The sequence below is a fragment of the Gymnodraco acuticeps genome, unplaced genomic scaffold (assembly GCF_902827175.1).
Source record: "Gymnodraco acuticeps unplaced genomic scaffold, fGymAcu1.1, whole genome shotgun sequence".
Taxonomy (NCBI): domain Eukaryota; kingdom Metazoa; phylum Chordata; class Actinopteri; order Perciformes; family Bathydraconidae; genus Gymnodraco; species Gymnodraco acuticeps.
In genome coordinates this window covers 1,804,791-1,876,879 of record NW_022991091.1, presented here as the reverse complement: position 1 = coordinate 1,876,879, position 72,089 = coordinate 1,804,791, and the positions used below count along the sequence as shown (strand labels likewise).

General features: G+C 41.2%; 2 protein-coding genes and 6 non-coding genes across 14 annotated transcripts; 1 reads left to right on the top strand and 7 right to left on the bottom strand.

Moving 5' to 3' along the window:
- Positions 1-3,117: 3,117 nt before the first annotated feature.
- Positions 3,118-3,189, bottom strand: trnaa-cgc. Its single transcript has one exon. It is a non-coding gene; the product is annotated as a tRNA-Ala (tRNA).
- Positions 3,190-5,051: 1,862 nt separating this feature from the next.
- On the bottom strand, positions 5,052-9,576 carry LOC117560088 (frizzled-7-like). The gene has a single exon (XM_034236854.1). The coding sequence runs from the start codon at positions 9,066-9,068 to the stop codon at positions 7,368-7,370; it is 1,701 nt and encodes a 566-aa protein (XP_034092745.1). The 5' UTR covers positions 9,069-9,576; the 3' UTR covers positions 5,052-7,367.
- A 19,366-nt stretch (positions 9,577-28,942) lies between these two features.
- Positions 28,943-51,949, top strand: LOC117560105 (alsin-like). 7 transcript variants are annotated; one of them, XM_034236875.1, is made up of 41 exons: positions 28,943-29,147; positions 29,701-29,814; positions 30,252-30,412; positions 31,096-31,320; positions 31,464-31,654; positions 31,794-31,826; positions 31,925-32,119; positions 32,256-32,380; positions 32,504-32,682; positions 32,933-33,020; positions 33,354-33,529; positions 35,473-35,641; positions 36,361-36,457; positions 36,739-36,816; positions 37,362-37,589; positions 38,181-38,352; positions 38,631-38,826; positions 39,373-39,438; positions 39,736-39,892; positions 40,369-40,500; positions 40,755-40,883; positions 41,584-41,607; positions 42,493-42,563; positions 42,857-42,923; positions 43,394-43,572; positions 43,937-44,002; positions 44,293-44,391; positions 44,559-44,723; positions 44,986-45,097; positions 45,455-45,532; positions 45,794-45,930; positions 46,509-46,664; positions 46,773-46,887; positions 47,444-47,601; positions 48,327-48,425; positions 48,581-48,760; positions 48,879-48,924; positions 49,075-49,136; positions 49,596-49,745; positions 49,983-50,079; positions 50,637-51,949. In XM_034236875.1, exons 2-41 carry the CDS (start codon positions 29,795-29,797, stop codon positions 50,673-50,675), a joined length of 4,917 nt encoding a protein of 1,638 aa, XP_034092766.1. In that variant the 5' UTR covers positions 28,943-29,147; positions 29,701-29,794; the 3' UTR covers positions 50,676-51,949. The 7 variants fall into 7 exon arrangements, with proteins under 7 accessions (XP_034092766.1, XP_034092764.1, XP_034092762.1 ...); XM_034236873.1 differs by having other exon boundaries at positions 32,211-32,380; XM_034236871.1 differs by having other exon boundaries at positions 32,211-32,380; positions 32,474-32,682.
- Positions 51,950-53,902: 1,953 nt separating this feature from the next.
- On the bottom strand, positions 53,903-53,973 carry trnaa-ugc. Its single transcript has one exon. It is a non-coding gene; the product is annotated as a tRNA-Ala (tRNA).
- A 5,967-nt stretch (positions 53,974-59,940) lies between these two features.
- On the bottom strand, positions 59,941-60,012 carry trnaa-cgc. Its single transcript has one exon. It is a non-coding gene; the product is annotated as a tRNA-Ala (tRNA).
- Positions 60,013-60,207: 195 nt separating this feature from the next.
- trnaa-agc lies at positions 60,208-60,279 on the bottom strand. Its single transcript has one exon. It is a non-coding gene; the product is annotated as a tRNA-Ala (tRNA).
- Positions 60,280-60,451: 172 nt separating this feature from the next.
- On the bottom strand, positions 60,452-60,523 carry trnaa-cgc. The gene has a single exon. It is a non-coding gene; the product is annotated as a tRNA-Ala (tRNA).
- Positions 60,524-61,391: 868 nt separating this feature from the next.
- On the bottom strand, positions 61,392-61,463 carry trnaa-ugc. Its single transcript has one exon. It is a non-coding gene; the product is annotated as a tRNA-Ala (tRNA).
- Between the last annotated feature and the right edge of the window lie 10,626 nt (positions 61,464-72,089).

Here is a 72,089-nt window from a genome sequence, read left to right as displayed (position 1 = left end):
AAGTGGAGTCGAAAGAGATGAGTTTTCAGTTTGCGCCGGAAGATGTGCAAGCTATCTGCCGTCCTGATGTCAATGGGGAGCTCATTCCACCATCCTGGAGCCAGGACAGCAAACCCACGTGTTTTCGCCGATGGGAACTTGGGTCCCCCTCGCAGCGAGGGTGCAGCGAGTCGTTTGGCTGATGCAGAGCGTAGTGCACGCGCTGGGGTGTACGGTTTAACCATGTCCTGGATGTACGAAGGGCCAGATCCATTCGCAGCATGGTAAGCAAGTACCAGTGTCTTGAAGAGGATTCTAGCAGTTACCGGAAGCCAGTGAAGGGAGCGGAGGAGCGGAGTGGTGTGGGAAAATTTAGGAAGGTTGAAGACCTGACGAGCCGCTGCATTCTGGATGAGCTGCAGAGGTCGGATGGCACATGCAGGTAGACCAGCCAGGAGGGAGTTGCAGTAGTCTAGGCGTGAGATGACGAGAGCCTGGACCAGAACCTGAGTCGCTTTCTGTGTCAGCTGGGGACGTATCTTCCTGATGTTGTAAAGCGTGTATCTGCAGCAACGGGTTGTAGCAGCGATGTTTGCAGTGAAGGACAGGTTGTTATCTAGGGTCACACCCAGATTCCTTGCAGTCTGAGTCGGGGAAACAACTGAGGTGCCGATGTTGATTGTTAGGTCAAGAGTGGGACAATCTTTTCCCGGAAGGAAGAGCAGCTCAGTCTTGTCAAGGTTGAGCTTGAGGTGATGAGCAGACATCCACTGAGAGATGTCAGCTAGACAAGCAGAGATGCGTGCGACGACCTGGGTCTCTGAGCGGGGAAAGGACAGAATTAATTGGGTGTCGTCAGCGTAGCAGTGGTAAGAAAAACCATGCGGGCTAATGACTGATCCGAGCGAGTTTGTGTACAGGGAGAAGAGTAGGGGACCAAGAACAGAGCCCTGAGGGACCCCTGTAGTTAATTGACAAGGGTCGGACTCAGACCCTCTCCAAGTCACCCTGTAGGTACGGTCTTTCAGATATGAGGTGAGGAGGGAAAGTGCAGAGCCTGAAACTCCAAGTTTTTGGAGAGTGCGAAGGAGGATCTGATGATTCACCGTGTCAAATGCAGCAGACAGGTCCAACAGGATGATGACAGAGGAGAGGGATGCAGTTTTGGAAGTGTGCAGTTCCTCCGTGACAGCAATGAGAGCAGTTTCTGTGGAGTGACCTGCCTTGAAACCAGACTGGTGCGGATCCAGAAGGTTGTTCTCATGGAGATAACAGGAGAGTTGTTTAAAGACAGCGCGTTCAAGTGATTTAGACAGGAACGGGAGGAGAGAGACAGGCCTGTAGTTTATAACATCAGACGGGTTGAGAGTAGGTTTCTTTAGGAGAGGGGTTTACTCTTGCCTCCTTGAGACTGTTTGGAAAGTGACCAGAAGTTAGAGAAGTGTTGATGAAATGGGTGAGAAACGGTAGAATATCAGGAGCGATAGTCTGAAGGAGGTTTGAAGGGATAGGGTCCAGAGGACAGGTGGTAGGGCGGGCAGAGGTAATGAGGGTAAGAACCTCACTTGGAGAGAGAGGGGAAAAGGAGGTTAGTGTGTTGGTGGAAGGAGGGTCTGGTGACCCAGCGGTGAGTAAAGGTGAGTCAGAAAAAGAAGAGCGAATATCATCAACCTTTTTTTCAAAGTGGGTAACAAAGTCGCTTGACAGAAGTGAGGAGGGGGGAGGGGCTTTTGGAGGGTCCAAGAGGGTGGAGAAGATGGAAAATAGTTTTTTAGGATTGGAATAGGAAGATTGGATCTTATCTTGAAAGAAAGTGCTTTTTGCCTGAGAGATCGAAGCAGAGAAAGAGGAGAGGAGAGCCTGATAGGTTAGGAGGTCGTCACGGTGTTTGGATTTCCACCGTTTCCGCTCTGCTGCCCTAAGGACGGTTCTATTAGCACGCAGTGCATCATTTAGCCAGGGAGCAGGAGGGGACTGACGAGGCTGCCGAGATGTGAGAGGACAGAGAGAGTCCAGAGTGGATGAGAGAGTAGAGAGGAGAGTTTCTGCAGCAGAGTTTGGAGGCAGGAGTTGGAACGAGTCAGAGGAAGGGAGGGCTGAGAGCACCGATGAGGCAAAGGTAGAGGGGGAGAGGGAGCGAAGGTTACGGCGGACAAGTGCAGGATGAGAAGAGATTAGTTTGTTATGTTTGGAAAGGGGTAGAGAGAATGAAATGAAGAAGTGATCGGATGTGTGGAGCGGGTTTAGAGAGAGGTTAGAAGTAGCGCAGTTCCTTGAGAATATGAGATCAAGGACATTGCCAGCTTTATGAGTCGATGGGGACGGAGACAGTGAGAAAGCAAAGGCGGTTAACAGAGATGTTAGTTCGTTTATCTTCCCTGTCTGGAGGTTGAAGTCTCCGAGAAGTACAGCGGGAGGGCCAGTTTCAGGGATGTGTGAGAGTAGATTATCTAATTCCTCCAAGAAGTCCCCCAAGGCGCCTGGTGGACGGTAGAGAACAACAATGGTTAACTGTATAGGATGGGTTACTGTGACGGCATGGAATTCAAAGGTGGAAGGAGTGAAGTTAGGTAGCTTGAAGAGGGAAAAGCTCCATTTGGGAGAGAGCAGGAGACCAGTGCCACCTCCTCTGCCAGTTGGTCTGGGTGTATGGGAGAAGGAATATGCAGTGGAGAGAGCTGCTGGGGTGGATGTGTTGGATGGAGTAATCCAGGTCTCAGTGAGAGCAAGGAAATCCAGAGACTGCAGGGAGGCGTAGCCAGAGATAAAGTCAGCCTTAGGAACAGCTGACTGGCAATTCCACAGGCCACCAGAAACTAGATGTTGGATCTCAGTGGAGCATGTGGAATAGACGAGAGCAGGCCGGTTATATCGATTACGAGATACACGGGGCCAGTGATAATTGCGAGAAGACACATGAACAGGAATGGAGAAAATACACATGATTATAGCATGAGGGGCTAAACAACCAAATAAAATAAAACACCAGCGATACTTAGCTCAATCAAAGTAGGATTTGCCTCCTCTTTGCCTCCCTCGTGACTCCCACAGGACTCTAATGTCTTTGCCAGTCTCAGTCAAATGAGCAGAATCCGTAAATGTCCAATGATTTACTATCAAATAAATATTAATTTATGTTGGAGATTCTGGGGATTGAACTCAGGACCTCGTACATGCGAAGCACACGCTCTACCACTGAGCTACATCCCCCTTCCTTATCATTGTTTTCTAGTGATATATTTTCCATTGCACACATGCATATAACCACTCCACAGAGTATGTATATTGCAATGCTTTGACACTTCTAATGCCCCTACAAAAATGCTTACGACCACAGACCTGTCAAATTCATATTTTTTAATTGTATTTCATTATCACTCTCCATCAGCTGTCTCCAGAGCCCAGCTCATTTTCTACATTTCTACCTAAGTAAATTGAAGCTCAGTGCAGTACTCAATTACATCACCATGTGGTGCTGTAGCATTGTGTTTGTAGAAACCTGGATCATTCACATCTGAAAGCAATGAATGTTAATTCATGTAAAAATCACAGGATCTATAGAGACTATGGCAATGCAAATGTTTGTATTGTGTATGTTTTGCTTTAATAACGTGCTGTTCACTCATTAAATCCTTTACGTCTCATCAACATTATGACATATGAAAAAACTCCATCAAGAAATAACCATTGATGTGCTTTATTTGTCAGTCTGGGGAGGATGCTGCAGTATCACAAAATTACACACTATGATCAAAGATTTAACAAGGGATTTAAAATAAAAATGTATTGCAGAATAAAAGTAGAAAACAACTCCTATTTTGCTGCTGACTAATTGATTTGTTTATTTGTTTATAACCTGTTGGTTGTGGGGTTAGAATGTGACACAGTGATCACATATGAAATGAATTAACTTTGAATGATTCCTTAATCTGCTGTGGCTGAGGTGGGTGAGCAGTCGTCCAACAAGTTGAAGGCCAGTGGGTTGGTATGTCTTGAACATAATTTCAACAGTTGAACCTCTTTACATCCTGTTGATGATGTCAGTTCTTGATAAACAATCAAGGAAACATGCAGTGCAGTTAGCCAACACAGTGAGCAGCCTTGAGTCTAATTCTGTAGACATTCTTCAGTTTTATTGGAGTTGCTGGGGATTGGACCTTAAACATGCGATGCACACACTCTACCACTGAGCTACATCCCCATACCTTACGAACAATGTATAGCCATATGTTTTACATCATACACCTCAGTAGCCTATGTCTATTGCAATGCTTTGTCACATATAATGCCCCTGCAAAAAGCCTAAGACCACAGACCTGTCAAATTAATATGTACTCTTTTAAATTGTATTTCATTATCACTCTTCATCAGCTATCTCAAGAGCCCAGCTCATTCTCAAAATGTCTACCAAAGTAAATTGAGGCTCAGTGCAGTACTCAATTACATCACCAGGCTGTGCTGTTGCATTTTGAATATACAAGAATTGACCATTCATATTTGATATGTGATCTGCGGAGCATGAGCAATGAATGTTATTCAATTAGTCACTTCATTTATAATGAATTTGTGATTAGATAAATGATTTGACACTGCTGGGGTACATGCTAACGGTTAACATTTAGATGGATAGGAACATTTCCCTTTTTCATGTTAAAGCAACAGCCCTCAATCTTTCCGTGGCAAATAAAGATCCTTCTGAAAAAGAGCAGGCAATGTTAAGCATAACAATATTATCAATAACATTTAGGATTGTAGAACTTGCCTTGTTCACTTAATGGCAGGATCACAATGTTGCCTGTGTGTCATTGCTAATGAATATAAAGTCATGTGTCCTGCCTATGAATGAAGTATTGTCACTGGCCTGCCACAAAGTTAAGGTGGTAGGTGAAAGTAAAAACGATAGAACTTGGTCTGGATCATTTATTATTTAACAATAAATATCATGCATAAATTGACAAAACAATCTGAAGTCAAGGTCTACATACTCTGAGCTTTTTCCAAGGTCAATAATTTACAATGAAGCCCCACATGCACAACGGTTCACCTCAGAACACAAACCACAGGGATCGATGAATTACAAACTGTATCGATTTTATTCAAACTGTACACGTACAACAGGCTTATCTCATTAAAAAAAGTAAAAAAAGACAAAAATGAGTATCCCGATAAATACAATATGCGTTTACAAAACAGAGACTGTGTTTACTTGGAAGGTTGCATATGATCCATTAAAAAACCCACACACACACACTCATATTCCTTCTGAAAACTTAGTACATGACATACACTGCGTTGACAGATTGCACTGTCTGAAGGCAACTACAGATTATTTCTGCCTTGTTATGTTCAAGCACAGACAAGATAATAACTTGTGTAATGTTGTGACCTGTTTACAACAAAATAATACATACTAATATTTGAGCCATGGTTTGAGGTATGTAGTACATTCACATACAGTTGAATATGAATGTTTGTATTTAGTGTATGTTATAGTATGTGTTGATTCAGCATACAGCTTTAGGGATCAAAAATAACTAGAATGCCAGGTATACACTTTCAGCGGTTTCTAGGTTGACCCTCATTGCTGCATGGTGTTGCCATTCCACATTTACATGTGAAGAATGTAAAGAAGCTCTGCTGTATGACAGGAAACAAGCCTTCTAACAAACATGCTGCATTGCAGCTAACTCAGTCCGACATGACTTTCTGCTCAGGTTTTCCCACAAAATCTCATGCTGAGTTTATGATTATATCAAAGAAATTAAAAGTGGATTGCTTCAGAAAATAAAGAATTGTGAAGACATTTCTTTTTAGGCTGTTATTTTTGTGAAAGGGGCATTTAGTATAAGACTATTATCATAAACAGGTCACTAGGCAATGTTGGTGTCCAATGTTATTGTAATAAATTGCTGTATTGTCCCCAGATAAAACGCTCCACCTTAGCTGAAAACTACGCAATATATCCTCGCTTCTCTTTCTCTAAATAACACATATTCCCACAAGATAATGGCCTTTGACCTCCTTCCTGGTGTTTATGTCCATGATTTAGAACATCCACAAATATTTCAAATGCAGTTCTCGCTGTGTTTTGATGCCTTAACACTATAATAATTATTTATTAAAAAACTAAAAACGTTTCAGTTTGCTTGTGAAAACAAGACTTCAAGTGAAATTATAAGAGATTACTAGGTAGAATACTGGCGTGAGTGTGTACAGTCATCTTTATCCAGGATAAAATAACATCATAAATCCTGAGCAACCATTTCCACTTGGATTAAATCTGGATCCTTGAAATGGTGCTTTGGATGTCTTAAAAGCTTAAAAAGGTCTTTTAGATGGGGGGGATCCAACAGTTGAGAGACCACACACAGAGAGAAACAATGAGCTGTTGTGTTTCTTCATTGCAGAGTGGAGGCTGGTGTGTGTGTGTGTGTGTGTGTGTGTGTGTGTGTGTGTGTGTGTGTGTGTGTGTGTGTGTGTGTGTGTGTGTGTGTGTGGTGGTCTAACGGTTTGATTCAGGTCATCCTGTGTTGAATCAATCATTTAAAAAACTTTTAACCTTAAGGATAGCTGTGCAAACCAATACATAACTTCATCCACCGTCGGAGTGAACATTCAATATAGTAGCAAATACTCAACAGTATGGAAACATTTTAAAAATATCGACAAATGAAATAAAAGTCTTTGATTTCTGGGCAGCCACATAATGGCGTGGTGGAGTCACAAGTTGATGGACATATTCTCATATTTTAACAGGCTAGATTGTACTCTGCAATATCCAACACAAGTATCAAAGCGTTTCAGTCTTTAGCTAAAAGCAGAGTAATTTAAAACGTAGATGTATAATTAATCCAGGCATACCTAATCAATGAATTCACAGTCAGAGGGCGTGGTTGCTGTAGGGATCAAACCTTTGACCTTTCCACTGCAGCACGGACAGGAGGCCATACTGTTCGAGCCATCAGTCTTTGCTGTTATGGTGTTTTCCACTGAGAGACTTTCACCATGGCAGACAGGACATACATTCAAATTGTAATATTAAGGATATAATCAATAATATGTATGGAGTTTCATATGAAAAGTAACCTCATCAGTCTGGCATTACAGTCCCAGGACCAGTATGGCCATTCACACCAGTTCATAATCCAGAGATACTGTGGGCTGTCAGGTAATGAGAAAAAAAAGAAAAGAAAAAAGTTCATCCAACTTCTATCGAATATAGATTAAAGTTTGATGGTGTGTCCAAAAGCCTGAACTGCTGTCACAACCCGAAAACACATTTTTAAAATAGTCCAAAAAAAGTATTAAAAATGAAAGCTATTTGACCTCATTTACATGGTTGTTATTTCCAAAACCCCGGGGCTTTGTGCCTTCTCTTACTCGTAACTTCACACCGTTGTCTCGCCATGGTTACCGTTGCTAAGGCGCTTGTAGAACCTCCTCCATGATTGGAGCGTCTTCCCAGACCAGACCCAGAAACCCGAAGTGATCCCGACTATCATGGTCATCAGGTACTTGATCATGAACACGGTGAAATCTGGGGTCATGGGGGCGAAGTTGTGAACCGGGCACTGCACGGCGAACCGCTTACAGGTCTGCATGTGCCAGGTCCGCTGCCAGTGCTCCCTGAAGGCCTGCTCGTAGAAGTAACAGGCGATCACTATGGTGGCCGGTACTGTGTAGAGCACGCTGAACACACCGATACGAACCATCAGCTTCTCCAGCTTCTCCGTCTTGGTGCCGTCGTGCTTCATGATGGTGCGGATCCGAAAGAGGGACACGAAGCCGGCCAGGAGGAAGGACGTGCCGATGAAAAGGTAGACAAACAGCGGGGCCAGGACGAAGCCGCGGAGGGCGTCCACGTTGAAGATCCCGACGAAACACACCCCTGTCAGAACGTCGCCATCCACCTGGCCCATGGCGAGGATGGTGATGGTTTTAATGGCAGGGACAGCCCAGGCAGCCAGGTGGAAATATTGCGAGTTGGCTTCAATTGCCTCATGGCCCCATTTCATCCCGGCAGAGAGGAACCAAGTCAGGGACAAAATCACCCACCAGATGGAGCTGGCCATACCAAAAAAGTACAAGACCATGAAGAGGATGGTGCAGCCCTCCTTTTTGGTCCCCTGAGCCACTGTCCTGTAGCCGTCATCCTTGAATTTATCCACACAAACAACTTTATCCTCCAGGAAGAATCCAGCAGCGTAGGCTACCGCCACCATGAAATAACAGCCAGATAAGAAGATGATGGGCCTCTCCGGGTATCTGAACCGCCTCATGTCCACTAAATATGTGAGCACAGTGAATAAGGTGCTCACACAGCACAGGATAGACCAGATTCCCACCCACAGCCGGCCGAACTTCACTTCATCCTCACGGAAATACATGATGCCGGTCGGTTTAGTGGGCTCACACGGCGCCCCGCAGTCGTTGACCCCCATAAATTTGTAGCCCAAGTAGGTTGGCACCTCCAGCTGCAGAGGGCAGGAGAACTGGTACGGGTTGTGCTGGGGCGGTCGTAAATTGGGGCGCCCCATGTTGGGGGGAAGGGTCGCCAGATCGCGGTCAAAGGGGGGAGACGAGGCCGGGCTGCTGGGCTCGGATGTGTTCTGGCCCACGCAGATCTCACCGGCTCCGTGGACCGGGAAAGCCTCGCAGCGGAGCCGCTCCGGCCACTGGAAACCGAATTTATTCATGAGGGCTTCACATCCCTGCCGCGCACGCTCACACAGGGACCGACACGGGGGGATGGCCTGCTCCAGCACCGTGCAGACTGGTGCATACATGGAGCAGAGGAAGAACTTCAGGTCTGCGGAACACTGGACCTTCACCAGGGGGTAGAACTGGTGCACTTCTAGGCCGGCGTCCTCCTGGTTCGTGTGGCCCAGCAGGTTCGGCATGATGGTCTGGTTGTAGGCGATGTCGGTACAAAGCGGGATGGAGATGGGCTGGCAGAACCCGTGTTCTGGGATAGATATCCCGCTCTCACTGTTGTAATGTTGGGCAGAAGTGGATGTGAAGCACAGCCCGCAAAGCAGCCACATGATCCGCAGCAACACGGAGCCAGTGGTGGACCTGGCCGCCGCCATAGTTGAGGAGGAGGGGGGAGGGAAGGAAGGAAAAAACTTTGATCCAAGTAGGGCGACTTGAAAACGTTTGAAAAGCGTGGAAAAACTACATAAATTGTCACAGCACTTATCTTTTAGTCCGAGTACTTCGAGTTGAAATGTCCGTAATCGTCTTTTCCTTGTGATTTATGAAGATTAATCCAAGTGAAACGTTCGTCGTGTCATGACTTCTTGATGGTCTTTGTAAGTGACTCCAAGCAGCCCACTCTCACTCCCGTCCCGGGGAAAATAACACTTAAAGTCCCATTTTCTTGAAGTAATGCAACCCCAAGTTATTCCAGTAAGTCTACACAAAAGCGTCGCTAGTCTACCGCAAAACAATACACGGATAAAACTCAAAAAAGCTCATATTTCCATCGTTTTCTGACTTGACTTCACACTGTGCGGCGGTTCACATGCTGAGCAGTTGGGAGTCCAGAGGCTCGCTCTCCTCACTCCGTGCAGATTCCACCGGTTTCCAGGCGCCCCCTCCATTCACAAGACCCCCCCGACAGAACGCGGGCGCCTTGAAACCGATGCGGCGTCTCAGCCAATCCTAGCATTTGTTTTCCTACAGGACTCGTTCTTGATTGGCCTTCACTCGCTATAGAAGGAAAATGTGTTACAGTACTTACATTACACCAGAATTTAACATAAAATGCATGTATTTTCCGGTAAGGGTTTCAAAAAGTCTTCTTAAATCGTATAGATAATTTATAACATTGAATAAACCGCTTTTGTTCTGTTTATGGGAAAGCAGCAGTATAACATCACAATTTCTTTGTCAATTGTCAAATACGTTTTTAGTACTCCATACTTTTACTTTTACTGAGTGCTATATGCTGGTGCATTCATCAAAAACTATTTGGAATGCTATGTTAATTTATTTAAATGAAAAATATACTACCAATGTAGAATCACCTTAAAGAGAAATGTACTATTACTTTGGTTGAGTTGACACAAATCCAATACTTTTTTGTAGGAAACACTGGACATGTGTGCTTAAACGCTGTCCCATAATTGTTTAGCAATTCAAAATAAATTATGTAATGGGGTTAAAAGCAATGGCAGATACGTCTGATCATAGGCATACAAACAAGTCAGATCTTTGCAGAACAACTATTCAGTTTGTAATGCCTGTACAAAAGATGCATGTTGGAGCAGCAGGATAATGTACATTATTCCATAACTTGATTTGTCTTTCCTATTCATCATGCTTTATCTCCTACATAAGCAATCCCACCCTGTAGCACATGAGCAATTCTCTATGCATTACAGAAAGTTTACATCTGTTTAAGTTTACACCTTTTTTCCCATCTACAGTACACTGTTAGAGTGCAGCTGTGAAGTTGAGCTCTCTCAATTTCTTCACACAGTCACTCACTGTGCGCAGGACATGTAAACACATTGCAGCGCAGTGAGCAAACCATGAAAAAAAACTAAATGGATTCCAGCATCTTAACCACCCTACCACAGCAAGCACCGCAAGTACCTGTTTCTGTTTACTGCTTAAAGGGTTACATTGCAAACAATCAGATGCGGCTCCTGAGCTGATCTGTATCTTTGGAGGAGTTAACAGCAACAACAGTCCCAGCAGTAAATTGGATTGACAGCATGATTGATCTGCCCACAGGCAACCAAGTGTGAGAGGTGGTAGGAGTTTCCTGGTGGCCTTTCTGCATTTGGTGTGTTTCTACCCTGAGTGGGATAAAAGAGGGTGGGGGTAGGTTGGAGTGGGGGAAGGGACAGGAAGAAGAGAGAAGGTCGAAGAGGGCAGGGGGAGAAAGAGAAGGAGAGAGCAGGAAGACAAGCTGAACCAAAAGGAAACTTCAGTAGAGTTCCCCACTGTAAACTGGCCTATACAAAATAAGACAAGTTAGATTGAAATAGGCTAGTAGGCTAATTTATTGAGATATTTAGTGCAGAGTGATATTTACTTAAAAACTGAGGCGAAAACAAAATTCCTAATCTTAAAGAATATAAGTGCTGCATGTTGATCATAATGCAACTACAAGATTGGAAACATGCATGGAGTTTGAAAGACGGTTCTCCGAACAGAGACCACTTTGTCTCATTCAGCAACTACACTTTCATGAAGATTTTATTCCCAACATTTAAAAACTAAAAGACTAAACTTGCAGGCGGGGCAGCCAAACCATGTGCTAAAACTTAAAGGGGACCTATCATGCAAAATGCACTTTTGTACGTCTTTTATACATGAATATGTGTCCCCGGTGTGTCAGGGAACTCACAAAGTGTCAGAAAACACAACCCTCTCTCTGTTCCTCCATACCCAAATCTCTAAAAATGGGGCTGCAACGGATCTGATACAGATTTGAAATTGTTCTGACGTCAGAAACGGGGTGCTCCGCCTATATGGGCAATTCTCCACCTATCAGGGGAATGAGAGGTTGCGTGGCATGGTAACGGCATGGTAACAGCATGGTAACAGCATGGTAACATGACGCTCGTGCCTCGCCCCCCTCCTTTGCAGGGGGGCGTGATCAGCTGCAGCTCATTTGCCACAGAATCAGCCCTTGTGAAGACAGGGCTGGAATAGAGCAAATAGAGCAAAATGAGAGATGGCTAAAATGCATGATCTGTTTTGTATTTTTTTTTTTTTTATTCACAGATATGTTTTATATAGGTATGGCCCTACAATATATTATTCAAATATAGCATGATAGGTCCACTTTAAAATAAAGCTCCGTAAAGCAGGGTAGAGCTGCAGATTCAGTTGATAATTCTCTGTCGGCTCATAGCTGTGGGTGATCTCTTTCCATGTACACATCATTGTCACATTTTATTTGATTAATTTGTTTTATTTAAAAAAAATGGGGTGCTTTAATTTCCTTCAAAACCATAATCAATATTTTATGTTCTTTACTGCATTTGCCTGAATGTCATTTACTCACCAAACCTTGTGTGGATACATTCGTTCAATAATCTTCTCAACCCTTTTTAACTTCTCATAATTTCTTTTTATATTCTTTACATAATAATTTTAAAGGAAATGCTTTATTGTTATGTATTCACTGATACCGGACAAAACAACCTAAAGAAGTTAAAAAAATTGTTGACAGTAACAGGATTTTTTTTCCTGAATGGTTTTGTCGATCAGTCATAATCTTATTGGCAGCTCTGTCAGTTCTAACTAACCAAACTGTGTTTCTGCTATGAACACTGACCTCAATCTCATCAGAACCAGCAATAACCTCATTACTGAAAAGCTGATTGTATTGATTAGCAACGAGGCTGGTCCACCGGAAATCATATTCAATGATGCTGTCTCACTTTGGGTCAAATCTGTGACCACTCTGAATGACAGAGATTATAGCTGTTAGCCTCATAGCTCAATTATCAATCTGAGAGATGAGTTGTATTTACGGGCCACTGCTTCTGATAAGAGGATTGGTTTCACTGGTTGTCCCAAGCCTCAGTATCAGAGCTTATGTGCAGCTATGTGGTAATTAAAGACCTCAGCTATTAAAGCTATTGATTAATAATGTTGTTAGCACAATGATTTCCCAGGAGGGTATTGGACAAATCACCATCTGAGTGTCACAGCCCTCAGAACAAGTGATGATACACACTCAGATGAATGGAAGAAAGGCTTAACATATAGATCTGTGTATGGGTGGACGGATAGTTTTTTGGGGGGTTCCAGGCAGTGGCGTAACTATCGACGGTGCAGCTGGCCCAGAGCCAGCCAGGGGCCCATGCAAAACAAAATGGCATTGACCAGTTCACGCAGTCTTCAAAGTAACCAAGCAACCTAAATTCATTTGTAATTTGTCTGTCCAATGACCTTGCTCCCTTTCATGTGATACCTTGCGTGACGAGCGAACCGTTTAATCAACCTGTACTGTACTGTAGCTAGCAGCAGCAAGTTCGGCAGCATTATAAAAAATGTAATAGCTTGCATTTATAATGTACAGAAAACCAAAGCACAAAAGCGGCAGGGGGGGGGGGGTCCCCAAAACAATATTTGCACCGGGGCCAATCACAACCTGGTTACACCACTGGTTCCAGGGCTTTTATAAATGAAAAGCCTCATATAAAGAAATGCAAAATATTTAACTCTTGTAACACTGCTTGAAAATGTTCCCTAACATCTTTTTAATTTATGTATTGCATATACGGACATGATTCAAAGCATATAATTGCATGTTTTTATACATGCTGAACCTGATTCCTATACCTAACCATTGCTTTTGTCTCGTGTAGCCATGATGAATCAGGTACATTCCTAATGACATAGAGCAGGGGGTCCAAACTTTTTCCACTGAGGGCCACATACAGAAAAACATACGAAGGACTGGGCCACTCACTAGAGGTGAGCTATCTTGCCTAATAATTTGAGTTATAAGTTAGCAAAATCAATCAAATGTAGGTACACTCTGCTTGATATTTGAATATGCTTTAAGAATAAAAACAGCCTACATCACTGCTTTCCATAGGGTTGGCCTCCGGCCCGCAGTTTGGACACCCCTGACATGGAGGAATAAAAACAGTTTCTAATAGATAATACTTCAGTGTCGGTAAGTATTTAAGAAAATGTAATTAATATTATGATAGTCATGGCATCAAAGAAGGACTAACTAATGTGGAACACTATTAACGACAATATTTAAACCTTAAACCTGCAAACTATACTTAATTAATAAGGATTTTTTCAAAAATCTCTATATAATTATATCACAATATGGCAAATGTATGCAAAATTGAATGATCATTTGGGATTTTCATTGATATTATTTATGTTTTAGATTCATGAAAAAATCCTAAAAGTTTAGCTGTGAAAACTATTTAATAATTGATTTCAATTAGGAGCTTAAGGTATTTAGTTGAGGAATGCTGGCCATGAGTCGGTGGACAATATTTGTTGGATAATTGATGACATTATGAGATGGCAATTAATTGCTACAGTATACACATGTAAACACATTGAATATCTTTAATAAAACGTTATTAATACAGGCAAGTCATGGGGGTTTAATTGGGCTTGAGATTACTTTGATCTGTCACACACACACACACACACACACACATACACACACACACACACACACACATACACGCACTCTCACACTTGTTTCTCCACATGGTGTAAAGCACAGCAGTTAGCAGCCACACCAGGTCAAATGGACGCACTTCATCGTGTTAACTGTAGCCGTTTGTTTGTGTGTGTGTTTTTGTAGATGTCTGCAGTGGTCAAGCAGATGTGGGCAGTCCAGCAGCTTTTCAGACAGTCAGTACCTGTTTGGGCTGCGGTCTGCTGCAGCTGGACATCTGCTGGAAGTGTTACACAAACAACAACTAGATTTACTGTAGACCAAGGTGAAATAAACAAAACAAAAAAGATTTTGATGGTTTTGACTGCGCTTGCTCAGTTCATGCTTAGCCAGAAGCGTGACCGCCATGCAAAGTATGTGAGCTACCGTGTGAAACCCAATCCTGAACAACTATTTAGATCTGGAGTCAGGGTGGAAAAACACAAACCTTTCTGTTTGGCCTGACGAGGTTTTCAATTTGAGCACGGCTTACAGGACATGTTGGCTGACCATGTCGGTCTAACCAGCATTAAGTGTTTTTGAGGAGTGAGAAAAAATGTCATGCACCATGTGTGTTCATACTTTAATCCATTTATGAGAGATTATGAGTGATGTTAATGTCAATTATCTGAATATTTTTTGACTTTTTTGTAGTTTAATTAGAACAACTTAGAGAGATGTTGGGCCTAGTGCCCTTTATGGGACTATAAAACCACTGCTCCTCATACAGTTACATTATTTTAATATGCATACTGCTGCATTCTGTTCCACCAAATACAGGGGTTCGTGGATGGACATTTTAAGTGCATACTTCGACCTCTTCTAATATAAGTCTGGTTCTGTGAGTATAAAAGTAGCTATAATAGATATTTTATATTAGCAGTAAATCTACAGAGAATGTTCATCCCACTCTGCAACTTCTCTCTGATTGATGGATCTCTTCACCGACTTTCAGCTAATGGTTTTAGCCCCAAGCCCACAACTTGTCTGTTTTGGTTCACTTCCAACGCTCTCTAGTCTTTTTTTCAGCTGCAGAAAGCAACTATTCATTAAGCTCTAATAAAGTCATTGTATGCTTCATGTCCTGCACCTAACACAGACAGACAAAGTTTGACACTAACCATTTCATTGGCTAGTTTCATTTAGCGGATATAGAACAACGTTTTCCCATCAGCTCCCAAAACAGAGCTAAAATTGAGTGAATTACTTGGGTTTGAATTCATCTCGTGTCACAAACACAACTGCAGATGAATGCTAATGTTGGTCCATATCGGCTGGTTTTTCTACTCGTAAAAACTCAAAATAAATATTAATAGTACTTTTGAGGTGAGCTAGCGCCCATAGAGCTGGTAGTCATGACAACAATAGTTGAGGAAAGCAGAAATAGACCAAACAAGTGAGGCTAACATAGTTGAAAAAGGCCTCTGATTGGCTGAGGAGGATTCCGTTATGTCAGTGTTCAGACTCAGGCTGAGATGGCAGGATGAGTAACGGGAGTTGAATAAGGCCAGACGTAAAAGGTTTAACATGCAAAAGAGTCAAGTTCTGCTCTATAACGATATGTTTCTTCATTAGGCATGCCTCCTGCCTGGTTTACTTGTCTGTGTGTGTATGTCTGAGTTATGGGTTGGTATATATATATAGCATTATAGAAGTATGTGTGGGACACTCGTCTGAGTGGGGGGAGGGGATATCGACCTTAAGAAGTCAGCAGAGAGAGAGAGGAATGCAGGCAGCTGGTTTGTGTCTGTCAGTGCAACACAGAGAGCCTACAGTACTGGACTACTCATACACACACACTGTGATGAAAGAACGATTTATTTGGACCAACAGAGTGTGTGTTCGGTCCAGTGGCAGGCAGCAGGAAGCTCACTGGCTGACATCTCAACTACTTGGACAAAAACTCCATATGAGAGTGTGTGGCCAGAACAGTCTAAGCAGTAAATTACACACAAAAATGTTGGTTGCAATAATAAAGTACAATCATATCAAATACAGTCAAAGTATGCACGTTCTGTAGGTGTAGGTCAGAGTTGTATTTATGCTCCTGGCACACATCAATGGGTGGCTCAGCACTCGGATCACCTTACTAGCTGCAGACGAATGGCTGGGAACTCACACTTAAAGTGCAGTGAAAATGCATAAAACTTACAGTGCAGTCAAAAAGTAAAAAACAAAGACAGTGTTTTCAAATGTTTTGGCTTTGTACTCAAGAACATCACATTGTAATTGAAAAATGTACTATAAAGTTTAATTTTCACCTTCAAAGTATATTTTATTATCTGTTCACAGTTTTTGACTTGAATTTCTTGTAACTTATCAGCCAAGATGTACAGCATTATTAGCGTATGCGTGATATGCACTGGGCAATAAATGCAACAGTTCAGAGGGAATTATATCACAAATAAAATGGCTGAGAGTCTTTTTCCATGCTAGCACCACTGAAAGGCTTGGCTGTGTGCTAAATGCTAATGTCAGACTGCTAACATACTCACAATGACAATGCTAACATGCTGATGCTAAGCAGACAGAGCCATTCCCCTAGAATGGATTAACATCAACATGATATAATAATACAGGAAAGCAATAGGTATAGGAATGTAATAGTGACATTACAGATGACAGATCTGTTAATGCCAACAATAAACCTGTTATATTAACTTTAATCCATATGGTTGTTGACATGATGACACATGGTGAATGAGTAGCAGCGGCATGAAAGCACCCAATTATCAGAATAGTTCTGAGTGAGCTGTAGGTCTTCATGTTATAGAGCCTTTAGAACTGAGGGTCTTCCAGCATGCAGGTCCATGCTCTGATACTGATACTGTCTGCCAGATGGCAGCAGGGTAAACAGTTTGTGCACTGGGGTGGCAAGAGACCAAGATTATCATACGGCCGTCCACACAGACATTGTGTGTGGTAAGTGTCCTGAATGGCAGGAAGCTCACCACTAGTGGTCTGCTCCACTGTTCTTACTGATCTCTGGAGAGCCGTGTGGTTGTGAAAACTGCTGACCCTCTCGACAGGGATGTGGTCTTTTCCAGCAGCTTCCTGTGGTCCACTATCTTTTTTTTAAGTATTGCTGATGTTTTGAAATGAAGAAAAATTCATGCTTTACACATCTGCTTGTCCACGAGGGTCGCCACATGCACGATTGTCCGCATTGACGTCAATATGCAGCCTGCGAAAAGTGAGCCTCTGGACTTCATGCTGGTATTCTAACTTTGTAATGTTATCGATGAGGCCTCTGATGGTTGTGGAGTCCATACATTTTCTTTATAAGCATTAGCAGTGTTTTTTGATGTATTTGTGCGTAAACAGGACACACAGTAGAGGGCTGAGGATGCAGCCCTGGCAGACAATAGTGCTTAGGGAGGGGTGGGGTTGACAATTCTCCCCACCCAGGGCATTTCCCTCAGGAGATCAAGGACCAAGAGTGATGTGTCAAGTCCCAACGCCATGTGACCATAACTTCAGGCAGTGGGTCGCACTCCAACGGACTTTAAATGTATGCATGTTTAATGCATGTTTAAGTTGTTTTGTTTATGGACAATCTGTGTACATTTATTTTGGTAGAGTACTTAATGCACTTTGTGATAAAAATCAACGACAGAGTAACTGTTACATATAGGGGTGCACCGAATGGGAAATTATTGGCCGAAACCGATACCGAAAATAGGAAACAGTTGGCCGAAAACCGAATGCCGAAAGGCCGAAAATGATTAATAGAAATATATATATATAATGTATACATTTTTTACCAATGTTGTTCAGCTACCTGATTATGGAAATAGACATGATTATGGCAAAACTTAACTTAAATAATAATCACTATTATGGGTCCATAAAACATTTATTCAGCACTTTTGAATGCATACAGTACATTTATATATGTCATGTATTATTGCTAAAAAACATTATATCGCAGTCTTAGTGTCGCCAACTCGTTTCTAATATGCAAAGACAACAAATGCGTCTATGATGTATTTTCGATCAGACGAGATCTCTCTCCCGTCTGTGTGCGAGGGGGCGGGGCAGTTTACACACACGCAGCTGCTACATGCAGCGGAGCACACTGATGGGATGGCGGAGAGAACGCGCTCCGAGGTGTGGTTAAACTTTACCCGTCTCGATGTGGAGAATACTTGTTACCATAAGTGCAATAAGAGTTTAGCATGTAAGCACGAGCAATTTGTCTAAACATTTAGCAAAAGTGCACCGCATGCAGACGGAGGAATGTACCGGGTTCGACTGTCTTTCTAGCAGCTCTGTAGCCCCATCCACGAGTAATGTTTCCACGTCAGGTATGTTACGATTTGTTAAAGGCTCAGGGCAATCTCGATGACAAAGGTCAATGTTCCCCCCCCCCCCTGTGAGCCAGCCGCGAGCATGGTCGCCGCGTCTTTATTACGTCATCACAACAACACGTTAGGTTACCAACTTAAGCCTGTTCTGACATTCGGTGTGGGCCGAAAGGGCCTTTTTAACCATTTTCGGCCGATAATTTTCGGTGGCCGAATATTCGGTGCATCCCTAGTTACATACCAATGTTGCCATCAGAGGAGTCCGTCTGTAGTCTGAAACAGTCATGGGGAGTGACAACTGTGTGGTCACTCAACACTGGACAGTTACTGAGAACAGGTTTGTCCTGTTTCAGTCTTTTCTTGTCTGTTGGAGCCGGAGAATGGAGATATGATCTGCTTTCCCAAAGGCAGGGCGGGGGGAAGTTTATACAGCAGCGCTCCAATGTGCATTAACTTCTGGTAGGTATGTTAACATGCTTGTAATATTTTAAGATGAAACGTACGGTGGCCCTGAAGTGCAAGACACCACAGCATTTCACAAAACGCCACAGCAATTCACAAAACACAACAGCATTTCACAAAACACACCAGCATTTCAGAAAACACCACAGCATTTCACAAAACACAACAGCATTTCACAAAACACACCAGCATTTCAGAAAACACCACAGCATTTCAGAAAACACCACAGCATTTCACAAAACGCCACAGCAATTCACAAAACACAACAGCATTTCACAAAACACAACAGCATTTCAGAAAACACACCAGCATTTCAGAAAACACCACAGCATTTCACAAAACACACCAGCATTTCAGAAAACACCACAGCATTTCACAAAACACACCAGCATTTCAGAAAACACCACAGCATTTCACAAAACACAACAGCATTTCAGAAAACACCACAGCATTTCACATTGGACGGAAAGGGTATTCCTTAGGGAGAACACTTCTTGTTTGTGATTGGACAGAGCCAGCCATAGAAGCACTGCTGTGATTGGTTGTTTTGCTGCCAGTCAAGAAATGACGCTTCGTGATTGGCCCAACACATCAGCCGTTAGCTGGCTCACAGCTCCTCATATCTGTTCAGAAACTGGACAAAAGTTCAACATATACAAAACACAGACTGTCTATGTCATGGTGAATACAGTCGCTGCTTTATTTATGTCTGTATGACGTTGTTGTGAGTGTGGACGGAGCAGCTACAGGTTAGTTTAGCCTGATCGATCCGATTCCGATAGGATTTACATGGAGATACGGCCCGCCCCATCTCCAGGAGTAAACACAGAATTAATGCTTTATTAATTCATGGATTTTAAGGGGCTTATCTCCATGTAAATACTATGGTAGACCACCCAATATTCGCATCACTCTAATCGCTCGAGTTTCACCGCGGCTGTCAGCTGTGTTTGCTCCTGTCATTCAAACAAGAGGCGCTGAGAGGGGGCGGGGCGTATCTCCATGTAAATTATATGGGAGATACCAACTACAACAAAATGAACATATTTGACCGTGATTTAATTGTAATACACGTTTCAAAGTGATGCCGAAGTAACAACATACTGATACCGGTTAGTAAAAACCATGAATTAACGCTTTGACAAGTCTGCAGACAAGACGGCAAGTGAAAAGCTTTTAAAATGCGTGTTTTCTGAATGGAATCTGATCCATCAGGCTAAACTAACCTGTAGCTGCTCCGTCCACACTCACAACAACGTCATACAGACATAAATAAAGCAGCGACTGTATTCGCCATGACACAGACAGTCTGTGGTTTGTACATGTTTAACTTTTGTCCAGTTTCAGAACAGATATGAGGAGCTGTGAGCTCTGAGTGTGTGCTAACGGCTGATGTGTTGGGACATATTTCGCTGTCGGGTGTTGACCAATCACGAAGCGTCATTTCTTGACTGGCAGCAAAAACAACCAATCACAGCAGTGCTTCTCTGGCTGGCTCTGTCCAATCACAAACATCACTAAAGGAATACCCTTTCCGTCCAATGTGAAATGCTGTGGTGTTTTGTGAAATGCTGTTGTGTTTTGTGAAATGCTGTGGTGTTTTGTGAAATGCTGTGGTGTTTTCTGAAATGCTGTTGTGTTTTCTGAAATGCTGTGGCGTTTTGTGAAATGCTGTAGTGTTTTGTGAAATGCTGTGGTGTTTTGTGAAATGCTGTGGTGTTTTCTGAAATGCTGTTGTGTTTTGTGAAATGCTGTGGTGTTTTGTGAAATGCGGTGGCGTTTTGTGAAATGCTGTGGTGTTTTGTGAAATGCTGTAGTGTTTTGTGAAATGCTGTGGCGTTTTCTGAAATGCTGTGGCGTTTTGTGAAATGCTGTAGTGTTTTGTGAAATGCTGTTGTGTTTCGTGAAATGCTGTGGTGTTTTCTGAAATGCTGTAGTGTCTTGCACTTCAGGGCCACCGTAGAAACGTTTTCATGTTGGCGCTGAAGAAACTGGACGCTGCCTCTGCATGGGCATTCTCCAAAGCAATGATAATATCATTCAGTTCATCCATGGCATCAGCTTTTTCCGCTTGTTGTGGAATGTAAACTATAGTTAGAGTAATTGAGCTGACCTCTCAGGGGAGGGAGAAGAGTCTTACATCTCAAGTTATGAACTACATAAGTGAACCTTGTGTAAGCTTGTGTGGTGGGCATATATGTAGCTTCATTAAAGCCCCCTCTTACAGAGTTGTGTCACCGTGGAAAACACATAATCAGGTTCTTAATTAGTTTGAAGGGTTCATTGTTATCTAGGGAATAAGCATTAGCTAGAGGGATACTTGGAAGTGGGGTTTAAATGACCTATTCTTTGTTTTGCAAAGAACTAACACATGGGAATTTATGGTTGTTACTAGTTGGTAGTCGGTTGTGACATTTTGTTTAGTGTCGGTTCAAATTAAGCTTGGCAAGTAACAGATTACATAGACTTTTTGTACACAAAGTGTTCCTAGGATATCATCCGATTACCAATACATTAAGTGAAAAAGGTGATTGTTAGAAGGACTACAATTTCTATACATTTAAAAATAAATAATGATATGCTTCACATGTGAACATATTACAACATTTCAAAACAAGAGTTACACACAGTTGGCTCTAATGTTAGCTTTTACTGGTTGGAAATATCCAACATTTCTTAATGTGAGGCAGAAAACTGAACAACATCAAAGTGCAAGTTCTGAAAAGCAGGATGGTTTGCATACTTTCCAGTTCATCAAGATTATTTTCTTTGCAGAGAGGCATCCCAGGACGAAAAAAAGATAGTTCGTAGGATATGAGCCAACTGCTTTAAATTTCTGGTCCAGTCCAACTAAATAAAGGACACATTTGTAGGCAGGTTAATTTAATTTAATTTGTATGGGTACTGCTGATGCAGTTAAAGTCTGCAAACACTAATGTGATAAATTATTCAAATCCTTGATAATGACAGCATTTTCACAGCTGGAAGGCAGAACTTGTTAAGATGAAATTAGACTGTTATTAACTATGGCAACAACTGAAGCTACATATGACCTCTCATAGACTCGCTTCAACTCAGTCATTTTCTTGACTAAACACAATAGTCTCTACTTCCCCTCCCCCACAGCACACACGCACACACACACAAACCCACAGACTCATACACGCACGCACACACACACACGGCAGTCTTTGAGGTGATGTGCTAATTGATGCAAAGTAATGGAGGAGGTGAAGCCACAATGGCTGCCCCGCTAATCTTTACACAGAGCTTTTTTTGCTTGCATGGCTTGTATTCAGTAAACTTAAAGTTTCTGGGAGTGTGTTTTTGATTGAGAATTAATACAGAAGATTGAATAAAGACAGCTGGGAAGCAGAGAACATAAAGCATAGGAGCAACGGGAGGAAAAAAGAAACATGAAGAAGGAAGAGGATTAGGAAGAGGGGGGGGGCCTCCTGCGGTTTCGAGGTCAAACACACAGCTGTGGTCATCACCTTACACTGCAGGGGACTCACACACACACACCCACACCCAAACACACACACACACACACGCACGCACGCACACACATACACACACACACACGCACACACACACACACACACGCACACACACACACACACACACACACACACACACACACACACACACACACACACCACTGTGATCATCACCCTCTGTGGGAGTTTGACCTAGGCCAGATGGTCACCGCTCTCTCTTTTTATGACTCTTTTTTCTGTCATGTCCACACTAAGCCAGTGTTTTTCACACCTAAAAAACGGAGCTTTTCGAATATGCTCTCCAGAGTGGGGTACGTTTCAAAACACCAGTATAGCATTGTAGCGTGAACGAGGGAAACAATGCCAAATCAATGATGTATCAATAACATGCTTTCACAGGGAGTTGTATACTGAGAAGACACATTTCTCTCGCATCAAGCTCTCTGTGATGGCACATTTTAAATGCCAATGGAGATCACAAACAACTACACAAACTAAAGCAAACAAATTGTCTGTGGTGGGTCATTACAAAAAGAAAAAAGATAAGTCTAAAACCACTTCGACATGAAATAACTTCTTATTGTTCAATTTGATCTTTTAACAGCCTTTTCAAAAAAAAAATTCAAAAAACTATTCTACAATTATTTAAAAAATGAATGTTAAAACTTTTACTCCAGATCCTCACTTCATCAGGCCAGGTTGAGGCTTGTTTATCAGGATGATCCAGAGGTGGTTGATGTTGTCTCCCTTATCCCCTGTCCAGACAAACAGCGCTATGCACTCTTTATCTTGCTTTTGATCCAAATTCCAAAACTCTGCAGTGCGCCATTTGTCTTAATCCTTAACTTTAGCCTGTTATGTGCAAACCCTTGCATTATTTTAATGAAGGTAGTAATATGAAACAAAAAAACAAAACAGAACCCATATACAACTTATTCCAGTTGATGATGTGTTTATACATCCAAAATACATGAATAAATGTCATTTATTTTACCTTTAGATTTATCTTCCATTCTCACAACTTGCATCCTATGCAGGACATACTGGTGGTGCAATGTCCATAATAGATACATATTGGTATTATGGAAACATTTTAAAATCAATTAAGTCAATTGACTTAGTTTAAGTTGTCTTAATGTTGTTTTCCAAGAAGGTGAAACTTCCTCTATCTAAGAAAGAATACTTGTTTGTGTGTGTGTCTGTGTGTGTGAGAGAAGATCATGCCAAATTACTCTGTGCCTAAAATGTTTTTATCAGGCTCCAGACATGTGTTTCCAATGTTCTTTAAATATGCTGCCTACACACACGCACAGTACTTTCATTGCCAGATAGTTAAAATCAAACCCCTCCCTTGTTGTCTGAGACCAAGTTAATTTTTTTCTTCTTTTGGCATCAGACTACAGACTGATAAAGACAGAAGTGCAGAGCTCACTGTAGGTGTGTATCTACGTGGGAACATTAAATTGGATCTTACACGTGCTGCTATAAGATACTTTGAAGATTCACCTATTGAGAACACACCGGTTACATCTGGTTGATCTAAAATAAGAGAACAGCCAACATTTGTATTAGGCTTGTTTTTGTGTCTGTAGTTAACCACTTAAAAAATCAACTCCCATGGACTCAATATTAAAAAGTCATTTAAGAAATCACATGATCTCAGAACTCTTAATCAAGGCAGGATGTTTAGACATTAATATGATTTTTTGTAATATGATTTTAAAGACAAAAAAATATATATCAATAGCAAGTGGAGTAGTGACAGATTGTGTGTGTGTGTGTGTGTGTGTGTGTGTGTGTGTGTGTGTGTGTGTGTGTGTGTGTGTGTGTGTGTGTGTGTGTGTGTGTGTGTGTGTGTGTGTGTGTGTGTGTGTGTGTGTGTGTGTGTGTGTGTGTGTGTGTGTGTGTGTGGTGTGTGTGTGTGTGTGTGTGTGTGTGTGTGTGTGTGTGTGTGTGTGTGTGTGTGTGTGTGTGTGTGTGTGTGTGTGTGTGTGTGTGTGTGTGTGTGTGTGTGCCTTACAGCCAGGCCGCAGAGACACACAAGTCTGAGAAAGTGGTTTGATTGACCATAATGTCGTGAGTAGCAGCAGAGTAGGTAACAAACACATACAAACACACACACACACTGCACACTTTTGAATCCAGGCTGTGTTGTTTCCAGCAGCAGTAGAGGTTTATGAGGATTTGGACGGGGAATACAGGCTGTTCAGGTCACGATATGGGTTTACTGTGAATGTGTATTTTTGTGCTTGCATGCATAGAGGGTAAAAAGGGGTACAGGAAGATTGTGAGATTAGTTTTTTTGTTTGGAGAATATTGCCCCCCCTTGCTCAGACCAAGCTCATCTTCGTACTCAAGCTTAATTGTAATCTTAACTACTCGTGCTGACAGACGTAGTCTTATCGTCCCAAATAAATACATTTTAAATCACAATCGAGTCAGCTGAGGTGGTGAGTTCAAGTTATGGTGAGATTTTTAACAGGGAGTGGTGAATTTACAGTAATCCAATATGATGCTGATGGTTTGAAAATAGAACTTGAACAACAGTAACGTGTCTCTTAGGAGGATAGAGCTGAAGTTCTCAACACTGGGATGCCTGTGTGGTGAAAACGTAATATTAGATTAGGAAGAAAAAGGAGCACATGGATTTAGGACTCCAAAAGCTGCCAGCAGCTCTATTCTTTTATGTCTTGGATTCAGCTCCAAAAAGCTAAATTATTACACCACTCTTTCTCTGGATTTCCTGCCCTTTTTCCTTTTTTAGTATAGTTTTTTCATTTCCCCCCCCCTTGTTTTACAACAGGCAGTTAAAGTCAGAGCCAAAACCTGCTGGACACTTTTAAATAGAAAGCACTTAAACTGCAAACAAGAGCTGATCACGAACATGGGTGACAGGGAGGGAAAATAAATGAAAGGGGAAAAAATAATCTAGCATTATAATATATATATACATTTATATACATGTATTGACCCATTTTGTTAATGTACATTAATAATAGCGAGGAAAGGGTAAATTGTAGAAATGACGCATCAAAAACTGTTTATCTTCGGAGTAAAAAAAAAGAGCTGTGGATGCCCAAAGGGTAAGGAACCACAAGGTGATGTAATGGGATTGAGGACTGTGTTGGGACATTTGTGAGAATCTGATACTCAAATGGGCCTCTTGCAACAGAGATCAGCAACACATAATTGAGGATAATACTTTTTGCAATTGGTAATATATCAAAGTCTTTCTTAGTCAAACTTAACCATGGCCACTTTTTTTGTTTCTTTTTTGCATTGGCGGTGTGTGAGTCAGGAGCAATAAAATAACACTAAATGTTGAGGAGCAAATGAGCAGATGTTGCATTTAGCTTTAGGTATTTCTTCAGAGGCTGACTCACTGAACCTCCAGACACCAGATCCATGGAAAAACTGCGTAGAGCTTCTCTGTCATGGACTGCACACCCTTTATACACAATAGAGGGATGATTCAAATATAAACAGAGAATACTGTTGAGGGACAACTGAACATTATCACAAAATGTATTGCTGTAAAACATGATCCTGTGTCTTCTTATGTTGTATCCAAGGACTCAAAGGGTTATTCTGTGTCTATTTTTCCAACATTTGTAAGTTTAAAGGTTTCAGTGGTTTATGAGTGCTGGTACTGCTGCTCAACATCTGGGCGGCAATCGGAGCCATAAAAGGGAAGGTGTGGTGTAGCCATTTCTGCTTGTGCAGCTCAGAGGAGGGAGACCTCTGCTGTTTCAACACACAGCTGAGGAACCCATCGTATCCTCATTTCATTTCATTTCAAACCTTTATTTATGCAGGTGAATCCCATTGAGATCATTGATCTCTTTTCCAAGGGTGACCTGCTGCAAGTAGGTTCCACATTTATACATATAAACATAACAGAAAAACAAAAAGGACATCTTACAGCATATTTACAGCGACTACAGTTTACATAGCTAGTAACATTTACAGGTTCCAACAGTTTCCGATTGGATAGCATCTATCCTTGCTTTAAAAACATTTAGTGGAACCAAATTGCTCAGCTTCCATTCCTTTTGCAGACTGTTCCAAGTTAGCGGAGCTGCGCATCTAAAAGCTATCTTCCCTAAGACAGTCCTAGCAGTTGGCACATTTAATAAGACCACAGCATTCGATCTCAGGCAGTAGCCACTTACAATTCGCCGTGAGACCAGGGAGCAGATGTAGGATGGAAGTTTCCCTAACATGTATTTGTACACTCTAAAAACGAATTCAGGCGACCTTTCACCTCCACTTAATTAAATGCATGGTTGCAAGATAAAAATGTGAGTTAATTGATTTAGATAAACATTTTAAGTTGCAAACATTAATTTATAAGTTGTGTTGACGTAATAATGTTGGTAATTACATCAACTTAATATTGTGTGTAATTTGAACTCTGATTTCTGCAATTAGTAATGCAATTGGCTTGATAACTTAATTGTTCGACACCTTGAGTTAAGGATTTCAAGTCCACTCCCACTTAATATGCCTGGACAAGTTCCAACAGTTAAGACAAATAGAAATATACAAAGGACATTTTAAGGTGAGTGTCATCTTTTGTCATTCTAATACAGTAGCCTTGTAGTTGCAATGTATAGGCAAATTGCTGTTTGACCAAAATTAGCAGCCTTTGAACTGTGAATAGTTCTGTGAGAGGATACAAAGTAGTAGAGGCTACTGTGAGAGTAAAAATACTTTGGTTACTATTGTGATATCGCTTTTTATTAAAAATGAATCTCGGTGAAGCAGATCAAGGACATGCTTCTTGAGGTAGGATCGTTATTTAGAGTTGTCATTGAAATGCAAGTTGTTGACAGTCTCCCATTCAGAATATATTAATTTAGTTAATTTTTTTTCCTTTTTGAAAAATAGCACAATACAATTGAAGTACGCAAAGAACTATAGCCATCCGCTGCCTTGTCGTGTACCTTGGAGAAAAGGAAGAGGACCTTTTCAAGGAGTTTAGCGACGTAATTAAAAAACTTGAAATAACATCAAATCCATGGGCACAGTGTAAAAACACAGGACAAAAGCATGCTTCCATACTTTTGGAATTGCATTTGTGCTGAGGGAGAGGTTAAAAAGAGTAGTGAGAGGTGGAGCAATACAATCTGCAGCTATCTTTAAAAAGAAAGGTTCCAGCCGGTTTCTTAGGATCTAACTTAGATAATGCTTCACGAACAACATCAATCGTAAAAGGAATAAAACTGAAAGGGTTTTCCAGACCACATTGTTCAGAGTCACGGATTGAGGTGTTCACAGAAGCACAGTTAGTGACAGAATCAAACAGAGAGCCACAGGACACAAAATGCTTATTAAAGCAATTTAACATGGTGGCCCTGTCCGATATAGTGACAGATGCTGTGGTAAGGCACGGAGGTAGCTCATTACGGATTTCACCGGTGGATATCGATTTTATGTCTTTCCAAAATGTTCCAAGGTTATTCAGGTTTTTTGTGGTAACTGACAGATAAATACTTCGACTTAGCACTTTTTATTTGTGATGTGAAGCTATTTCTTAGCTGCCTAAAGCGTAGCCATTCTACCTCTGAGCCTGATTTCCTATCCTTTGCCCAGGCCTTGTTTCTCTCATGAAGGAGACTAGATAATTCAGCAGAAAACCAAGGATTGTCTCGTCCCTTCACTCTAAATGTATCCTGTGCTAACACACCTTCACTCATAGGTACACAATACTTCAAATGTAGCAGCCATTATGGAAGTAGGATGATACAAACAATACATATTGCTGGAAGAAGTTGTAAGAACTTTTTCTCAAGGAAAAGTATTAATACTACAGTAGAAACATCTCTTGAGAATAAGTCCTTAGTAATATACTTAAGGTAGCAAAAGTAAAGGTACTTATTATGTTGACTGACTTCGAAATAATGTACATGATAGGATATTATTGGATTATAATTAATAATGCACAAATGTTTTCACCACTTGTGTCTAATGTTGATGATGGAACTAACAATATGATGATTTATTTGTTAATTATATTTTGAAAAATGAATTTGGGAAGTCCATCAAATACCTTTAGTGGACAATATTAGTAAGTAAATACACTGTGCTGCAATCCATCACTGCAATTACAGTTATTGCTTACATTGATAATTAAACATATTTAATGTAGGGTTAAGTATAGACTTTCACATATTTGAGAATGGATTGAGGAAGAAAACCGTGAGCGCTGCGCTACACATTATTATTATTATTATTATTATTATTATTATATTCTTGTCTAAACAGTACATTTATGGGCTATAGCAGGAAAAAACAGCCAACTATAACCTGCATTAACTTTGAAACTAGCCATATGGGGGAAATATACTGCTATTTTATTAGCAGATGCGGTCCGGATTGGCCTAATATAAGCAAAGAAGGTTAGAATTCTGTATCTGAAAAGGTCATGGTGGCAGCCAGACCCCAGCACTGGAAATAACAGAGTGGCCCCTTCTCATTTCTCTAACCCCTCTTTACACTGCAGCAGCCACAGGTGTGGCACGGCTCCGATGTTTGTCCCTGCCCGGCTGCCGTCAGAGAGGTGGATCCAACCAACTGTCAGATACAACTTCTGCTTTCAATGCGCTGCACTGATTTGAATATGAAGTAAATGTCATAGCTCGGTGTTTCTGCAGTGACAGCTGCACACAGCTACCCGGCTTAACAGAGCTGCAGTCTCACAAAGTCTCAGCGACGACGACTTCAAACCGAGAGTTGGTAAGTTTAGTTAGCTTCTTTAGCAGCGGTAGCATTAAGCTAACCAACTTATGTCTTTTAGCCTAACCCTAACTTATAACACACAACATTGCTGTTTTATCTAAGGGGAGAGTTAATATCGCTATATGCTAAACTGTTGACACATGCAAAGCTGGCAAGATAGCAACAATGGTCTCTATTTTCCCTCGGTGACAGAACATGTTTTTAAGCTAATCTCTGTGTAATTTACTAACAGGCTTTAACGTTAGACCTACCACAGACTGGACAACAATGACCCAGCTCTCACATAGTTTCACTGAGTATTGAGCTGTGGGGACTTGTCAACAGAATCCAGTAAAGATAAAAGAAACCACTCCTCGTCCTCCCAGTGACTGACATAACAATCACAAACCTCCCTTCCTGAAGTTAAATTCTTAGTTTGTCTATATAATCGTAATTTAAGTTACTCAAACTGCTGAGGACTGAGTGTATTCATAATAAGGTCTCTAAATGTTCACGGTGAAGGCACATTTCAGTTTTTATTCAATCAATATATGTTTTTTATTATCAACAGGTTTACTACAAATAACAAGGAAAACGTTAATATACTTCGGAAAAATGTTGATAAAGATGCCTTCACTGTCCTCTGGAATGGATAGTCTGAAGTAATGGAAAACAGAGAGGAGAGGTAAACACACACACACACACACACACACACACACACACCCTGTCCTGATTATATATCCTTAGCAACCTCAACTGGAAAAATGTTAAATATCAAAAGAAGATGCCAAATCTTGTTTCCCTTATGTGTGAATAGACCTGTGATTGGACCACTGATCTCTGCATGTCATGGCCTGCTGGTGCTGAATTAACAAGTTTAGGTTTAGGGATGAATGCTTTGGAATGTAATCCAACTTTGAGAGAACTCATGTTAATGTCGGTGAATCACATTACATAAAACAATTAGAAATCACAGGTGGTTTCATAACTTGGATGGTGGTTCAAATTTGGTTTGTGTTCACATGTGTTTAGGCTGAATCATGATCTGGTTATCTTATCTCTATTTGAGGCGGCTTTCAGCCTTGTTTTTTATGATGCATTTGCATGTACGTAATATTGCAGCCCTGCAGACGAACAGGCCCCTACTCCTCCAGAGCGAGGCCTGCTCCACACATGGCAGTCAGCGGGCCCCCCCGCGCAGCTCTGTCCGGGGAGAGTGCTGCTGGCCAGGCCCGTCCTGCAGGTGGCCCTTGGAGAACACCATGGACTCCTGCTCACACAGGGTGGGTGTGTCAATATAACATGGTATTGTAATGAGGAGAAATACATTTGTATTGAAAAGTGAGAGTTTTTTTTATATACATTATATCTGTAGGCGGGGATTGCTTTGAAGTTGCTGCTGGTTATTATTATATTGAAGACCTTTAAAGTCAATACATCTATTTCTACCAGTGTTTCCGCTAGACCAGGGCTGAGAGGGCGTCCACCCCGAGAGCGGGGGGGTGCTTGAATTTTGACTTGAGCCGTGTCCCTTATAGATACCGTCTTTTTACGTTAGTGAGCCGGATCATTTGGTTCGGCTCTCTTAAAGCGCCGGCTGTTTCGGCTCCCAAACGGCTCTTCATGTTACCACAGTTTACCACGGAGTCTCAGTTTCGCCGCTGCGAGGCTCCGGTGCTCGCAGCTCACGCGCGTGCTCCACTAAAACCCCCCCGCTCATCGCGTCCAAATCGCGCACGTTCCGTGTTGTCCTGTAGCAGACTCCTTTGCCCTGAGGGATGTCCTTGTCCTTTTTTCTTTTTCGTAATGTCAAGCGATAAAAACTCTCGATGTTCTCTCGAATTATTAATATGTTTGGACGCCCTCGGCTCGAGTTCAGGGCGTCCCGAGCTGAATAAGGGCGTCAAATGACGGCAAGACGCCCCCCCTGGCGGAAACGCTGATTTCTACTGTTGCTGTCTTCCAGGTGGACAGGTGTACTCTTTTGGAGAGTTGTCATGGAGGGATCTGAGCGTCCCGGTGTCTGCTCCCCTACTGGAGGCCTCTCTGATGGAGAGGGTGGTGGTCCGTGTGGCTGCCGGTGGTTTTCACTGTGGAGCACTGAGCGAGCAGGGCAATGTCTACATGTGGGGGGAGAACACTGCAGGACAGTGTGGGCTGACTGAGAGGGACACAGTCACAAACATCACAGGTTGGTCCACGTTCTTCCTTTCTTCTTTTCTTCCCACCAGGTTTTCTGTCCATCACCATCTGCTTGGAAACTGCTCTATACATTTTTTGTTTTCATCCATTACAACATTTTGGGGAAAACTTATGTGGAACATTCTGTGTAAGTTTCAGAGCCCTGCCCGGTCACAGTGGTGGACAGCGAGGCCGTTCCTCCAGCAGGGGTTCGGGTTGTGGATCTGGCTCTTGGACGGGAGCACAGCCTGGCTCTGTCGGCCCAGAACGAGCTGTGGGCCTGGGGCAGCGGCTGCCAGCTTGGACTGGTCACCAGTACCTTTCCTGTGTGGAGACCTAAGAAGGTAATTTGTATAAAGCTCAATGAATTTCAGCATTCAAAATTCCACCACTGGTAGATCAATAATGCTTTTGAATGTTTGTGCAGGTGAGCAACTGACAAAACTGTGTTTATTCTATTAATCCCTTTAAACACTGGAACAGGTGGAGCATCTGGCAGGCAGACATGTTATTCAGGTAGTTTCTCTTCCTGAAATGTTCATTGCCAGATTTAACTTACAATAAAATACTCTATTCTATGTCCGGGAATATCCTCTCTATTTATTTTTCAACAGGTGGCTTGTGGTGCCTATCACAGCCTGGCCGTGGTTCGCAGTTTACCTGCACAGAAGACCCAGAATCCTTCTGAGAAGAGGGAGTGGGGTCAGTCACCTCATTATTCAGTGACTGAAAGGGAAGAGCAGCTTGCAGTGGATGCCGGTCACTACTGTCCGCTGGGGGTGGAGCTGAGTGAATTCATGACAGGCGAGGTAACTATATACCATGAAGAAGAAACAGAAGAAAATTATGTGTTTCTGGACAGCCTTCATATTTAGTGTTTTGCTCATTTATAAAGTTTAGATTTTTCAGCCTTCGTTGATGCCCCTCGATGGTTTGCATCCCCAGAGCTCTCCCAGAAGAAGAGGCCCCAGACGAAGGCTGCATCCTGGGGGAAGGTCAGCTGGCAGCAGTCCTGGCTCTGCAACCGGTTCATGTCCATATTCTGAAGATGGCAAATCTTACACTAAACAGTACGGTATTGTTTGTTGTTTTATCCCTCATATAGTCATTTTGTTTTTCAAATGTTCTCTTTGTAACCTCTTTCCTCCATTGCAAAACGTCAGGACTAATCTTGCATTTGGGCACCCTCTCAGTGAGACTGACGGCAGCCCAAAGTCTCACCGGCCCTTAGGCTGGAGAGCCAATAAGAACTCTGCGTTCTCTGATGGAACGGAGATTAATAACCTCCTTCAGAAACTCTCCAGTCAGCCCTTGGAGATTCACCAGAGCACCGGCCCAGGAGACACTGACTCACTGAGCAGTTACACTTCAGGTTGGGAATTCAGTTTTCTTTCTTCTGTCTTCATGTAAAAGTTTGTTTATTTGTTCTTCTGTGTTTATTTCTTTCAAATTTGTATCCCTGTGTTCTTTTTGCGTTTTCCCGTTCATTTGTTTATTGTTTTTCACTAGTTTTTTTATTTGTTCATGTATGTAGCTTGTTTATTGGTTATTCAATGCTTTGCTAGATCCGTTGTGTGTAAAAAATATTTGTATTCATTCCCTCTTGTCATGGTTCTTACCAGATGACAGCTGTGTTTCCTCGACTCCTTCCACGGATCTGTTGACTTCCAGTTACAAAGAAGACTCGCCAATTAAGGGTCAATCCAACAAGTAAGGCAATTTGACTAAAGTTGAGAGTGATGCACTTTTTTTAGGCAGTGAATTACATTTTTCAATAATATTGTGTTGAGAGGTTGACACTCAAATAGCATAAAGAACATTTGAAATGCAACTTTTGTAGATCTTAAACTTATTTAATACTTGTTTAATTGCTGTAAAAATAAGGCAAGTCTGACTAGAAGATTTTCATTTTAATACAGAGGTTTACTAATGCAGATAAACAGTGAAAACCTAGTCATTGTGAAGTATTCACATACCAGGATGTTTCTCAGCGTAAACACATGTATGATGCCAGATCTCTGATCTTCTTTCCTACTGTAACAGTGGAGTGGCTGTGGCGTACTCCTCCTCCCCAGTGTGTTTGGAAGAAGTTCGGCTCTGTCTGGAGGCGGAGAAACAGGCACTACAGGGGCAGAAGAGCACCAGTCTCACAAATATAAACCAGAAGGGGACCCCAGCAGCCAGCAGGAGACGCTCCCTGCCTGGAACACCCACCCGTGGTAGGAATGGCAGGGTGTTGACCACATTTAGGAAACATTTACTTTGTTGCAACGAGTTAGATAGGAAGATTTGTACCTGAACCATGAGCATGAAACAAGGAGGCTATTAGCTTAGCTTAGCATAAAGACTGAAGAAGATGTCGACCAAGAAACGTGAAGCCATGAGCTAATTAACATGTTTTTGCTCCTGGTAGCATACATTTTGAACTTTGATTTTGAGAGAGCAAGGCTTGCTTTTTTCAATCTTTCAAATTTGAAACTTATTTGTTATTCCCCCAAGGGGCAATAAGTCTTATGCAGAAACACAGTAAACGCACATACAAAAACAAACAAACCAAGGAGCTAAAATGTGGGATAAAATCTGTAAATAAATATGTGTGAAACAGAAACCTACAGCATTTCAAAGTGGGATGCAGTGGGCTTGGTAGATTTTAAGTGGCAATTAGTTTCACAAATAGTTAAAACATAGAGTGGGAGGCTGTGGCTTAGTGGACCTGTGCTGGACTTCGAATCAGGGGTAGCAAGTTCGAGTCCCACTGCAGTCAGCATGTCGTTGTGTCCCTGAGACACTTCACCCCAAATTGCTCCTGTGGGGATTGCCCACTGTATTGAGTATGTAAGTCGCTTTGGATAAAAGCGCCTAACAAATTACATGTAATGTAATAGAAATGCCCTGAAGGCAACACTTGCATGAAAATTACTGGAAAAGGCCCTTTTCATTCAAAATCCTGTATTCCCAATGCACTCTGACCTTTAGCTACTTGATAGGTTTCTTTTTTAATACTAGTACTAACTCTGCTGGCTCCAGCTTGATTTTAAATGAACAGATACAACATGACATTTGGTTTTCATCTTCTAAAAAGGTGCCACCACAGACCCTGAAAACATACTTCTCATCGAAGTTGCAGCCTGGCCAACAAGGAAGAGAAATTCAAATGTTATTGCCTTGTTTGCCTTTCACCTTGCCTCCCTGGATAATAATAATAATAGGTCTCCTGAATAAGTCATGCACACAGCATACACTTATTCACTTGTTACAATTAACAATGATATCTTAAGTTAACATTATTTTTCTTCTTTTGAGATAACAATAATTAACTTTTTCTTAAGAGAAAATCTAAATGACTACACATTACCAATCAAAAAACCTCTTGGTAGCCATAAAAGGTATACTCATAATGTCAATTATTATGCAAAATAGGGAAAGTTGAGAATGAATCACACTTTCTTACGTATTTTTAATGAGTTGTGAATATCTATAGTAAAAGAAACGTCTGTTAAAAATCCAGAAATGTTTTGATAGTTGAATCTTCCTGTTTTCCAGTTTGACCAGACTTAACAAAGTGTCAAAGTGATATCCCTTATCAGCAACCATCCAGTATATAGACCCTTTTCAGTTTAAGTAATCACTAACATCTTTATGTATTAATTACATATTGAATAGCAGTAAATAATTTATATCCTGTGTTAACCACTGTGGCTGATCATAAGTGTAGGACTTTAGGATCTTCTACACAACTCATCCCATATTATTTATATATTTCCTTTTTATTCCTGTGATTTCCTAATCTTACCTCTTATCAAACAATTCACACAGTTCTTTGCTGGCTACTTTAAGGACAAAAGGATTTAAAAGTGTCTGCAAGAGGAGCTCACAAAGTCATTATGGCAAGTGCATACCAAACCAGTTCAGTGCTGTTTGTGTGTGTTTGCCCACGTTGTACCATTCATCCGGACTGGTAAAGAAACTGTTTATTAAATGTGGGGCAGTTTATTTGTGGAGGAAAGGCAACATAGACATGCTACAGACTCATGTTACACTTGTTATATGGGAACCTTTGTGTGGAAATGTAACTTTGGCCATGTTTCCTTTACCCTTTAGCAGTATAAAACATGTGCATTTTGCTGCGTTGACAGATGCTCAAATGTATATTTTCCTCCAGGGTCTCCACAGCGACGGAGGCCTTGTGCCTGCAGGCCGTCCTCCGCCGGTCGGACCCAGGCCGCGGCCCCGGAGGAGGCTGGAGCCGGGCTGCCCTCTCTGGAGACAGAAGTGTGGAGCTGGGGCCGCGGGTCGGAGGGGCAACTGGGCCACGGAGACCAGCTGGCCAGGTGCGGACAAACACTCACATGCACTCTTAGTAATAATAGAAAAAAGATCTTCTTCTTTGACACAAACCATCGTTATCAGTTTGTCCTGTGGCAGATTTGGATGTTCAATGTTTACTTGCTCCATGTGAAGCCATCATGCAGTTATAGTCTCTTTAACAGTTCCTAATAAAACACAGTCAAATTAATAAGGTTTGATTTATTTCTCTTCAAATGTCAGTACAATTTATTTTTTAATGGTAAATATACTTTGGCTATACTGTGCTGATTTTAACATCAGAAACAGAATGGATTGTGTGTGTGTGTGTGTGTGTGTGTGTGTGTGTGTGTGGTGTGTGTGGTGTGTGTGTGTGTGTGTGTGTGTGTGTGTGTGTGTGTGTGTGTGTGTGTGTGTGTGTGTGTGTGTGTGTGTGTGTGTGTGTGTGTGTGTGTGTGGTGTGTGTGTGTGTGTGTGTGTGTGTGTGTGTGTGTGTTGTGTGTGTGTGTGTGTGTGTGTGTGTGTGTGTGTGTGTGTGTGTGTGTGTGTGTGTGTGTGTGTGTGTGTGTGTGTGTGTGTGTGTGTGTGTGTGTGTGTGTGTGTGTGTGTGTGTGTGTGTGTGTCCTTAATTTTAAAGTTAGGGTTAGGCATGTGTTGGTTAAGGTTAGGATAAGTCTCCAGGAAATGCATGTAAGTCAATGTAATGTCCCCTGAAGTGATGTATACATGATGTGTGTGTGTATAGACTCCAGCCTCTGTGTATCAAGCCTTTGACCGGCGAGGAGGTGATCAAAGTTGCTGCAGGGTCCCACCATTCACTCGCCCTCACCGCCCACTGCCAGGTAAAAGAGATACAGCAGACACACACCCGCTATTGTTTGATTGTATGAGCACTCTATTTGACACCTCTGACACTATTGGTTAATCATCACCACTGCAGGCCCTAACCTAACCTGGATGTAACTTTAGACTGAAATACAGTATAAGCATCATACAAGGCTTAAAGAAGTAGTGACTGACCTACATGTCAGCCAACTTTAAAAAGTCAAACTGTTCCTCTTGAACAGAGATGCACAATTGTACTAATACATTGACACCGACTCACTGACCTCCTGTTCTTCAGGTGTACTCTTGGGGCAGCAACATGTGTGGACAGCTCGGTCACGTCAACAGTCCTGTCACTGTACCTCAACAGATAAAGGTACGGCAATCTGTATATAATATATATATATATATATATATATATATATATAAAAAATATAAATGAACATATCTTTAGGTGGCTGAAGATGGTATTGTAAAACATATTGAACATAGGAATACAAATGCAAATTAGCTGAAATAAGAAAGAGAGAGACATCAAAAGAGATACTGTATGTCTCATGTACTGCAATTCTTCTGCATTGTATGGAAACTCCAATAACATTAGTGTCTACACTCGCTGAATCCTTTCATTGACAACTAAACACATCCACACTTCCTCAATTGTACATTGTGTAAAGCGTAGTCTTGGGGGCTGCCGGATTTAAAAAATGTGGGTTGGGTGACTTGAAAAGATTGCAGTTGCTACTTACAGCAGATTGACTCTTTGAAAATGTGGGAGATGTCCAGGCTTTGCCAAATCATGCAGTGTGGATGCTGTCTAACAACATACAGTGGAGTAATCTGGGTTTTGTTATGGTAACAAATCTACAACAAACCAGCGAATAACCCTAACAGAAGTGTGTGTTTGGTCCCTGGCTGTAGCTGTCTGATGGTCTTCGGGTTTGGGACTTGTCCGCGGGGCAGAGCCACTCCCTCCTCCTGGCTGATGGAGACTGTGTGCAGCCGGTCCTGTTGTACTGCGGCCAGCAGCAAGAGCAAACGTCAGCCCAGAGTGAGAAGTCACAGCAGGGTCAAAGGTCATGCCAGAGGTCACCCAACAGAGCCGAGAGTTACACAGTCAGACCCAGCCTGCTGCCCTTCTGCATGGAGGTTTGTATTTCCAAAACATAACTGATGTTTTTTCTTCTAATGGGCCGACAGAAAAGAAGACGATGGGTGGAGCACATTTCAAACTGCAACACTGGAGTATATTTATTTTAACATAGTTCTCAGTTTATGACTAAAACGATAAAAAGTATGCTTCTAAATTGGTATTTGCAGAAATCCTTGATCCCACAGCAGAATCATTCCATTTACTTGTATATAGACTATTCTTGCACTATTTCTATTTTATTTGTATTTACTTGCACATCTCAAAACATTCTATTGCACAATTTTTGCTGTTATATTTTTTCTATGTCCTATATATGTTGCACTGTTGGAGGAGCCTGTGACGTAAGTTTTTCATTGACATATCTACACTGTAGCTAATGTGCAAATGACAATAAAGCCTTGAAACTTGAGAAACCTACATACAGCACACAAAGACAACAGTCATTCACAGCTGAAATCTGGTGATTGTACATTACACAAAGGGAGGAAGTCAGGGGAAAGCTGGGAAACTATATCAAAAGCAACGAAGAGAAAGCACTTGGATGAAAGAAAACTAAAAAATCATGCTTATTTCCTCTGTGTGTGTAGATGGGTTACATCAGCAGCGTGTGCAGCGGGGGTCAGCGCTGTGCGGTGCTGGCAGACCAGAACATCATGGGATTCATCTCGGCCATCCATGAGCTGGCCTCCAGAGAGAGACACTTCTACTGCTGGCTGAGCAGCGCTAAGAAGCTCCTCCTCACTCCGCTGCGGAATAAAGGTGAGAAGGCATCTGTACTGGCTCCATCTTTGATGATAAGAGCCAAATGCTGTGCTGTATCACTCTGTATTTGCACCTCTGAACCCTTTACTACTGGGGCCTTCGAATATGAGAAATGTAATGTTCCTCTTGGATGTACATTAATTGAATTGTGGCAAATGGAAAAAGAACATTTTAAAATACAACAAATAATCTGTGAAATTGTAGACGCGTTATTTGAGCATCTACTCGGCGTGGTAATGGTGACTACATCAACCTTATATGTGTGTATTCCACAGAGAGTGTGTGTCCTTCGTTAGGTGAGCCATGCACACACCTCTTCTTCTCTCTCTGTGAGAGTTTTGTTCGTCTGAGCGTCCTGATTGGCCGACACTCCACGTCACTAAGCTACTTCCTGCTTGAAGTGCAGAGCTCTGACGTCACTGCCCTTCCCCTGCTGACGCACACTGAGCACTTTATGGACATTTATAAAGAGTAAGGGTCTCCTTTTTGTCTCTCAATCTATTTACGAGTACACTTTCATATTTATTTTAAAACGTTAACGTTTTAAAACGTTATAAAACGTTCTTGCTTTAGTTGATGTGACTAATGTTTTTACAAATGCTTTAACAGTTAGAGATGACATTCATTAACAACTTATATTAATGGACTCAATGATAAGTCCACTAATGTAACAACAGTCCCCGCATGCTGTAACTGTACTGTAAATGTATTTTCCTGAATTTGAGTATTTTGTTCTTTAATCTTGTTTGGACGAATGTGGAATTTAGGTACATTGGTTTCAGACACAAACGAGGAAGGTGTAACACATTTTCCAGAGCAAATGAAATGAAATCTTACTGAGTTTATATTGACAGTAGATGGAACAATATCAGGAATACTGTTGATAAGAGATAGAGGTACAAATAGTTCACACCAAGGACTTACATGAGTAGTTAATTGCACGTTCTATATTGAATCTAGTATGGTAAATGAAATGGAAACACACATTGACATCTCTCTCTCTTTCTCTCTCTCCAGGTATTGTTCTTCAGTAGGTAACTTTGAGGTGATGGGTGGATTCCGATCACTCCATAAACTCTCACTGTAAGATCCTTTGTTTTTTTCTTCATGTTTTTACCAAAAAATGCAAATTAATGAGATCTCTTCAAGTGCCACAGCAAATGTGCATTTTTGGTTGAAACACAGCCTTAATGTCAGTTTGAACATTTATTATTTTTGCTGATGATCACGAGAAGCCTAAATAACCAAACAGGAAGTGATCATGTGCCGCCAGAAAGAGTTCCAACACAGCATATTTGAGAAAAGCTCCCATCAACACAAATACATGTTGTTAAATGATTAGGATAATTGAGTCGTGTGTTGTCTTTGTTTTGTGTCCAGTGAGTGTTTGGGCTCTCAGCAGACGGTGCTGGCTCAGCTGTGTGCAGACCAGTCCCTCGGTGGTGACGTTGATCTGGTTTCTGTGTTTTACCGGCCGCTGCAGCAGCTGCACCAGTACAGCCGAGTCATGCTCAAACTGGCAGCCTGTTTCGATGTGGTGAGAAAGGAAACCCTCCGCTCTCTGTTCTTCTTTCTGTTTACCGTTTACTCTTTATCTTCCTTTTATTATCGCTCTCTTCCCTTTTCTCCAAATGTCTTTCTTTCCTCTGAATTAATAACTGTGAATATATTGATGTCAATTACTTTCATTGTATTGGCTCAAACACCTATTCCTAGATAAAGACTTCATGACCATATTGACATTTGTAATTTATTGTTAATGAGCAGTAAATTAGATACATTTAAAATAAAGAAGTACTTCCTTTTGATCCAATATTATAATAATATATTTTTTACATTGCAGTTGTGACAGAAGTTAGAATTGTTATATTCTGTATTAGCATATTTACTTCAGTGTACAGTAGATCTGTTAATGGAGCTATACCATTAAGAGCTGGCCATGTGGACTTTTCAACATGTTCTAAGACGATAAAAAGAGTTGAAGTCTCTCACTTTTTTCTTTTCCTCCCCCAGTTAACTACAGAGTATCAGTTCCTCCATCAGGGCTGCAATCAGTTTGACACCCTGTCCTTGTCTCTGTTGAGGAAGAAAAAGGAGGCTGAAACCACCTTCCTCTTCTGGAAGAGCCACTCTGGAAAAACTACAGTGAGCACAACTCTGTGTTAAGTTATTTAAAGCTGATTGATTGGTTTAGGTGTGAAAACAGTGTTTACATTGCCAAACAAACTATGATGCACACAAGATAAAGAAGGTATGCATCTCTGAGGTTTTAAACCAATACCACCACTACTTTCTAAAGTGGTACAGTTGGTCTCCACTGTAAGTTGTAGTTCACATATTATATTTTTTAACAGATTTGAGATTTTAATGAGCAAATATCCCTGTGTGTTTGTCATCAGGAGGTCCTGCGCCTCCCTCAGCGCCGCGTGGTGTGTGAGAGCAGCAACAGATCTCTGACTCTGCAGAACGCCGGGCGGTTCTCCAACCACTGGTTCATTCTGTTCAACGACACACTGGTGCACACACAGGTACACACACATGCAAACACAGAACACCTGTACAAATAATAGCAAAAATTATGCTAGATATTTTTACTTTTGCTTCATGGTGTCATCAGGTGACCATGGTGACCATTTAAAGCCTTTTAACCCTAGATTTATTTCCATCTTCATTCACTTTCCACACATCATAGAAACTCCACATTATATTATGGCAGTTCAGATCTGTTTAGTATATTTCTGTAGTTTTTTACTTATTAAACTCTAATACACAACAAATAATAAATTATCGATACTAACTCATTTAAATGTAGATTATATATACACAACAAGTCCTAATCAAGAAAATATAATATACGCCAGTGTTCATACCTCAGTTGTATATTCATAATTCATCCTTCCTGTTTTACTTAAATGTATTAAGTGTCTCAAAAGTTAATTTCCTTTTCAACTATTCCATAAATTAACTTATTTTACTCTTTGATCTGTTTTTTTGTGAACATTTAAATTCCTTTATTCATATTGACTCGCTCAACTTGTAGGTAAGGCCTGGAAGCACTTTATTTTACAAGTAATACATTCATTGTAGAGTTTGAAAGTCCACCAAATCTTTACATTTGAGAAAATCTGGGATATGACAATGCTTCCACCGGCTCTATCTTCCTGGACATCCACTACTGTGTTCTTCCATTCAACTTTGTACTTGACATTGTATCTTTCATTCACTCAGGGTGCCATTCCCTCTCAGAGCCTCGTGAGTATATCTGACAGCAGTTCACCAAACTCTCCTGAGCTTTGTGCTGCAGCAGCAGCATGGGTGGCTGGCCTCAGTTCAGTGCTTACACTCTGACAGGTTCACATGGAATTAGTTAATGAATGATAACACAGGACTAAATGCAATGTTAAAGGGACTGTTTACGCAAAAACACATGCATGTTTTCGATTGGTCTTTCAGGCCAAGAGACGTAATAACTCATTATTTCACGTAGGATTATAATATTTTTCCCAATCATCTGTTAAAAAGTATTGAGTTGTCTTGTCCTTTGGGTCACGCCAATCGGTGTACACTAGCTAAATTCATATTGAGCATTGTAGTTTTGCACTCCTTAGCATTGCAGAAATCCTGTGTTAACATTTATTTTGTACACATTATCCTGATGGCTGATCTAAACTGGGCCGCTACCAAACAGGCTGCTGTGTGTGTGACCGTGTGTTTAGACGCAACAGTGACGTTAGTCAGCTAGGGGTCAAAAGGTCATTGTTGCAGTAGCTCGTGCTGGGGAAAGGATGCAACTCAGAGCTGAATTCTAGCTTTCACAAGACTCTGATTCAAGAGAACATCAGCTTCAAGGGGCATCTTGGTGGATTAAAACCTATTTACTGTTGACCTTTCCTCTGTGTTTTCCCTCTGCACTGTGTTTGTTTCAGTATAGCATCGTTTGCCTTCCTCTCTGTTTGGTGTGGTTAATAGACAGCAGATAGTGGTGAAACCTGTCCTGTTTCTCTCTGTTGTTTTGGCTTCATGTCATGTGTTCTATTATTATAACATTAAGACACACAGAGAAACTTAGATGACTCATGATCTAAATTGTCTTAATTACTGACAACATAAAAACACCTAAACTTCTGCTCTCTGCAGTTCTCCACGCATCACATCTACCCTCTGAGCTGTCTGTGGGTGAAACCAGTTACTGAAGACAGCAGTGGACAGTGAGTTTGTTGCATTTGAAAACCATCAATGTTTAAGATGATGAAAAGGCTACACATCTCACAAAGACATCTCACTGACCCTCACATGTACAGTAATGTTATACTATAACATCAGCCATAGACACAGTGTGGGGTCATCCAGGTCAGAAGGTTAATAAAGCTTGTACAAGTTGATCTATCTTAAATTAGTTTTCCAAATTATGAAAACTTCTTCCATTTGTTAACTGTCTGTGTTCTCAACCCTGATTTATTTGATACAGTTGAAAACTTGTTTTTTTGCATTTCCTCACCAGTTATGCCATCAAGATTACATGCCCGGAGGAGAGTTTCACCCTGGTGGCTTCAACCCCACAAGAGAAGGTACATTTATGGGTTAGAAGCGTATCACCCATTTATTTTTTCATTAGAATATGTTATACAACATATTTTTTGCAAGCTTCGCTGCATATTTAGGAATAAAAGCTGTATTGCCTGCTTGCTGTAGAGTGTATTTTCATCATTAAGAAGTACAAGTCACTAGTGAAGGTATGTTTTGAAAGTTTCATTGTTACTGTGAAGCAAAAGAGCTACATATTTCTATTCGATGTTTGGTGGCCATCACCAGCAAGCATCAAATATTTTAGGATAAAACATCTAAATATGACCTTGAACTACTTTACCGCTTGAGTGTTTCCATTTTCTCTTTCCATGTTCTGATAAGATAACATGTCTTCCTCTCAGCAGATGGAGACACTCCTGTTATGAAACTCTGATATGTTGTTATCTTTGATTCAGAAATCACTGCTCTTGTTTGGCCTCTTTCTTAAAAGTCTTTCTCTCCGTCTCTCCAGAATAAGTGGCTGCGGTCTCTTAACCAGGCGGTGGATCAGATGCTGGGGGGGGCAGGTCAGGGGTTGTCTCCCGGGCTGACAGCGATGTCCCGCACGGCCCCCTACACGTTCACTGGAGAGGGATGCTTTAAAGACGCCCAGTACACCGGGGCCTGGCTGGCAGGGCGACTTCATGGCAGGTTAGAGAGCTGCTTTGTTTTTGTGCGCATATCTCATCTCCATCTCTGCATCCACAGTATGTACAAGGATAATGTGTTTGCATATGGGTGGTGTCTTCCTGAAATGTATGCGCATTGGTTTCTGGCAGCCTACTACCATCCCTTGGACATTTGAGTTTTCTTGAATGCACATTTAAGAAAGCATATTGAAAATGTTCCTGCTGGTGAGGTGTGATAAGATGGTTTTAGGATGAACATAGGGATAACAGTTCAGCCCCATTTCCTTCCATTTCTTGTTAAATGTTAGATACAAGTTGATTCTAAACTTTTGTAATGATGGTCTTTGGGCAGATAGTTGGATAGTTAAATGTCTTTGCCTTTACAGAGGCACCATGAAGTGGCCAGATGGACGCACCTACAGAGGGAACTTTAAGAAAGGACAGGAGGAAGGGTAAGCACACCAACCTGGTGAAAAAATATAAAAATTGTTAACATGTAATGTTGTTTTTTTCCAATATGACACATCCCTCTACCTTTTACGGAGGAGATAAATTGTTTAAAAACCTTCAGAAAAATAACATAGTGATGGTAACTACTTTTCTTATTCAGTCCTGTTTAACCATTCAGTATCTCCTTAAACAGTAAAACCAGCTGATGATGCTGTGACCAGCTGTGTGATTAACCAGCAAAAACAAAACTAATTTCTCAATATTTCGCTACATTTGTTCTTTCTATTTCTAGCTATGGAGAGTGTTTAATACCTAACAAAGTACTGAATAAGCCAGACAGCTACCAAGGACAGTGGAGAGATGGCAAGATCCATGGCTTCGGCAAGTACAAGTCAGTACATGTTTTTTAAAACCTTTTTTTGCGTGTACACAACCACAACACAGGGGTCATGTCTTTATCACTAATATTATTGCTGAAAATCCCCAAATATCATGCCATTTTAAAGAAACGATATAGACTACCTGTGTGTGTATTCATGTCTCTGCGGTTCTGTGCAGGTATGCGAGTGGCGAGGTGTACGAGGGCTGTTTCTGTGACGGACAGCGCCACGGTTACGGCATGCTGAGCTCCGGTAAACTGGCCAAGAACTCCTCCAGCGTTTTCATTGGCCAGTGGGTCCATGACGGGAAGTCAGGATACGGAGTCTACGACGACATGACCAGGTCTGATTTACCGTACAAATAATAAAGTTAAAAAAAGGACATTTCAGGAGAGCAGCCAGGGTTTCTTAATTTAACCTAAAAAATGTATTAGTTTTTTTTTTATCTAATAAAGTTTAGTTTTAGTTAGTCCAAATTATTTCAGTGGTTTCTTCCACAAATTCCCAGTGCAAATGGGCAGTTTGCTGTCAGTACTGAATGTGCAATGAGTGAATGAAATGTTGTTCATTAAGACACACACCTGTCTCTCATGTGCTCTTCCCAGAGGTGAGAAATACATGGGACTGTGGCTGGACGAGCAGCGCCATGGCAACGCTGTGGTTGTCACTCAGTGCGGTGTGTACTATGAAGGGACCTTCAAAGACAACAAGATGTGTGTAAGTTCACTCTCAAGCAGGGGTATTCAGTAAAAATTCAAAGAGATGAAGTCACTCAAATGTATATAGAACAAACACTTGACAGTCTGGCATTTGGTGATGCCTCCCCTAAAATATGTACTTCTTAATTCTGGCATATACAGTAAATGGCTGAATGTGAAAATGTTTTAGTGTCCGCAACAGATTGAGGAAGCAGCAGCATCAATTCAAAAAGTTAGTCTGCGTGAGTTAGTGTCAGAGATATATGTGCCAAGTAATTTGAATATTTATTTGATACAATTTTAAACCAATATTCTTATGTACAACAAATGAATTTGTATGGGTAATGGATTATTTGTTTACTGTTTTTTATTTCAGGGTCCAGGTCTGTTGGTGTCAGATGACGACACAGCTTTACATGGGGAGTTTTCTGATGACTGGATTGTCAATGGGAAGGTAGACTGTTTGTAATGTAATTTAGCTGTGTCATGATCTCTGGGTTTCCTTGTTTAAACCTACATGAGTAATTGTTTAAAATAGTGACTTGTCCTTTTGTAATTCATTCCAACTTAAAATGTCACAGTTGTTAATGCAAAAGTGGATACATGCCACTACCAAGAAGCCTAGTCCAAAACACTCAAAAGTCTGACCTATACAACTGAAGGGTGTTTAAGTGATATCACACACATTCATTTCTCACCCTCCCCTTCTACTCAGGGGGTTTTATCCCTGGCTAACGGGGACTGTCTGGAGGGCCAGTTCAGTGGAGAGTGGACCTCCGGGCTGAAGGTGGTGGGAACGTACACCAAACCCCCCCCAGAAGAACCAGAAAACAAAGAGAGGAGCAGCCTGCTGTGAGTATTACTTTGCACTTAAATGAACCTGAAACTTGCTGATTGTTAGGACTGTACCACCTTTATTTCATTTGAATCCTCAATTGAGGATGTTGAATAAAGCATCCTATTTAATGATGACACCAACAAGTGTGCAAGCTGTTTTCGGTATATTCATTCCTATGCCTTTTGACATTCCTTGTGTATGGAGGTTTTTCTATTGTAAAATAATATGATAGGATAAGATGTACTTTATTGTGTTGCAGCAGCATAAAAGAAAACAAGGCAAGCCCATTATAACAAATGAAAAGAGTATAAATAAACAATTCTAAGATATAAACATCTCAAAATAGAAATAAACCAGCATTAGAGAGTTGGAAAAATATACAGATGACTGTGAAGATAAAACATCTATAAACTGTCTGACAAATAAAAACACTATTGAAGGACCACTTTTCTGTTAACACAGTATAAGCAGGATATTATTTATATAAAGTGATGCATGTGACTGGAAACAGGCTATTGGAGTCAAAGACGTTTTGTATATCTCTTCCTCATGTTGTGTTATTTTAAAACCTTAAAAATGTGTGTGTGTTCAGCAAAGTGGGTCAGTACGTGGTTCCTGCAGCTCAGAGGTGGCTGTGTGTATTCGATGAGTGCTGGAGTCGGCTGGGCTGTGAGGCTCCGGGGAAAGGAGAGAGGGCCACAGCCTGGGACAACATCGCCGTTACCATAACAACCGCACGACGACAGAGGTACATGCAGCAGCACACACACAGGAGCAAATTAAAATAGTTTATACCTTTCTTGGCTATACAGCTGTATATGTGTGAGTGTCTGATTGTTTGTCTGTGTGTTTGTAGCATAGATCTCACTAGGTCTCAGAGTAAAGTGTTGGAGTGTTTGGAGTTCATTCCCCAGCATGGAGACCCAGTGACCACCGCTAACTACGACAACATACGAAGATACCTCAGCAAGGTACAAGTGACTGGATATGTGACTGTGTTTATAATAATCTTTGCATGTGAAGAAGAAAGCATTTAAAGCAATATAGAACGATTGACAGCCCCGCAATAAATGAGTTAAAACAAACGGTACTCAAGCCCTCTCTTCTTTAATGTGAATAGATAAAGTAGAAGAAATTCATCTTAGTAAGAAGTAATACAAGTCAGCAGCAGCACAATCTAGTTGAATTGACGTCTCTCGAACAAAAGCCACCCAATACAACCTTATTGAAGGGCGGATGTATTGCAAGACTAAGGTATCACAATGCATGACTTTAAGCTAGCTGTACTAAACTAATAATCTGGTTAATACAGAAAAGGGGGACTTACTCATTTATAACTACCTTACTACGGATACTAGTAAGAACTGCGGATGTTTGCTGTGAATCCAGTTCGGACATTCTGAGCACATTTTGATGATTATCACGAAATAATTGCGAAGCTCGTTTATGTTGTCATCACTGACTAAACCATGGGAAATACAGTCTTTACCTGTGGACATGTTGTTATAATAATGAATTGTGTGTCAGGCGTGTGAGACCCCCCACCACCCTCTGGGCTGGCTGGTGGAGACCCTGGTGACGGTCTACAGGATGACGTACGTGGGAGTGGGGTCAAACCGACGGCTGCTCCGGCAGGCGGTGCAGGAGCTGCTGGCCTTCCTCACACACTTCTACAGCATCGTCAGGTAGATCACGTCCGGACGCCTCTCACCTCTTTACTGCTCAGACCACAGACTTCTGCAGACCTGCATTCAGTTTACTTTTTAGAACCGTACTGAATATTCCGGAGCTTCTAAGCTTCTAAGCTTCATACATAACAATGACTTTTAAATCCTAAATTAACATTTGAATGCTGCGTAGCTGCTTTTCTTTTCTTCCTGTCTATTCATTCTGTGCAAACCCAGTTTGTCTACACAGTTGTCTAATACAAATAAAGCATCACTTATTTAAGTATAGATAGATTAGGAATCAAGTGATTGCTGGCAAGGATTGTTCCCGACTCAAATCCAAACATTTCAGATTAATTCACAGCGTTGTAAAGTCATGATTTCAAACTGAAGATTGTACCTTAATTCATATTTGTGGGCGAATAGCTTTTATAACACATTTATAAAACACAACAGTTTGCACTCCCCCTGCTGCACACAAAGGGCAGCACGCACCTACAGGAAGTACATGCTGTTGCAGCAATCTAACAGCACCTTATGTCACATGTTATGGAACCACAATAACAAAGAAATGTATTTTTTTAAATATGTTTTTGATGCATCATGTTAAATTATAACAGATGCATAAAATTGCATATTAAAATAACAAAAACAGTTTTGAATATAGACGATTGATATTTAATACAACCCAAATACTTTGCATGTTGTATTTCAAAACACTTCATAACAACTGTTGCCTGCAGATTTCTGTTTCCGGGGTTACCAGAAGATGGCGGCATCATCCCAGACCCTCCTTCCTCTGCCTCTGAAGGCAAACACAACTCTAACATAGCAGAGCACGTGTGAGTGTCAACACAAACACATACATACAAATACACACAAAGGCAATGATGGATATGTTTAGCCTTGAATATGCTTTTATCACCTGTTTCATCTCAATGCTATTTAACTACATCCGGTTGTATTGCACATGAGACATTAACCTCCTCCTCCTCAGTGTTATGGTGGTGAGCTGCTCCTCGCTGCTCCTCCCCCAGCTGCTCCCCCGTCTCTACCCCCCCCTCTTCACCCTGTACTGCCTGCAGGAGGAGCAGGAGGAGGCTCTGTACTGGGAGCGCGTCCTCCGACTCAACAAGCAGCCCGACCAATCACTGCTCAGCTTCCTGGGAGTGCAGGAGTGAGTGTGTGCATCCGAAAACTCCCACAGGCATTTCATTCAGTGAAGGGCTATTTGATTTCAGAACCCTTAAAAATGATGACCTCTAAAACAATCTGCTCTTTTGTTTCACTTGTAGGAAGTTCTGGCCAGTGTGGATGTCAATCCTTGGAGATAAAAAGCAGGTTGGATTCTAAATATTATTATTTCTCCTTGTGTACTTTTTTTCATTTTCTGCACTTTCTGCATTTCCTCCACCAACTTTGCTCCTCTCATCTTTCAAAGTGTGCTTTTGATTTGTCCTCTCAAACTGTTTTTCTTTACTTGTACCACAGATTGTGTCCAGCAGTAAAGATGCCTGTTTTGTTTCTGCTGTTGAGACTCTTCAACTAATCAGGTAGCTGCCATTACACACTAATATCACTAAATGTGATAGGACAGAGTCATGTGATTAGCAGATCAACAAAATCCCATCCAGGCCCATGGAGTTTCAGTTCGTGTCCAACATCTCAAACTTTTAAAAAAAATATTAGTTTTGTTATTAAGGCTCGAGACAGATGTTGTCTTTGCATTATAAAATTGCATGAAATCAGACATTTTTGGATTGGAAAAAACCTTTAAATAATACTTTGATGAGTGGAATTTGTATTAATTTGGCAAACTGACACATGAATCAAGTGTCCCATTTTAATAGTTTTACTAAACACCCCCTCAACTCTTTGGCTTGATGCAACAAACTCTGACAGAATACTTCAGTAACAATTGTTATTTGTATTACAGCGCAACTCAGAACCATTAACAACCTGGAAGTTATTATTATGTGTATGAAAAACAATATGTCTCCCTCCACATGCAGCACCACCTTCACTCCGTCAGACAAACTCCTCATCATCCAGAGGACGTTTGAGGAGATGACCCAGGAAGGGAAACCTATGCTGGATGGAAACTTCCTGTGGTGCATGGACGACCTGCTGCCTCTCTTCCTCTATGTGGTGCTCAGGGCGAGGTATACCACACACACACACAAACACACACACACACACACACACACACACACTCACACACACACACACACACACTTTGTTTATTTATTGTATTACGCCTTTCAGTTGTCACTCGTTTCAGTTTTAGAACTAATGTAGCTAATTTCTACTTTCAAAGGGTCAAGGTCCACTTTGAATGAGAGGCTTTGGTTTGATGATTAGAGCGATATGATTGAACGCTGAACATGTTGTCTCTGCAGGATCAAGAGCCTGGGAGCTGAGGTCAATCTGATAGAAGACTTGATGGATCTCAACGTACAGCACGGAGAGATGGGACTGATGTTCACCACGCTGAAGGTAGGTCGCACAACACACACACACACACTCTCATATATACTCATGGTGGAAACACACCTTGGACTTCAATGTAATTCATTCCTCTAAGAAGGATTTAATTACTATACCTAGGCCAATTTTTGGCAGCAAGTAAGAAAATTGTTACAAAAAGTGTATTAAAATGATATATATAATGGAGATAATTACCTTTCTACTGACAGCTGTAAGTAAGCAGATTTCAGAAATATTGGGCCACAATTGACGGTTGTCATATTGGGTTGATAAAAGCACTAAGGTGTTATAGGTGCTTTTTTTACATTTGTAAGGCTTAAATGAACCACTATTTATGTTGCTGAGCACACAATTCTTTCTTTTTTTTCAAGTTTTTGCTTACGTTTGTGCAAAAATATATAAAAGAGTAATGATGAGATAAGTCTGCTGTGAAAGCAGAATGATTTTTAAAATACTCTCCAGAATAAAGAAAACACATTTGAAATGTTAAACAATACTTTTTAATATTTTATAGCTAAAATTGTCATTATACCTCTGTCATCTAATCATCACTGAATCTGCTGCAGGCGTGCTACATGCAGATCCAGCAGGAGTCAGCTATTTAAGAGCAAAGACACCGGACAGTCAACAGATAGAACAGCCAGGAACACAGGAGCTGTAACAACAGAAGAGGGGGAGAGGAGAGGGGGGAAGGAGAGGGGGGGAGTGATCCCCGGCACCTCCCTGTGGATCCCTCAGTATGTTTCAGAACGCCAAAGCTCTTTCTTGTTCATGAAAGACACATTTTCACAGGAAAGTGACACATCGCCCTCTTCTGCACATGTTAGAAAACTGCACTTTAGTCTTCATAACATTTGGTAAGATGCACTTTTAACTAATACATCAACTCACATCTCACAATTGTCTTACAAAGGTGTAGCAACAGTGCAGTTTTCATTACTCCTCAGTGTTTTTCCTTTAAGGGTTATTCATTAGACACACCTTGATGTCAGTGTTCTGTGTATGACTCAAAGCAAAGGGAACTGACAGACCACGTCTCTCATGAAGTCTGAAATATGATCAGATTTTAAGGAAAACCTACTGTAAGAGGCTCGTAGCTTAAAATGTAAAACAAATGATGTAAATATTATTTTAATGACCAATCACTCCTCAAAGGGATCTTTTGATTTCTGTCTTCCCACATGTTGAATTGAACAGTAAATGCACTGTTGTAAATATCATGATTAAATGAAGCCTACAGCGTACAACTGCCTACAGTAAACTGAATATGGGAACTGCAGTTTGTAAAGCATGGACATATGAGAGAGAAAAAACAGAACAAAAATGCTTTTAGGCTGCGGCTTTGCAAAAAAAAAAAAATTCCTTGCACCTTAGAATCTTTATACCAATCGTAGAATTTGAGTATTGTGACGATTTAATGACTTTTCTCTAAGCAGTGACAGGAGACAGTTAATACTGCCCGCTCAGTCAGTGAGCAGACTGGAAGAAGGGTTTCTCTTTTTAAACAAAACACAACTCAAATTCGATCAAAGTTGGTAGGTTTTAATGTCTGTGTGAACACAGGGCATATGGCTTGGGACACTAATGTTTCAGTTGTGTTTAATTTGTCTAACTCCAAACAATAGTGCCCGGGTCAGAAAGCTTAATTCCAATGTGACAGTCGGTTTCTGCAAACGTAAATTAGAGGAACATTTATACATTTGTTCTCTACACTCCATTTCAGTAGCATCCCTTCTCCCTGCCTAAGCTAGTTTTACATATTTATTTGGATTTCCAAACATCACATTATAAAGTCTTTCAGTTTATTTTTATGAATTCCATTTTGAGCACTACAACCCAAACGGCATGCTGCTGCTTCATGTTGAAAGTCACCATGAAGCCGTTTGTCTCAGGTCTGACCGACTACTACACAGTGCCATGTAACTACAGAGGGAAACCATTCTGTACTTTACTAATATAATGAATGAGGGAACACTGATTAGCTAAGCATTAAGAAAATGCTTAATCCTCAGTTTGTAATTATATTGTGTGTGTGTGTGTGTGTGTGTGTGTGTGTGTGTGTGTGTGTGTGTGTGTGTGTGTGTGTGTGTGTGTGTGTGTGTGTGTGTGTGTGTGTGTGTGTTGTGTGTGTGTGTGTGTGTGTGTGTGTGTGTGTGTGTGTGTGTGTGTGTGTGTGTGTGTGTGTGTGTGTGTGTGTGTGTGTGTGTGTGTGTGTGTGTGTGTGTGTGTGTGTGTGTGTGTGTGTGTGTGTGTGTGTGTGTGTGTGTGTGTGTGTGTGTGTGTGTGTGTGTGTGTGTGTGTGTGTGTGTGTGTGTGTGTGTGTGTGTGAACAAGTCTGACGAGGAACGCCTAAAATGTTGCACTGATAGCTTTTTAGTTTATTCAGTAATCTGATAGGAGAGTGTGGAAAGACATATTCTTCACGTTGTTACCTTCAAAATATAGATAAAGAAATATTCATTTCTGTAGATTTCAGTGAAATGTGGTGGAAGGTTGACTCTGAAAAACAACCTGATATGCATCTGATATTTCTTAAGGGTTTATTCACATTGCTACATGGGACATTTTAAGCATTGTCACTATTTTCTTATGAACTACTGCACTTACTTAAATGAAAAAGTAATTTAATCTATGCCATGATTGTCTATCACTGTGTGTTTTAATGCAGATAATTAGCTACAGAAAACCATAAGGTACTATCTCATTTTGATTTGATATTTATAATCCATCTGTAAGTGTTAGATAAATGATTATATTTTCAAATCTTATCCAAACATCAAAGCATAGCCTCCAGCACTCTGTATCATTTAATTTTGCTTACTCTGGCTATAAGTTTATGGTCACTATCAAAAAGCATATTTGGCTCTCAGATCTGTCACAGCACCAGCATTTGGACATGTGTTTTTTAAAAGAAGACGGCTTCAAATGACTTTTAAAGCAATGTTACTTCACTAATGTATTCATAGAAAACAATGTAAATGATGTATTAGAGATATTCAAATCCTAAATTCTATATCAAAGAAATGTTATAAAATACCAATAGTAAGCGTCGTCATGGAGTCACATTTTGAGTTACCATCTGACAGAAAGATCCCCTCAGAACTATGACGTTAATTTGAAAAGCATAGCAGGGAAGCAGCTGTTGGATTCTTCCAGCGTTACTGAAATATGTTTGTACTGTATTTATTGTTACTCAAGTTTTTGGAGAATTAAGAGATGTATATGTTGGGAAAGTTTTCTTCTTTGTGTTATTAAACCCACTGCAGCGTGATGTACATACATGTGATGCAACTCCTGATGGATGAGACAAAACTATTCATCTCTGCAGATGTTTCCAACTTCAACAATTTACTTGCAGTTGCACTTGAAATGAACTAAAATTAATGACTTAGAAAACCTAGTTATGATTTCTAAAAATGTTACTAAGTAATGTAAAGCTCACATAGCTTCTTTTTTTAGGCTCAACATGTAAAACGTTTCATGATGTTTAGTAGAAACCTATATTCCTCAGTGGTTTCACACTATGAGGCTATAACCTGACTGAATGTATGACTTGTGTTTATTCTTTTTCTAACTAATTCTATATTTTTGCAACTTCATACATTTGTAGAAAGAGATGATCAAGGGAATCTATTGCAGTTAATTTGGATGGATAAATGCAAAATGAGAAATAAAAATGTGTTTACTCAGAAAAAGGCAATTAAATTTGGTTTGATTCTGGAAATGTCTCCTGATCAATTATTTAAAAAGCAGTGCTGTGCTTTTTCGACAAAGATCTTTTGAGTGTCTCACAGTATTGTGTTAGTATTTATAGAATAATCATTGTTGATGGAGATGATGCTGGGGATTGATCCCAGGACCTTGTACATGCAAAGCACACGCTCTACCACTGAGCTACATCCCAGTTTCTTTTCCTGTTTTTTAAAATTAATTATCTAAACAGTTGCTGATGTTAATGACAATGTCCAAAGAGCAGCATATATATATATATATATATATATATATAGAGAGAGAGAGATCATATGAACTCAGGGCCGGCCAGATGAGAGTAACACCTACGTCACTCCCGGGCAAAAATTACGGCCCCGCCCATTTTTGGGGGAAAACAACGCTGTCATTTGAATGGCGGTCAATACAAATTCTGAAGTTTTTGCCAATCCGATCAAACATTTTTGAAAACCGTGGATTTTTGGATCTTCAAAGAGCTCGATTACGATGGCCAGTCAGGCAAACAATTACATTCGATCATTGGTAATCGACAATCGGTCTTGATATATGGTTAAATTAAAATCAGTAGGCGAGGCTGTAATTTCTCCAGCTGTTACTCTCATGAGCGAGGCAGAACATAATAGTTGTATCATGCCAAAAAGCTGCTGTGTCGTTTATTGCACCTCAAACATTAAAAATAATCAAGAGTTCAGTGTTTCTGTACTTCCTCTAAGAAGAAAGGACAGTAAAGGAAGAGCTCTGTGGCATGCCCGGCGCCGTGGGAGGGCCAGGGAGGGCCAGGCCCTCCCATTTGACATTCCTGCCCTCCCCCAATAAACACGTTTTTTATTATTTATAAAAATTAAAAAATATATATATTTTATTTTTTTAATTATAAATTAAACTTTTATGCTACGATGTATGTGATGTCAGAACAACAACAAAAAAATCACAGGCTACGTCAAATAAATGCATGTGTCTGATTCGTCCCCATTTAGACCAATCACAGCGTCACACTCTGCTGCCTATTCTGGATTTGTTTATTGTGCATTCTGTAGACTCCCATTTCTGTTTGCATTACAAAATGGACATCAGAAATTGGCTGCAAAGGTCTAAGGATTTATTAAAACGAAATAGCAATGAAAGAACTGCAGCCGATGCAGCTGCTGGCGACCCTGCACCTGCCGTTGCAGCAGCACGCCTTAATGTCACAAGCTTGACCTCGGCAAACCCCGGGGCTGAGTTAGCGATGATCTTGGGGTTAATAAACCCAAGCAGGTGAAGTTGGATCGTTATCCAGGGAGATTGTTTTCAGGAAAGAAGCGCACTTTTGCCGCTGCATGGTACAACAACAGACCATGGCTTGAATATTCGTTAAAAGCAGACGCAGCCTTTTGTTTCCCCTGTAGACAGTTTAAAGTGAATACGTCTTCATCTGATGCGGCTTTTACTGTCAAAGGTTTTTGCGACTGGAAACACGCATTACAGACTGATAAAGGACTGCTAAGGCATGCCGCATCAAAAGAACACATTTCATGTGAGAGTTTGTGGAGAGAGAGACAGATACGCGAGGAAACAAATAAGGAAATGAGTACTTTGGTGCAGATCAGCTGGCACGGAGCCGTTATTACGTGTCAGCTGTCGTTTATATTATAGCTTTTTTAGCTGTCAACCTTGCTCGTGATTTACCAGTGTTTGTGCTGCCACGCACACAATGTTTCAAAGTGGTTGCTATGTTGCCCTTTATTTGTGTATGTTTGCGATAAGTGTGCGTCTTTACGCAATGCTGTTGGCCTTGCTGTTTGATATATATTGTGCCGCAGGCCCGCAGCACGTGACGGTTTTGTGTGCCCTCCCATGAAAATCATATGCCCTCCCTTTAGATTTGTTCTGGCGCCGGGTCTGCTCTGTGGCTTCAGGCTCGATCGCCATTCAAATGACAGCGTTGTTTCCCCCAAAAGTGGGCGGGGCCGTAGAGTCACGTAGATGTTACTCTCATCTATGAAAATCGATAGCCTACTGCTATATTTAACCATATATCGAGCCCGATCGTCGATTTCTAATGGCTTAATGCAATTGTTTGCCTGTCTGGCCTTTGGAATCGGGCTCTTTGAAGATCCAAAAGTCTCCGGTTTTCTTTCATTTCTGATCGGATTGGCAAAAACTTCAGAATTTGTATTGACCACTGTTCAACTGACAGCGTTGTTTTCCCCCAAAAGTGGGCGGAGCCGTAAATGTTGCCCGGAAGTGACGCATTTGTTACTCTCATCTATAGGGCGCCAGATCTGTGGAGGCGCTGCGCTGGCAGCTCTGGGAGGGAAAAAAACATTTTTGACCGTTGGTGCTCATCCTAATGTTCGGCCTTGATGTAACAATATTCATAATTAAGTAAATGTAACACCCTTTTCATCCCGGTTACACGTTTCATTCGCCCTGTACGATGAGCGCTGTAAGTGATGAAAATGGGGGATGTTGGCTTATCTGGCGCCCGCAGCTCACAGCCAAAGTGCGAGTGAGCGAGGGAGAGAGAGAAGGGCGCACTGCCCGGTACGCGCTGTTGTTATTAGAATCTGGTGCTAGCTGCTCTAACGGAAGAAGAAGATGTTTCTACAATAATGTGGAGGGAGAGTCCTCTCCAGTCAGACTGAGAGGCTGATAACTACAGCTCAGTGAGGTAAAGGACTCTGAGTGTTTAGATAGTTCACTTTAGTCTAAGTTCAAACAGTTTGGTCACAATTTATGTAAACACATATTTCCAAGGCACTCCTTTATAATTATTGGGATAAACAGGTTTGAAATCATTCCAATCATACTATAGGACAGTAACCAAAAATATCCTTTAAAACTGGAGAGATAAAAAAAATGCATAAATAAATAAATGTTAAGGTAAAATAAGATATGAATGAACAACACAAATAAAATAAGTTACATTCATTTGTTATTGGCTATGGTAGGTTATTGGTTATGTTCACATACTTATTTGATTACATCCACTTCTGAGATGACAACAGAGACTTTCGACCCAAACCCAGCTGTTGACTTGTGGATGCAAGCAGCTAATCGCAGACTCAACCAGAGAGGAAGTATTAGGCCTACATCATCAGCTACCATGTCTGACAGAGAGGAAGACAGTGAGGAGAACAGTCAGGAGAACAGTCAGGAGGGTAGTGATGACAGCTTGTAGGATTACTGGTTGTGCTAATGTTGTCTTGTGTTCACCTCTGCATGTGTGTTCTGTGTTCACCTCTGCATGTGTGTTCAGTGTTCACCTCTGCATGTGTGTTCTGTGTGTTCTGTGTTCACCTCTGCATGTGTGTTCAGTGCCGTGTGTCTGGCAAATAAAGTCAAGACCCCCTCAAAAGTTACGGTTTATTTCATTTTCAGGATGAGCACCAAGCAACATCTCCAGGTGCTCCTTTGAGAACCAGGGCAAAACGTTATGTGCACCCCTGGCTGGGGATTGATCCCAGGACCTCGTACATGCAAAGCACACGCTCTACATTACATTACATTACATTGCATTTAGCTGACGCTTTTGTCCAAAGCGACTTACAATAAGTACATTTGACCAGGAAGACACAACCTTGAAGAAAACAGAATCATATAAGTATATCAGGTTTCATAGAGCCAAACATTTCAAGTGCTACTCAACTGGCTTTAGGTAATCCAGTCCTTTATTAGTATAAAAGTGCTTCGTTAATCGTTCTAACGCTCGAAGTGGAGTCGAAAGAGATGAGTTTTCAGTTTGCGCCGGAAGATGTGCAAGCTATCTGCCGTCCTGATGTCAATGGGGAGCTCATTCCACCATCTTGGAGCCAGGATAGCAAACCCACGTGTTTTCGCCGATGGGAACTTGGGTCCCCCCTCGCAGCGAGGGCGCAACGAGTCGTTTGGCTGATGCAGAGCGTAGTGCACGCGCTGGGGTGTACGGTTTAACCATGTCCTGGATGTAGGAAGGGCCAGATCCATTCGCAGCACGGTAAGCAAGTACCAGTGTCTTGAAGTGGATTCTAGCAGTTACCGGAAGCCAGTGAAGGGAGCGGAGGAGCGGAGTGGTGTGGGAGAATTTAGGAAGGTTGAAAACCAGACGAGCCGCTGCATTCTGGATGAGCTGCAGAGGTCGGATGGCACATGCAGGTAGACCAGCCAGGAGGGAGTTGCAGTAGTCTAGGCGTGAGATGACGAGAGCCTGGACCAGAACCTGAGTCGCTTTCTGAGTCAGCTGGGGACGTATCTTCCTGATGTTGTAAAGCGTGTATCTGCAGCAGCGGGTTGTAGCAGCGATGTTTGCAGTGAAGGACAGGTTGTTATCTAGGGTCACACCCAGATTCCTTGCAGTCTGAGTCGGGGAAACAACTGAGGTGCCGATGTTGATTGTCAGGTCAAGAGTCTACCACTGAGCTACATCCCATTTTCTTTCAGTTTGAAATGTTGTGTCACTGTGGATTAGTTTGTAAACTGAGACTCAGTTCATTATTAACCTGTTAGACCCCAAGCCTGTTTTTTAGGTCTCAGGCTCGAAAATGACATTTCCAGAACAAATGACCACAACTACACTTCTAAAAGGGGAAAATTAATGATCTTTTTTCTCAAAGTAATGATAAACCTGCATGTGAGTTGGATGTAGAAAAGTCAGAATCAATATAGATGTTTTTTATTTTAAAGAAAATTCAGATTGAACATAGTAAAAAACTGTAAATGATAGTGTCCGTCCAAAAATTATTTTTTACTTATAGTGAAAACTACCCTTGGATGATGGTAAGGTAGACTAAAAGCTTTAGGAATCCAAAGTACAACATATAATAAGTACCCTGTATCAAGATTGATACAAAACAAGTGACATTTGACCTTTTTAGAGAGGTTTAGCAAAAAAAACTCCACCTCTGAGGTGATTTGGGTGGAAATGGGCGTTTTTACCATTTCTCTGGAACCCATTGGTCGATTTTGGTCAATAGAATCGAAAGGGAATTTCCACATACACACACATGTTAACAAAAAAAGGTGGGGGCTTTGCGTGTGCAGGTTTGCATCAGAGCGAACCTATCTCTCGCTCTGACATCTGGAAATGGAAAAGCAGGTTTATTGCTTATGGATTATCAGAAATCATTTCAAAGCTACACAGACACATTGGATTAGCCTATGGATTAACTTCAGCAGCGTTTTTATCGTTTTAATGCCATTGAAGACCACTTTTGACCAGACAACGACAAAGGTGAGCCATTTTGCCGTTTCTAGCTACCTAGCGCCACATGTTTTGATGTCTGTTCTTGTTAATATCTTCGCGAGTTCTTATGATGGAGTGATGATGTATGTACCGATCAATTCTGTGTCTTCTCACAATCAGATCGATGGGTTGGACGTGCAGCTAAGTGATAAGGGTGTTATGAGTGAGTTTCTGTGCAAAACGCCGTTAGCATTTTTCGCTCGTGGCTAATTCATAGGCTCAGCGCTAGCTTTGTGGGTTTAAAAAAAAAAAAAAAGATCAGTTAGCTGAGTTTCTTCCCATTACATGGATATAAAACATTCATAGTTTATTAAATATTAAGAAGGCCTCAGACGCTGTTTCCTGCAGATGACGCGTTTTTCCATCCGGGGGCGGGTCGATGGGGTTCAACAGGTTAAATAAAACATCCATGATGGAGAAGCTGGGATTTATCCCAAGACCTCGTACATGCAAAGCACACGCTCGACAACTGAGCTACATCCCCTTCATGGTGTCCTCATTATCTTCTGTAATTACTATTTTGGATAATGAGGTACAGATGAACAAACGGCCTGATTTTCAAGATAAGGACGCTACTTAATGATTTGAGTATGGCTGTCAATTTAGTACAGAAGAAGTTATCTGTTTAAATAGTGGTTTAGATGCTGGGGGTTGATCCCAGTACCTGTACATGCAAAGCACACACTCTACCACTGAGCTACATCCCCGTTTCTTTTCCTGTTTTTTTAATTAATTATCCAAACAGTTGCTGATGTTAATGACAATGTCCAAAGAGCAGCCCCAATTCTTCTGTTGCTGCAGACTTGTTGGCAGCAGTTTAATGCTACAAATCTCCTGTTACACTACATCCTAAAGATACTTTTTCGGTTTGAAATGTTGTGACTGTTGATTAGTTTGTAAACTGAGACTCGGTTTAGTATTAAATAAAAGAGCAAAGTTGGAGATGCTGGGGATTGAACCCAGGACCTTGTACATGCGAAGCACACGCTCTACCACTGAGCTACATCCCCTTCATGTTATCACGTAAAGCTGGACGTACTTATTTGTACAATCTTTTAACGATCCGATTGCTTAATTAAACAAAAATGTACTTTCAAGAGCTCTTGTAATCACAGTTCAAATGAAACTTGGATAAAAAGCTCTCCTCAATGGTTTGACTAAAGCTTTAAATGTAGTACAGAATAACTATTCTGGCTCAATGTTGTTGGAGATGCTGGGGATTGATCCCAAGACCTTGTACATGCTAAGCACACGCTCTACCACTGAGCTACATCCCCTTTATGGTGTCACATAAATCCTTACATATGTACTTGTTTGTTTATTATTTGACTAATTCTATTACTTGATTCCATACAAAAATAACTTTCAAGAGCTCTTATTATCACAATATAAATGAACAGATTCCTTGAGTGTACATTTGTCATGACTTTTAGATGTTATCGGCAATGTTGGAGATGCTGGGGATTGATCCCAGGACATTGTACATGCGAAGCACACGCTCTACCACTGAGCTACATCCCCTTCATGTTATCATATCAATTAGTATGCTTATGTTTATGTTTATTAAGGATCCCCATTAGCTTTTGCTCTTGACAAAAGCTACTCTTCCTAGGGTCTGACACTTAAAACAATACAACAATAATACAGCAACATTCAGGACATACTTCCTGACATCATTAACAACATTAACAACATCACCAATATCATCAATAATCTCGAACATCATCAACAATGTCATCCACTTTCTTTCTTTCTTTCTTTCAGTCTTTATTTCGAACAGATTAAAAAATAACAAATAACAAATGTGAAACTTTCAATATCAATCTCAGCCAAGGATGAGTGCACAAGACACCCACCAGTACAAAGTATGCGATCAAATTCAATTAGGGTTCACAGCTCACAAGGGTACATAGGTACTTATTTGGACAGTCTTTTAACGATCCGATTGCTTAATTAAACAAAAAAGTACTTTCAACAGCTCTTGTGATCACAGTTCAAATGAAACTTGGATAAAAAGCTCTCCTCAATGGTTTGAGTAACGCTTTAAATGTAGTACAGAATAACTAATCTGGCTCAATGTTGTTGGAGATGCTAGGGATTGATCCCAGGACCTTGTACATGCAAAGCACACGCTCTACCACTGAGCTACAATATCCCAGTTACTTTTCCTGTTTTTTAAAATCAATTATCTAAACAGTTGCTGATGTTAATGACAATGTCCAAAGAGCAGCCCCAATTCTTCTGTTGCTGCAGACTTGTTGGCAGCAGTTTAATACTACAAATCTCCTCCTACACCACATCCTAAGACACTCTTTCGGTTTGAAATGTTGTGACTGTGGATTAGTTTGTAAACTGAGACTCGGTTTAGTATTAAATAAAAGAGCAAAGTTGGAGATGCTGGGGATTTAACCCAAGACCTTGTACATGCAAAGCACACGCTCTACCACTGAGCTACATCCCCTTCATGTTATCATTGCTAAAGCTGGACGTAACTTATTTGTACAGTCTTTTAACAATTCCGATTGCTTAATTAAATAAAAATGTACTTTCAAGAGCTCTCGTGATCACAGTTCAAATGAAACTTGGATAAAAGGCTCTCCTCAATGATTTGAGAGAGAGAGAGAGAGAGAGAGAGAGAGAGAGAGAGAGAGAGAGAGAGAGAGAGAGAGAGAGAGAGAGAGAGAGAGAGAGGAAGAAATAGAGAGAGAGGAGAGCGTAGTCTCTTTCTCTATCTCCTATCGAGATCTTCCATCCGCTTCTTATCTTCTATAATATCTTCTACTATCTCTCTATCTCTTATATATATTATATAGAGATATATATAGAGAGAGAGATATATAGAGATATATAGAGATCATATGAACTCAGGGCCGGCCCGTCGCACTGGCGTTATAGCCATAGGGCGCCAGATCTGTGGAGGCGCTGCGCTGGCAGCTCTGGGAGGGAAAAAAACATTTTTGACCGTTGGTGCTCATCCTAATGTTCGGCCTTGATGTAACAATATTCATAATTAAGTAAATGTAACACCCTTTTCATCCCGGTTACACGTTTCATTCGCCCTGTAAGATGGGCACTGTAATGGCGCGTTTCCACTGCAGCGGGTAGCCCCGTTTAAGCGTCCTTAACCGTCCTCAAGCGGCCAGGCCGGTTTTTGGTGGCGTTTCCATATAGCCTAGTACCGGCCAGCGGGTACTTTTTCCCTCTTTTTCCGGCCTCATAAAATCGTGGTTCCCTCAGACCAGGGCCAGGGCTGAACTAGTGACGTCAACACTCTCGACTGCTGATTGGTCAGAGAGAATCGTCACAAGATTGCGCGCGAGTCCATCCCTAGCGTCGCATATATATCTAGAAGCAAGCTTGCAGCATTTTTATACACAGCATTTTGTAAACGGAGGAGCTACAAAAATGGCTACTTCTAAGAAAAGCACACCGTGGTCGACCGAGGAGGTGACGACGTTCCTTCATCTCATTGGGGATGATAAAATCCAGCGGGAGCTCGACGGAACAACGAGAAATGTAAAAGTGTTCCAGGATGTCTCTGCACAGATGTCCGAACGCGGATTTTCGAGGACTTTCCTGCAGTGTAGGGAAAAACTGAAAAAGATGATTTTATCTCAGCGTCGCTCCGCCCAAAAGCCCGCCAAAAAGCTGATCGCCCCGCCTACACTGCGTTGCTAGCCCAGGTCCTAAACTGTAATGGAAATGCGCCACGGCCTGGGCCGGCCAGCGAGGCAGCCTGAGGCCAGAGCGAGGACACTTAGGGACGCTTAAACGGGGCTACCCCGCTGCAGTGGAAACGCGCCATAAGTGATGAAAATGGGGGATGTTGGCTTATCTGGCACCCGCAGCTCACAGCCAAAGTGCGAGTGAGCGAGGGAGAGAGAGAAGGGCGCACTGCCCGGTAGCGCTGTTGTTATTAGAATCTGGTGCTAGCTGCTCTAACGGAAGAAGAAGATGTTTCTACAATAATGTGGAGGGAGAGTCCTCTCCAGTCAGACTGAGAGGCTGATAACTACAGCTCAGTGAGGTAAAGAACTCTGAGTGTTTAGATAGTTCACTTTAGTCTAAGTTCAAACAGTTTGGTCACAATTTATGTAAACACATATTTCCAAGGCACTCCTTTATAATTATTGGGATAAACAGGTTTGAAATCATTCCAATGTATACTATAGGACAGTAACCAAAAATATCCTTTAAAGAGAGATAAAAAAAATGCATAAATAAATAAATGTTAAGGTAAAATAAGATATGAATGAACAACACAAATAAAATAAGTTACATTCATTTGTTATTGGCTATGGTAGGTTATTGGGTATGTTCACATACTTATTTGATTACATCCACTTGTCTAAGATGACAACAGAGACTTTCGACCCAAAACCAGCTGTTGACTTGTGGATGCAAGCAGCTAATCGCAGACTCAACCAGAGATAAAGTATTAGGCCTACATCATCAGCTACCATGTCTGACAGAGAGGAAGACAGTGAGGAGAACAGTCAGGAGAACAGTGAGGAGAACAGTCAGGAGGGTAGTGATGACAGCTTGTAGGATTACTGGTTGTGCTAATGTTGTCTTGTGTTCACCTCTGCATGTGTGTTCTGTGTTCACCTCTGCATGTGTGTTCAGTGTTCACCTCTGCATGTGTGTTCTGTGTGTTCTGTGTGCACCTCTGCATGTGTGTTCAGTGCAGTGTGTCTGGCAAATAAAGTCAAGACCCCCTCAAAAGTTACGGTTTATTTCATTTTCAGGATGAGCACCAAGCAACATCTCCAGGTGCTCCTTTGAGAACCAGGGCAAAAAAGTTATGTGCACCCCTGGCTGGGGATTGATCCCAGGACCTCGTACATGCAAAGCACACACTCTACCACTGAGCTACATCCCATTTTCTTTCAGTTTGAAATGTTGTGTGACTGTGGATTAGTTTGTAAACTGAGACTCAGTTAATTATTAACCTGTTAGACCCCAAGCCTGTTTTTCAGGTCTCAGGCTCGAAAATGACATTTCCAGAACAAATGACCATAACTACACTTCTAAAAGGGGAAAATTAATGATCTTTTTTCTCAAAGTAATGATAAACCTGCATGTGAGTTGGATGTAGAAAAGTCAGAATCAATATAGATGTTTTTTATTTTAAAGAAAATTCAGATTGAACATAGTAAAAAACTGTAAATGATAGTGTCCGTCCAAAAATTATGTTTTACTTATAGTGAAAACTACCCTTGGATGATGGTAAGGTAGACTAAAAGCTTTAGGAATCCAAAGTACAACATATAATAAGTACCCTGTATCAAGATTGATGCAAAACAAGTGACATTTGACCTTTTTAGAGAGGTTTAGCAAAAAAAACTCCACCTCTGAGGTGATTTGGGTGGAAATGGGCGTTTTTACCGTTTCTCTGGAACCCATTGGTCAATTTTGGTCAATAGAATTCAAAGGGAATTTCCACATACACACACATGTTAACAAAAAAAGGTGGGGGCTTTGCGTGTGCAGGTTTGCATCAGAGCGAACCTATCTCTCGCTCTGACATCTGGAAATGGAAAAGCAGGTTTATTGCTTATGGATTATCAGAAATCATTTCAAAGGTACACAGACACATTGGATTAGCCTATGGATAAACTTCAGCAGCGTTTTTATCGTTGTAATGCCATTGAAGACCACTTTTGACCAGACAACGACAAAGGTGAGCCATTTTGCCGTTTCTAGCTACCTAGCGCCACATGTTTTGATGTCTGTTCTTGTTAATATATTCGCGAGTTCTTATGATGGAGTGATGATGTATGTACCAATCAATTCTGTGTCTTCTCACGATCAGATCGATGGGTGTTATGAGTGAGTTTCTGTGCAAAACGCCGTTAGCATTTTTCGCTCGTGGCTAATTCATAGGCTCAGCGCTAGCTTTGTGGGTTTAAAAAAAAAAAAGATCAGTTAGCTGAGTTTCTTCCCATTACATGGATATAAAACATTCATAGTTTATTAAATATTAAGAAGGCCTCAGACGCTGTTTCCTGCAGATGACGCGTTTTTCCACCCGGGGGCGGGTCGATGGGGTTCAACAGGTTAAATAAAACAGCCATGATGGAGAAGCTGGGATTGATTCCAAGACCTCGTACATGCAAAGCACACGCTCGACAACTGAGCTACATCCCCTTCATGATGTCCTCATTATCTTCTGTAATTACTATTTTGGATAATGAGGTACAGATGAACAAAGGGCCTGATTTTCAAGATAAGGACGCTACTTAATGATTTGAGTATGGCTGTCAATTTAGTACAGAAGAAGTTATCTGTTTAAATAGTGGTTTAGATGCTGGGGGTTGATCCCAGTACCTGTACATGCAAAGCACACACTCTACCACTGAGCTACATCCCAGTTTCTTTTCCTGTTTTTTTTAAATTAATTATCTAAACAGTTGCTGATGTTAATGACAATGTCCAAAGAGCAGCCCCAATTCTTCTGTTGCTGCAGACTTGTTGGCAGCAGTTTAATGCTACAAATCTCCTCCTACACCACATCCTAAGACACTCTTTCGGTTTGAAATGTTGTGACTGTGGATTAGTTTGTAAACTGAGACTCAGTTTAGTATTAAATAAAAGAGCAAAGTTGGAGATGCTGGGGATTGAACCCAAGACCTTGTACATGCAAAGCACACGCTACCCACTGAGCTACATCCCCTGTCCTCCTTATCTTCTGTAATTACTATTTTGGATAATGAGCAAATGAGTTTTCAGTCTGCGCCGGAAGGTGTGTGAGCTATCTGCTGTCCTGATGTCAATGGGGAGCTCATTCCACCATTTTGGAGCCAGGATAGCAAAACAACGTGTTTTTGCTGATGGGAACTTGGGTCCCCTTCACAGCGAGGGTGCAGCGAGCTGTTTGGCTGATGCAGAGCGGAGTGCACGTGCTGGGGGGTACAGTTTAACCATGTCCTGGATGTAGGAAGGGCCAGATCCATTCGCAGCATGGTACGCAAGTACCATTGTCTTGAAGTGGATTCTAGCAGTTACCGGAAGCCAGTGAAGGGAGCGGAGTGGTGTGGGAAAATTTAGGAAGGTTGAAGACCAGACGAGCCGCTGCATTCTGGATGAGCTTCAGAGGTCGGATGGCACATGCAGGTAGACCAGCCAGCCACTTACAGATTTGAGTATGGCTGTCAATTTAGTACAGAAGAAGTTATCTGTTTAAATCGTGGTTGAGATGTTGGGGATTGATCCCAGTACCTTGTACATGCAAAGCACACGCTCTACCACTGAGCTACATCCCCTTCTTTGTGTCACATCAATCCTTACGTATGTACTTGTTTGTTTATTATTTTATTAACTATATTACTTGATTATATAAAAAAAATATTTTCAAGAGCTCTTATTATCAAAGCAAAAATTGACAGATTTCTCGAGTGTTTGTTTGTCGAGACTTTTAGATGTTATTGGCAATGACGGAGATATTGGGGATTGATCCCTGGACCTTGTACATGCAAAGCACCCGTTCTATCACTGAGCTACATCCCCCTATTTATAATTTACTTCAAAATAATTCAAACTGTTGCTATCGACGACAATGGCAATGGCAATATCCACAGAACAGCCCATATTCATCTATTGCTGCAGATTTGTTTGAATCTCATGCTAAAATTCTGACTTTACAATCCTGAAAAAAAATTCAAATTGAGCAAAACAGCAATTTCAGCATGCTGCTGTTGGTTCGCTACTGACACACAATGGACACCAGAGGGAACCGTTTGCTTTGGCTATGAAGAGAAACTAATTGATGCTATCCAAAGGCATTCTGAGTGGGGAGACTCCATACCTCATACATCATTTTATGGAAATGCCATAAAAACAAAAAGCTAAAAGAGGCTAAAAAAACTATGACAACGCTGATATTCCTCCACATATTTTGTGTACATGTTACTGTAAATAGCACTGATACAGATGCAAGAAAAATAGTGTATTATTTTGTTGTAGTCTCAGTCTTGACCTGCAGGATGAAGACTCACATATTGGTATTTTTGCAGTAATGGGCATGTGTGTGTGTGTGTGTGTGTGTGTGTGTGTGTGTGTGTGTGTGTGTGTGTGTGTGTGTGTGTGTGTGTGTGTGTGTGTGTGTGTGTGTGTGTGTGTGTGTGTGTGTGTGTGTGTGTGTGTGTGTGTGTGTGTGTGTGTGTGTGTGTGTGTGTGCGCGTGCGCGTGCGAGTCAGATGCTGACGCAGTATTTTTCTCTAAAATGTTCTGGTCATAGATAAGTGTGTTTGATGCAACCAACGTGTGTGTTAACATTTATTCCAATTACAGCAGATGTTGTCGGTGCAACTGGAGCCTCTTAAATGTCACGCCTGCCCGTGGAGTTTGATCATGGATCAGCAGCTGTGCTGAAATGTGAGACACTATCTTTTTCATCAATATTTTATGTTGTAGTATCGACTTGATGTCAGCAATGGAATGGGTGTGACACAGACATTGTGTGTGTGTGTGTGTGTGTGTGTGTGTGTGTGTGTGTGTGTGTGTGTGTGTGTGTGTGTGTGTGTGTGTGTGTGTGTATGCGTGCGTGCGTGCGTGTGTGTCCTCATTTCTATTCTTGACCTGTGATGACACCAACACCTTTACACGTCAGTCAGTCAGCAGTGTATGGAGGGATGTAATGCGGCACATTTGAACTTCAGGTCAGGAGTTTCTTTTATTGATGCTTAGATTTGATTACACCGGCCAGTGATGGAACATTGAGTTAGATGCTGACGCAGTATTTTTCTCTAAAATCTCAAGTCATCACACCCTGCACAGAGAAAATATCGATTATATGTAGAGAAAAAATGTAATTTGTGAGAATCTGCTGAGTCTAAATAGTAAGTGACAGAAGCTTTTTCTCCTGAGAAAACAAAAAAATACAACTGCAACCTTTGTATTTGAGCACATTGCTTTTTTTATGTGTTTGCCGTCCATTTGGAGTACAGTGTTGGTGCATGTATAAAACAGCAAGTATATAGTAATGATGTTCATCATTTACACGTAAAGTGTAAAGAAATGTCTGATTTGGAGCTGAGGTTAAAGAATTTGTTCTGTCAGAAACCCCACACTTAAGACAATTGCTTTCAACATACATGACAAAGCAGTGTGTTCATGCATACTTACTTTGGACACTATTAAAGATTCCAGTATCACTGAGGAAAGCAGTGACTCCATATTAAACACTGCTGCAGATGGAAATGGTTATTTACATGTACCTGAATGATGATGCAACATGTATTGTTTGCTCACTCGTTTGCTCTTTACACTGTCAGCGGCCTGTAACCAGGTGTCAAAGCCGGAGGTAATTCAAGGAAAAACAGGAACTGGAGAGTGTTTAAAAAATACCAAACCTGCTGGCCTGTGTTTTGGAAATCCAGAAGCCAGAGACAGGGAGGAAGTTGTTTTTAGAATAATGTGGGATCGGTGACCTTTAGAAACGATTAAACCTGCAGCATTCAGTACTGTACACACAGTCACTGATAAGGACATGGAAGTATTATTGTCTTTATAGGATGTAATACGGTTGGTCATCACCTAGATTGCATGGTGTGAGTTGCAGAGAATATGTCTGCCATTATAATGGAACTAGATAGCACTCAGCTTGCGTGCTCAAAGTGACAAAAATGATGGTTGAAAATCTCAATAGTGATGCTTCTTTCAAGAAATCACGTATCAGACTGATTCTTCTGTTCTGCATTTTCTGTAAAGACTTGACTTGATGTGGCTGAGGTCTGTCAGAGCTGCAGTTCAGAGGGTTCAGGCTGGCACAGTTTCTCCCACGCATATACACACACACACACACATTTTGGGGGTTTGCCCGTACTTCAGCTCTGTTTTATTCTGCAGAGAGGATGACAGAAAGTATGCCGGAAGAGAGACAGACAGGGAGAGCACAGGAGGGAATACAAAGCAGGTGGAGAAGGAAAAAAGGAAAGAAACCCTCTGTTTCTCCTGCAGAATATGTCTCCAGAGGGCATTTTTATTTGATTGAAAGATTAGAGACAATGTGTAACAGATTCAGCCTGAAGACCTGATAACTTACTGTGTCACATAAATGGAGCTGAAAAAGGCCATGCAGGATAAAATGTCCGAAATAATAATTTATTTTAAAGTCAGGTTTTAGTCTCTTCTGAGTGTCTCTCTGTCCCATAGAGGTCGAAGGAGGACACAGAGGATTCTGGCTTATTGACCCAAGTTACCTACCGTGACTAAATGCTGGCCTGTTACACCGGCCCGGCCTAGCCATCCAGCCCTCAGGACAGAACTCTGCCATCGCCAGTCATCGAGCAGTAAACACTGAAACAACACATGCCAGGGACTTAAATTAACTGAATTAAAAATATGATTTCTTCCCAATAAACCAAAGAGTACATTCACTTCAAAGAAAATCAGTATTTGTTTTTTAAAAAGTCACCAAGTTTGAAAATAAATACCTGATTATTGAAAAGGCTTAAAAGTCTTTGAATCTTTAATAAAGAAAAACGTATAGAGGGGCGTAGACCAGATGTGCATTAGCTACATCATCAACAGAGGACTAAATGCTCACCATTTATAGATTACATATTTGTCCTCATACCGGCAATGCTTCTGATCAATGATCTATCATATATATCTTTTGTAACTATTATTGTCATTACACAGTAGGCCTACTTACTACAATATGTAACAAAATGGTTTCTATATATATATCAACCTAATGCATGCATATTACACATGTCATTATTGAAATATATTGAAAATAAAAACAATATATTGAAAATAAAAACAAATTATCAACATCACCTATTCTCAAAATGCAAACACTGCCCAAAATCTCCATGTTGTAGGCACTTCGACATCAAGGGCCAAAGTAATCCGATTTCATTGAAAACCTGATATTGTTACTCTTGTCTGCCTGAAAACATTGAATTAAAGGGCCCATGTCATGCTTTTCCGGTTATTACCCGTCCCCTTGTGTGTTATGAAGGTTTTTATGCATGTAAACGGTGTGCAGAGTCAAAAACCCTCAAAGTACACCCTGTAGCGAGTAAAACTCTAACACAGAAAATACCTGTCTATGCTGCCCAAGAACGCCTCGTTGGAGATTTCTCATTTTCCATTGTTTGCTTCCTGGGTTCTGTGACGTGTGAACACCCAAATCAACAACAAATGACCGGATTGGCCCAAATGGACCAATCCGCGGAGCACCTCACACACCAGGATCCCTTGGCTAACTAACAGGGAGTCCTCATTGACTTGCATAGAGCTCCCTGAACGCTGGTAATAGACGAGTTGGGATCGCGGAGAAATGCTCTCCGCAGACCCATTCTCACGGCATTATAAACCTTTTTCTTACTAAATATCAAGCCACACTTATTGTTTTTACTTCGGCTGTGAGTGTTTGTGTGTGTGCTCAGGATGAGTTTCGCTTGTTCTCGCTGTATCGCCGACCCAGAAGCCTGCCCGCTCACAGCAGCGGCGAGCAGCAACGAGCCTCGCAACGAGCCTCGCAACGAGCCTCGCAACGAGCCTCGCAACGTCCCGACCAATCAGAGCACACTGTCCTAAAGCCATTTAGGACAGAGAGTGAATACCTGGTGAATACACATACTATAGTATACAGAGATGCTGTATGAGAAACCAATGTGATTTTGGAAATTTTCACAATTTATATCTATTAGACCTCAACAATGGAAATGTGATCAGTAGCAATGGCCATGACTTGGGACCTTTAAAGTATATTAAATTAAGTTTTTTTAAATGTTATCTGAGCTTAATGCTAACATGCTGGTTTAAGTCGTGAGAAATGCCACACTTGCTAATTGTTATCAACCAGATACCATACCAGAGGATAATAGGAAAGGCTTTACGGGTAAACTATATGATTATCACCCTTACTCACTCCTGCGTGCAGCCAAAATCCAAAAAAATACTCTTATTTGAAGCACGAGATGGAAAACAAGTCATGCCCTCTGTCCTAACTGTGACTCCTCGCTGCACATCATGTAACTTACAGCAGAGGAACGACATGATGCCACGAAACACAAATCAAGTTTAGATTTGTGACAGGAATTGATTTACTGTAATGTTATTGACCTTTACCTTGTGTAACCTACACACTGCTAGTCCATGGCAAATAGCACGTGGAAGAGATGGAGAAATTATATAAATAAAATATATAATAATATACTGTTTATTTGAGGCCATTGTAGGTATGTTTTTTTTTTACATTTTATGTCAAGAATAAAGTAGAGATGTGGATATTCTCGACATATAAACCCTAAGGAATCTTTATATCCTGATCTTTTTCCCCAACATTTTACATTCATTTTTACTGACGTCAGCGTTGGCTCTAATTCTAATCGTGTCACTTGTTTAGATACACAAAAAGAAAGAAATGAGAGACATAGTTGGTCAGCTGGTCAATGTGCATTAATGAGCTGTTCCCACGCCATGCACTCATCAACGCTATCTTCTGAGATGGGTGTTGTGTTTCACTCCCAGCGGACACAAACACACACACACACCAGCGATGTTTGTGATCGGTGTCATCTTCACAGCAGTCTGCAGCCACAATAGCTCTATGTCTACCCAAGTGAAACCAAATCACGTAAACATCACAGTCTTCAAGATGCCCCGCTCATATCTGTGTGTAGAGTGTAGAGTGTAGTGTAGAGGTGGAGACATACATCTCCACAAAGATGGTTTTGCAATTTCAGCCTCTTGAAACAGATACCATCTAAATTCTTAGAATACAAACAGAAATGTTCAAAGAAAATTCCTGTTTACGCAAAGCAAAGTTTGAAGGGAACATTTTTGTACTAAGAATATTGACATCCACCATGACAGGATTTGCACTGTTCAATTCAGTGTTTTTACATGGGGTGAAAATCAACTATATGAAAATAAATAAAAAACTGGACACGGATTGCTGTCGTCTGCATTTTTTGTTCCAAGTTACTCTATTATTGTATGTTAATGCAGATGAAGCTGAGGATGATTTCAACTTTCTTTGTACACAACTGTACAGCCAATATATTTGACATTACCTGAACACACCTCAGGGAAGGGTTTCCAGACAGTGTTTGCTAACAGCTGCAGAACC

Bases quoted from the DNA above. Each gene is read 5' to 3' on its own strand.
- LOC117560088 (XM_034236854.1), bottom strand. From the start codon at position 9,068: ATGGCGGCGGCCAGGTCCACCACTGGCTCCGTGTTGCTGCGGATCATG.
- LOC117560105 (XM_034236871.1), top strand. From the start codon at position 29,795: ATGGAAAACAGAGAGGAGAG. The intron at 41,608-42,492 runs GTGAGTATATCT...TGCTCTCTGCAG, and splicing joins CCATTCCCTCTCAGAGCCTC to TTCTCCACGCATCACATCTA. The intron at 44,392-44,558 runs GTCAGTACATGT...GGTTCTGTGCAG, and splicing joins CATGGCTTCGGCAAGTACAA to GTATGCGAGTGGCGAGGTGT.